General features: G+C 38.4%; 2 protein-coding genes across 6 annotated transcripts in view; both read left to right on the plus strand.

Moving 5' to 3' along the window:
- The first annotated feature begins 24,897 nt into the window (after window positions 1–24,897).
- Window positions 24,898–35,306, plus strand: LOC127105976 (uncharacterized). Of its 5 annotated transcripts, XM_051043203.1 has the most exons (12): window positions 24,898–25,181; window positions 25,394–25,526; window positions 25,879–26,022; window positions 26,383–26,485; window positions 26,732–26,835; window positions 27,381–27,449; window positions 28,186–28,301; window positions 28,890–28,944; window positions 29,091–29,211; window positions 34,237–34,287; window positions 34,412–34,506; window positions 34,608–35,306. In XM_051043203.1, exons 5-12 carry the CDS (start codon window positions 26,740–26,742, stop codon window positions 34,707–34,709), a joined length of 705 nt encoding a protein of 234 aa, XP_050899160.1. In that variant the 5' UTR covers window positions 24,898–25,181; window positions 25,394–25,526; window positions 25,879–26,022; window positions 26,383–26,485; window positions 26,732–26,739; the 3' UTR covers window positions 34,710–35,306. The 5 variants fall into 5 exon arrangements, with proteins under 5 accessions (XP_050899160.1, XP_050899158.1, XP_050899159.1 ...); XM_051043201.1 differs by lacking the exon at window positions 25,394–25,526; XM_051043202.1 differs by lacking the exons at window positions 24,898–25,181; window positions 25,394–25,526 and having other exon boundaries at window positions 25,667–26,022.
- Window positions 35,307–71,520: 36,214 nt separating this feature from the next.
- LOC127103887 (uncharacterized) overlaps window positions 71,521–72,089 on the plus strand; it is a 735-nt gene continuing 166 nt past the window's right edge. The window contains exons 1-2 of the mRNA XM_051041126.1: window positions 71,521–71,765; window positions 71,859–72,089. The exon at window positions 71,859–72,089 is cut by the window's right edge and continues 166 nt beyond it. Of these exons, the coding sequence (XP_050897083.1) occupies window positions 71,521–71,765; window positions 71,859–72,089 (476 nt within the window). The remainder of the gene's footprint in view (window positions 71,766–71,858) is intronic.

Genomic DNA, 72,089 nt, shown 5'->3' on the forward strand with positions numbered 1-72,089 from the left:
TTGTTTTAAGACAGCCTTTAACGTTTTTAAACTTTTGTTTTAATTTCTGATAAGAAGTAAGAGTTTCTGACAAACATGATTCTAAGTCAGATCTAGAAAGTTCAGAAAATACCTCTTCAGATTCTTCGTCTGAGCAGCTGGATGTGGTAGCCATAAGTGCTACGTTGGCTTGTTCATCAGAGTCAGATTCTGATGATCCAGATTCACTGTCATCCCAGGTAGCCATCAGTCCTTTCTTTGTTCTGAAGGTGTTTTTCTTGAAGCTTTCTTTCCTAGGGTTGTCCTTCTTCAACTTGGGGCATTCATTTCTGTAATGACCTGTTTCTTTACATTCATAACAGGTAATATCTTTGTTAGCTTTACCTTTTGAAGTTGACTCTGATCGATCCCCTCTGGGTCTAGGTCTTCTGAAGTTGTTGTTCCTCTTTTTCCAGAGTTGCTTGACTCTTCTGGTTAGTAGGGACAACTCTTCTTCGTCATCAGAGTCTTCTGGTTCAGAATCGTCAGTATCTTCAGCTTCTGCCTGGAGAGCTTTGGTTCTGTCAGGTTTCCGTCTTTCAGATCTGGACTTCAGCGCTACTGACTTGTTCCTTTTCTGAGGCTCATCCTCCTCTAGTTCTATCTCATGGCTTCTGAGAGAACTAACAAGTTCTTCAAGGCTGATATTGTTCAGATCCTTTGACAGCTTCAGAGCAGTAACCATAGGTCTCCATTTCTTTGGCAGACTTCTGACTATCTTCTTAACATGATCTGCAGTCGTGTATCCTTTGTCTAACACTTTAAGACCTGCAATAAGAGTTTGAAATCTAGAAAACATAGCCTCTATAGCTTCGTCGTCTTCCATTTTGAAGGCTTCATATTTCTGGATAAGTGCCAGAGCCTTCGTCTCCTTGACTTGGGAGTTTCCTTCATGGGTCATCTTCAGAGAGTCAAGTATATCTTTGGCAGTCTCTCTGTTGGTGATCTTTTCATATTCATTGTATGATATAGCATTTAGAAGTATTGTTCTGGCCTTGTGGTAATTTTTGAAAACACGTTTTTGATCTTCTGACATTTTGCTTCTGGGAACTTCAGCTCCATTTAAGACTGGAGGTTTGTATCCATCTGTGACAATGTCCCAGAGGTCAGCATCATAACCCAGAAAGAAACTTTCGATTCTGTCCTTCCAGTAATCAAATTTTTCTCCATCAAAAACAGGAGGCTTGGCATTGTAAGAATCTCTTTCATTTGAGTGGGCCATTGTTTTTCTCGTACTGGATCTCTCTACACGGTTAAGTGTTTTGATTAGAAAATCAATAACAGAGCCGGAGCTCTGATACCAATTGAAGGTGAGAAAAACAAGAAAGGGGGGGTTTGAATTGTTTTTTAAAAATAAGCGCTTTTCAAACTGAAAATCACACAAGGATTTTATACTGGTTCGCTTATAACACAAAGCTACTCCAGTCCACCCGGCCAAGGTGATTTCGCCTTCAACAAGGACTTAATCCACTAATCTTGAAAGATTACAAACAACACCTAAGAGAGAAGAAAATCTCTTAGTCTTCTCAAGTCTACAGACTACACAGAGTCACTTGAGGAAATCAAACAAATAAAAGATACAAGATATGTAATCTAGAGTGCTTCTAAGAAAGCAAGTATTACAAACTTAAGAACAGATTTTTCACTTAATAAGCAAAAGCTTAGTGAATTCTTTGAGAGCAAAGATGATTTTCTTGAGCGTGAAATAATTCAGTATAGTTTTGGCTAGTTGATTTCTTGTTACTGAATGTTGATTGCAGCTCTATTTATATATGAGTTGAAGCAGTGGTTGAATCTGGTGGATATTAAACTGAGTTTACTCCATCACTTAAATAGCTTCTGCAGTTTAACTTTTCATCTTTGAAGTGACTACTTACCACAAGTAGTATCTTCTCTCTTGGAAGTGGAGATTAACGTCTCTTTCTCTGTTTAGGAAATCTATTTGAAAATCTTTACTTGTCTTGAACGTTACTTCTTCATGATTAGCAAATCCATAATCAGAGTATTTGTGTTTCTGGAGAATCTTGGAATCTTGCTTCTGATGTTGATCTCTTGAGAGTTCAGATGGCGCTGATAACTTTCAGAATATATAGATAACGTTTCTCCAGAATCAGAGCTTCTAGACTTTACTTCATGTTCAGATGCTTCTGATACTTTGCAGTTCTGTCCAGAGTCAGAGCTTCTAGACTTTCTTGAACGTGCTTCCACTTCAGATGCTCCTAATACTCTAGAATTTGTATCTGATCTTGTTGTGCATCTGATGACATCATCAGATTCATTTCTTCTTTCTTTAGAACCCTGCACACTTAGAAACTTTTCGTTAGGGTGCCATTTTTGGTTTCATCCTTTGTTATCATCAAAATCAAGGAATCTGCTGTAGAACAATTTTGTTCTTACAATGGTTTTATTTTATCTTGAGGAGATTATTGAGAGATGATCATGGTATGGGACATGGATCATTTTATGAAATGCATGAGTATTCATTATTTTTCGCTGCGAACGCATATTCTTGAATATTCATGACAAGTGAAATGTGTTATTTTAAATTACCAGGTGTATTGTATACTGATGATGAATGATGTTGGTTTTTGAAAGCTTTTAGTTTTTGAAAACGTCGATGTGACGCCCTTTTGTTTATATGCGTGCTTATTTACTCTGATTATATGTTAAGTATTTTGGGATAGAAAAAGGGGTGTTACAACGGCGGTACATCATCGATGCATACTGAAGACTATGCCGACTTGTCTGAATACCTCAACAGACCTTCTCCTGTAGTTGGTAGTGACGCTCCTGGCCCCTCAGATGATCAAACACCGGTGCAGAATCGTCAACATGGGTTAGGGCCATGGGTTAGGGTAGCTAGAGGATGTGGGACCGGAGGTCGGTTAGATGATTCCGGTCATCACCATTAGGTTTCTTTGTGTAAACGAAAATTTTTATTAATATCAAGTGGTCCTATGTCAAATTTATCTATCACATATGAAGGAGAATGGAGATCCAAAACACAACGGAATTTAAAATTTCTCCTTTAATGATCCTTATGAATGGGCATGATCAGTGATAAAATCGTTACCTCTTGTGGCGATCACGAACGTTGAACGATGACAACGCCTCTACTCAGTCCACACGAACGGATTCCTTCAATCTCAGTGCTAGCTGCTATGAATGAAGGCTTTGAGTGAGAGAAAGAGAGAAACGAAATTGCAAGAGTGACAATGCTTCTATCTGAGGGTTCTATTTATAGAACCACTTGTGTGGGCTGCAAGCTAAAAAGCCCACTCAAGTGTATGTGGCCCATATCTTATAATATGCCAAAATCACTTGAGCTCGTGGTACCTTACCACATTTCGTATTCTACTTAAGTACACCGTACCTTACGATGTTCTATAATTCACTTAAGGGCACCGTACATTACGGTATTCCTTAATTACTCTATCTCTCATCAATCCGTCCTTTGTGTGTGACCCTATAGGTTTTCGCGGCATTGGTAATTATATTAAATCACGTATTTAACATAATAAATAGTGAGCGGTATCTGGCAACACATCACTGCTACCCGAGACACGAAAATGTCATGTGATCTGACAAATCCTTCTGTGATAATAATTATGTGTATAATTACCATTTTGCCCTTATGTCTATATTGGACACAAGGCATAGACCGTGTCATCCTTGTCCAGTTCAATATTGGGCCCATAGACATTTATCCTGTTACGCAGGATGGGAAAATTCCATCTAGGTCACTCATGTCCCTTAGCATGCGTCGTGGAGTACCCATCAATTGTCTTTATGGTCATCCAGTTACGGACAACGTTTGATCAGCAATAAAGCACTCGACTCTACATCTAGGGTCCATAGTGGTTTCAGGTCGAAGGGTGGTATACACCATTATCACCATGAGAATAACTTATGACACTTTGCATAACATTCTATATAGTATTCTCATAGCAGGTCAATCCCGTATATATATTACTCTTAATATTCATACCTACGTTTGAGACTTGATAACTCCTTATCAATGATCCATGAGATGTGATCATCAGTCTATAAACATAATAGTCTTCATGCTTTAATGTTATCCCACTTCACAATAAAGCTCGACTACGGATACTTTAAGAATAGTGCCCTTATATTTAATGTGATCTCATGATTAAGTCATACTTGATACATTATATGGACTATCTATTCCAGGGATTTTATTAAACAAACATAATAAAGAAAAATCCTTTTATTATTAATAAATAATTCGATACAAGTACCAAAAGTATTGGCCTCTAGGGCTTAGACCAACAATCTCCCACTAGCACTAGAGGCAATTAGGCATACCCCTAATGCCCATAGATCTAGTATGGCCATCATGCTTCTGCTGCGCAAGAGACTTTGTCAGTGGGTCAGCAATATTGTCAAGTGTGGGTACTCTGGATATTTTCACATCTCCTCTATCTATTATCTCTCGAATGAGGTGATAACGCCTAAGTATGTGTTTGGATCATTGGTGAGATCTATGCTCCTTAGCTTGTGCGATAGCACCATTGTTATCACAATAGAGACCAATGGGATGCACAATGCTAGGAACTATGCCAAGTTCACTAATGAACTTTTTGATCCAAACAGCTTCCTTTGCTGCACTTGAGGCAGCAATGTACTCGGCCTCGGTTGTAGAATCAGCAACTGTATCTTGCTTTGAACTTTTCCAGCTCACAGCGCCACCGTTTAAGCAAAACACATAACTAGATTGCGATCTAAAGTCATCCTTATCTGTCTGGAAGCTGGCATCGGTGTATCTAATTACAACCAGCTCTTCCTGACCTCCATATATCAAGAATGAGCCCTTAGTCCTTCTCAAATACTTAAGGATATTCTTGACAGCTACCGAATGGGCATCACCAAGATCAGATTGGTACCTACTCGTTGCACTTAAAGCATACGAGACATCTGGTCGAGTACATAACATGGCATACATGATAGATCATATTGCAGATGCATATGGAATCTTATTCATGCGATCCCTTTCTTCCTTAGTTGAAGGGGATTGTGTTTTTGATAGACACAGGCCATGTTGCATAGGTATGAATCCTTTCTTGGAATCATGCATATTAAAGCGTCTCAGCACTTTGTCAATGTACGTACTCTGACTTAGGCCAAGCAGTTTTTGTGATCTATCTCTATAGATTCTAATTCCTAATATATAGGTTGCTTCACCTAGGTCCTTCATAGAAAAGCATTTTCCCAACCAAGACTTTACTTGTTGCAGGGTAGGGATATCGTTTCCAATGAGTAATATGTCATCTACATATAATACCAGGAAAACGATCATGCTCCCACTAACCTTCTTGTAGACACAAGGCTCATCTTCATTCTTGATGAATCCATATTGTTTTTACTATTTCATCAAAACGAAGATTCCAGCTTCTGGAAGCTTGCTTCAATCCATAGATTGACCTTTGTAACTTACATATCTTTTGGGCTTCTTCTGGTATGTCAAATCCTTCAGGTTGTGTCATGTACACATCCTCAAGAAGATTCCCATTAAGGAAAGCAGTTTTGACATCCATCTGCCATATTTCATAATCATGATATGCAGCGATAGCAAGTAAAATCCGAACAGATTTAAGCATTGCAACTGGTGAAAAGGTTTCATCATAGTCAACCCCATGAATTTGTTTATATCCTTTTGCAACCAGTCTTGCCTTATAGGTATGTACCTTACCATCCATGTCAGTCTTCTTTTTGAAGACCCACTTGCATCCTATAGGGTTAACTCCTATAGGAGGCTCTACCATGGTCCAAACTTGGTTTGTGTACATGGAATCCATTTCAGATTTCATGGCTTCTAGCCACTTCTCAGACTCGGGACCAGTTATGGCCTCTTGGTAGGTCACAGGCTCATCTTGATCCATGAGTAATACATCACCTTGATCTGTTATGAGATATCCATATCTCTCAGGTAGGTGACGTATCCTGCTTGACATACGCTGGTCTTGTTCTACTTGAGTAGGTTGCTCTTCCACAACTATTTGTGTTTCCTGCTCTAATTCCTCCATAGGTGTATCGATGCTTTATGATTCTTGAATTTCTTCAAGCTCTACTTTCCTCCCACTGATTCCTTTGGAAATAAAATCCTTTTCTAGGAAAACTCCAGTTCGAGCGACAATAACTTTTCCCTCAGAAGGATTGTATATGTAATACCCTCTTGTTTCTTTAGGATACCCCACAAATAAGCATTTGTCAGATTTGGGCTCAAGCTTAGTTGAAATTTTTCGTTTCACATAAACTTCGCAACCCCAAATCTTCATGTAAGACACATGTGATTTCTTACCACTCCATATCTCATATGGTGTCTTCTCAACCTTTTTGGATGGAACACGGTTAAGTGTGTAAGCTGCTGTCAATAGTGCATGTCCCCAAAAGGAGTTTGGAAGATCGGCGTGACTCATCATGGATCGGACCATGTCTAACAGAGTTCGATTTCTTCTCTCAGATACACCATTCCATTGTGGTGTTCCAGGAGGAGTAAGTTGGGATATGATCCCACACTCTTTCAGATGGTCATCAAACTCTAGGCTTAAATATTCACCACCTCGATCTGATAGAAGAGTTTTAATATTCTTACCTAGTTGGTTTTGTACTTCATTCTTGAATTCCTTGAACTTTTCAAAGGACTCTGATTTGTGTTTCATTAAATACACATAACCATATCTACTGAAATCATCAGTAAATATGATGAAGTACTGAAAACCTCCTCTGGTTGGTATGTTCAGTGGTCCACATACATCAGTATGTATGAGGGCCAAAAGATCATTAGCTCTTTCACCTTTTCTTGTGAATGGAGATTTTGTCATCTTCCAAGTACTTTGGGTAGTTTCTCTTCCAGTGTCCGGTCTTACCGCAATGGAAGCAGGTGCCTGCCTTTGTTATGCCTCCACTAGGCTTCAAAGCAGCAACAGTGGGTCTGGGTTTGGCAACTTCCTTGCCTTTCCCTTTATCACCCTTCTTGGTGGGCCTTTTGTTCTGTCTCTTTCCATTTCCGATCATCAGAATGGACTTCCCTTTTGTCTTCAGATTCTGCTCAGCAGTTCTTAACATGGCTAGCAGTTCCGGAAGAGATTTGTCCATATCATTCATATTGAAATTTAGGAAAAATTGACTGAATCCATCTGGCAACGACTGCAAGATCACATCAGTCGCAAGTTCGTTTACGAGGGGAAAACCCAACCTTTCAAGGTTTCCCACGTATCCAATCATCTTGAGCACATGGGGACCTACAGGGGCTCCCTCGGCTAACTTGCTTTGAAAAAGGGCTTTTGAAACTTCAAACCTCTCATGCCTTGCTTGCTTTTGATAGAGCATCTTCAGGTGTTCGATCATATCGAATGCTGACATGTTTTCATGTTGCTTTTGCAATTCTGAGTTCACGGTAGCTAGTATGAGACAAGCAGTTTCATTGGCATCATCGACATACTTCTTATAAGCATCTCTTTCCGCCTTAGGTGCAGAACTAGGAGGTTCCTCTTCAGGAACAGGTTTCTCCAAGACATACAACTTTCTATTATGTTTGAGGACAATCCTCGGGTTTCGGTGCCAGTCCAGAAAATTTGTCCCAGACAATTTTTCTTTGTCAAGGATTGATCGTAAAATGTTTGTTAGAGGTGTTTGTTGAGATTAATGAAAATATAAGTATCATTGACATATTTAATTAGGCCTTTAATTAAATATGCTCCCACTATTTTACTCAAAACAAATGACCCTCATCATTTGATTCGGAAAATCCCGTTGGAAGACTTTCTAGTGGGTCGAGATCCATATTTCACTTCGTTCTAAGTCCGCGTAGGCAAATTACACAAAACTAGGTTATTTAGGTAGGAACTCCTTCCAATTGTATCTCATACAACTCTCGAAAATTTCAGTTGGGTGAATAACTCCTTATTCCAATCCATCATATGGATCATTCCCAACTCTTGCTTCTAAACATATATAATATTATTATAATTAAGTTTGACCCATTGTTTTAGCAGTTGGATATTATAATTATCCCATCGCATCTTACTAATATAAAACATGCACCTCGCGTAGGCGAAACCTACATTATCCGATACTAGTCTTGATGAGTGCTAAAACTTGGAAAGCATAAACTTAATATTTTAATTTGAGGGAATTTGCAATTATTCTGATCTCACCAGCTTATTTATCATATAAATCGTCTCTCACATGCATCAACATACATTCACATGCATCAACATACATATATGATGAAACAATTATGGCCCCTAGCGCAATTGTTCTCTCAAGCCAATGAGAGAACCTAAGCTAACCTAATAACGATCTAAGCTTCTCCAAGCAAGATCTTCAAGGTTGTCCTCCTTTGGCACTGACTTCTTTGCTTTCTTCATAACATTACATTACATAAAGAAACTCGTTTTACATACGAGGGAGTGAGATGAGAAAAGAAGTTACATTGAGAGATTAAAAGAGAGGCACGACACGCAGATCGTATTTTAAAACCCAAAACAAAATAAAGGAAAACTAAGGCCATAACCGATCACCACAAGACAATAATAATAAACACATTATTATTATTAATTTTAATTCTTTTAATTAATTAAAACCAAATTAAATTTCGACGACCGATCACACTACGCAGAGTTAGCCGAATGGGTGTATTCTGTCTTGCGTTAACCGGTTAACCAAATGCGTTAACCGGTTAATACTGTTGAAAAGTTGTTAGAAAATTGTATTCCGTCTTGCGTTAACCGGTTAACCAAATACGTTAACCGGTTAACACTGTTTGAAAATCTGTTAGAAAGCACAACTCTTGTGCAGTCACAACCCCAATCGCATAACTCTTTGACAACACAACCCTTGTGTCGTCACTAACCCTAATGCACCAATTTCAGACCGTCAAACACATCTCGATTGTTGATTCAGTATGATTGATCAACATGTCATTGCTTCACCATACTAATGTCGGATCAAGAAGCAAACGACCATTGATCGCTCAAAGGAAAACAACCATTAAGTGTTTGAATGAATGAAACAAGAACAGTATATCATATATACCGTATTTTGCATCAGGATTATTTATATCATATATATAACTTGATCGATCTCGATTTAATTACTCGTTTATTCTTTGATTCATTCTGTCTTTAATTGTATTAATACAGAAAATAAACAGTTATCAGATTCATGGTTTCGTAAGTGGCTCTGATACCACTGAAGGAGAATGGCGATCCAAAACGCAGCGGAATTTAAAATTTCTCCTTTAATGATCCTTACGAACGGGCATGATCAGTGATAGAATCGTTACCTCTTGTGGCGATCACGAACGTTGAACGATGACAACGCCTCTACTCAGTCCACACGAACGGATTCCTTCAATCTCAGTGCTAGCTGCTATGAATGAAGGCTTTGAGTGAGAGAGAGAGAAACAAAATTGCAAGAGTGGCAATGCTTCTACCCAAGGGTTCTATTTATAGAACCACTTGTGTGGGCTGCAAGCTAAAAAGCCCACTCAAGTGTATGTGACCCATATCTTATAATATGCCAAAATCACTTGAGCTCGTGGTACCTTACCACATTTCGTATTCTACTTAAGTACATCGTACCTTACGATGTTCTATAATTCACTTAAGGGCACCGTACATTACGGTATTCCTTAATTACTCTATCTCTCATCAATCCGTCCTTTGTGTGTGACCCTATAGGTTTTCGCGGCATTGGTAATTATATTAAATCACGTATTTAACATAATAAATAGTGAGCGGTATCTAGCAACACATTACTGCTACCCAAGACACGAAAATGTCATGTGATCTGACAAATCCTTTTGTGATAATAATTATGTGTATAATTACCCTTTTGCCCTTATGTCTATATTGAACACAAGGCATAAACCGTGTCATCCTTGTCCAGTTCAATATTGGGCCCATAGACATTTATCCTGTTACGCAGGATGGACAAATTCCATCTAGGTCACTCATGTCCCTTAGCATGCGTCGTGGAGTACCCATCAACTGTCTTTATGGTCATCCAGTTACGGACAACGTTTGATCAGCAATAAAGCACTCGACTCTACATCTAGGGTCCATAGTGGTTTCAGGTCGAAGGGTGGTATACACCATTATCACCATGAGAATAACTTATGACACTATGCATAACATTCTATATAGTATTCTCATAGCGGGTCAATCCCGTATAAATATTACTCTTAATATTCATACCTATGTTTGAGACTTGATGTATACGTGCGTTTTCGACGCCATGAGATTTGGTGTAAGAAGTGATGTTTTCGACAAATGATGACAGGGGTTGGAACGATTTGATTAGTATGGTTCGACACTTCGACAAGAGGGAGGTTTCGTCATTTCGACAAAGATGTTTACACCTAGGAAAAGCACTTTCGACAAGACACGAAAGGCAGTGCAGTGCGTTGGTAATTCGACAAAATCCTGAAGGAAGACGTCACTTCGACTTAAAAGTAAATTTGAATTTAAAAGGTTGTGACGATTGGCAGAAGACGCGTGGAAGCATCTGGCGAAAGGAGGAAAGCCATGTGTCGTAGTTTTAGGATTTAGTCGTTAATGACAGTTATGTTATTTGTCTATATATAGGGTAGTTATTATCTAGAAAAGGGTGTGAAGAATTACTATATACAAAATTCCTGAAAACACTCAAAGTACCCGTGTGAGAGAAAAGAGTCATATTTGGAAAATGTATGTGTAAACAAACACCAATTCTTTCAAAATTTATTTTATAAAGTTCAAAGTTCTTTACTAAATCCTTTTATGTTTTCCAGTCATTTATCTTTCTGCACTTTCTACTTTTCGACACTTTACATTTCATCAGTTAATTTCTGCCATTTACTTTATCTTGTTAAATTTACATCTACGTAGCATTGTAATCAACACATTTCGACGTAAAACGCTTAGAGAAACAGGAATGAAATATTCAAAAGCGATTTTAGACATCTTCAAGACCATCTAGATTTGCACATGTCCTAGGATTTGTGTGGTTGATCCTGCAAGTAACCCAATTCTACACGTTTTGGTAAACCAGAGGTTGTTCGCCAAATTTCACAGCGAACAAATTGGCACGCCCAGTGGGACAGTGCAGAAATCTAGAAATTTAGATAATCACTAATCAAAATTTGTTCTTCATTGTATGAGACTGAGAAGCGGTAAATTAGCCGTATCCGAAGTAGAAATACCTAAAAGAACAAGAGTAAGGAAAATGGCGAACCAGCCAAATAATCCTAACGAATCCATCCCAGTATCTAACCCTGTCCCTTCGACAGAAGGCAATATAGGATCGGTCCCTGTGTCAGAGGCAGTACCTTCGTCAGCAGGATCGATACCAGCGGTTTCGATGTCGCAAAACGCGCCTAGTTCGTCCTTCAGGGCACAACAAATGCCCATTGGGACACCCCCCCCCTGTGGGAAACACTTCTAGGCCTTTCGTAACAAATTTCACCTTGCCTCCGCCTGGTAGGGAACAGCCCTTCGGAATGCCAACTTCGGTGATGGCAAGTTTACATAATTCCCCGTTAATATATTCAGATTCGATGGCCAACGTGTCTTCACCCTTACAAGGGTCAGGATATGGTGGAAACATGGGTAGATTGAATCAACAACCACTTTACGTGCCGCCAATAACGAATAATTCGGCGCAAGTGATTAGACAGCAGATGGACGAGAGTAATCACGATATGGTCCAAATGTTGACGCAACAAATGGGAGCGGTGTTTAATCCACTAATACAGAACACCACTCAAACAAACCAAGTATTGGCAGCGCAAATGACGCGCATTGCTGATTTCTTTGGAGTCCCTCAAACTCGACACAGAGAGCAAGTGGTTCATAACCCAGCGGTAGCGGTCCAGGAAGAGCCTACGATAAACCAGATACCGTTAGACAATCCTCAAACGAACGTCAGAAACCAAGAGGATGTAGTCGAACAGCCTCGTGTCGAAATCCCCATTCCACAAGAGCCTAGAAGGATAGTAATCCAGAGAGGCCAGGACGCGGATGCTGTATTGCAACAACGGATACGGTATAATAATCCGCCTGTCGAAAACAACTTGGCAGCCATGGTCGAAACGATAATGGCACAGAACGGGATGAACATGGGTTTACAAAGGCCTAGTTACGCATCCCCACTATCAGAGAACATTCTGCAAGAAGAACTGCCACCAAGGTGGAAAGTCCCTAAGTTCACAAAGTTTTCAGGGGACACTAGTGAGTCCACTATAGAACATGTGGCACGTTATCTGATCGAGGCAGGGGAGATAGCCCGTAACGAAAATTTGAAAATAAAATATTTCCCTAGTTCTTTAACAAAGAACGCGTTTACTTGGTTTACATCTTTGCCTGCAAACTCAGTATACACGTGGACCCAATTAGAAAGGCTGTTCCATGAACAATTCTACATGGGACAAACGAAAATAAGCCTGAAAGAATTAGCCAGTGTCAAGAGAAAACACTCCGAACCAATAGATGATTACTTAAATAGGTTCAGATTGCTAAAGGCTAGATGTTTCACCCCAGTGCCAGAACATGAGTTGGTCGAAATGGCCGCAGGGGGACTAGATTATTCCATAAGGAAGAAACTAGATACCCAGTATCTGAGGGATATGGCACAATTAGCGGATAGAGTGAGACAGGTCGAAAGATTAAGGGACGAAAAATTCAGGGCAAATAAGAATAAAAAAGAGAGGGTAGCCTACGTAGGGGTTCGCCAAGATGACGAGTTCGACGAAAACGAACCAAATAATTTCGACGAACAAGAGATCGACCTAGCAGAACTAAAACAAGGCCCGCCTTATTCGTGTAAAGTACTAACGCCGTCGAACGGAAACCCAGTCGAAGCCAACGATAAGTTCCCCAAAAGGACTTATACGTTCGACATTACTAAATGTGACGAAATCTTCGATCTGTTGGTTAAAGATGGTCAATTAATAAAACCACCAGGCGCTAAAGAACCGCCTGTGGAACAACAGAAAAAGAGAGGTTTTTGTAAGTACCATAATTTTCTGGGCCATAAGACGTCTCGTTGTTTCCTTTTCAGGGATCTTGTGCAGAATGCTATCCGTGACGGAAGGCTCAAGTTCGGTGATAAACCAAAACAACAAATGAAGATCGACTCGAATCCTATGCAAGCAGTCGAAGCCCACTACGCTGAACCATCCGTCATAAATATGGTGGAGGCCAAAGTTGCTCCTGATGGCAATTCGGAAATGGTGGAAGCCCCTGGAAGCTTCGACGCAAATGTCAACATGGTCGAGATTACTGATGATCTCGCAAGCCAGAAAAGAATAGAAACTACTGAAGGTTTCGACAAGAAGGACGGTGACAATGCTGTCGAGAATGTGGAGTTTCGACAAGAGGAGAATTGGGACCGCTTGGGACAGCCAAGTGGAAAATATGATTATCTTGTGAAGTACAACGCGCCGGCAAGTTCTCAGATCGACATCAACACAATCCAACCAAGTGGTTGGGGGGAGGCTTCTTCAGAAGACAATGAGGAAATAGTCGACGCAATTGAGCATTCCCCTAATATGAAGGAAAAGGTTACTGAAGACCTTACGATCGAAAACAAGGCTGCTGAAGGCCTTGGTTCTGACGAAACGAAGGATGGTGATATCGCCAACTGTGTCAACACTATGGGGCCTTTCAGTAAAGAAGTCACAAAAATCAAAGCGGAATCCGCTGACGGTCCTTCGAAGCCCGTGATCAGTGGGATTCTGCGTAGGACAATGGAAGACCCCAGAAGGAATTGGAACAAATGCTGTTGCAAACATGGTCCCAGGACCATATCTTGGTGCTGCTGCCCAGAGAAAGAGTTCGACCAGACACCAAAAGACGTCGAAGGCGAAGAAGAGAGGCTCATCAGGAAGATGAACGAATTGAGCATCGCCGACGAACGAAACGTTGGGGTAAATATGGTAGAAATATCTCAGAAGGACCAGGTCGAAGAGGGCGAAAATCGCCGTCAGAAAGAATACCAAAGGTTGGCGTACCCTAGAGAGGAGGAAAACTTAATGGAATTCATCAAGAGATGCCAAAGGATGAAAACCGAAGTAATGTTGTGCCCACGCTGCAGCGCAGTCTTCGACAGGAAGGCAGCAACCAACCTGGAAGCGGTGGATAAGACCAAAAGGAAAGAAAGTTGGGGAACAGTGAGATACGACCCAAGGAGAAGTAATCACCACCAATGGAGGCACGGAGAGAGACGCCAGAACACCTATAAACCATCTGACAAAGCCACAGACGACAAATGGGTTCAACCCATTAGGGACGCCCAGGGGCAGAAGAAATGGGGAAAGTTCGAGGTTCAGAGAGGTGCGTCGATGGAGACCAAGAAGGAAATGGAAAAACACAAGCCACGACCATACCCATCAGAGAATTACAAAGGCAAAAATCCCATGTCCAGGTCACAATGGAGGAGGTTCCAAAGGCAAAAGAGGGCAGAAACGGAGATGGCGAAAAGGAACATGAATGGTCCAAACGAAGCAGAATCTAGCAACAATCGTCAGACAAGGAGCAGGAAAGAGACTCCCCTCCAGATCAATCCTAGCAGAGTTGTCGAATCAGTGGCGTCGAAAGAGAAGATGCAGGAAGATGATGAAGTAACCGACAGTTTTAACTCTGACTCAGAGGCATCCTTCAACGTGATTTGCAACGTTGTCTCTGTTCTCCCTAGAGACTACGATAGAGTCATGGAAATTGAGGATGAAGGAGACGAAATGGAGGAAGAAACAATGGCACACAAGCCCGTCTGCTACTATGTAATGAACAACGGATGCGTCGAAGAGCAGAACGCTTTTTTCGAAAGACCAGACGACTCCATGAAAGCGCATTTGAAACCTCTGTTTATAAAAGGAAAGGTGGAAAATGTCGGCGTGAATAAGATACTGGTGGACGGGGGAGCGGCGGTGAATTTGATGCCCCACTACATGCTGAAGAAGATTGGAAAAGACGATTCGGACGCGAAGCCCCACAACATGGTGCTGTCGAATTACGAAGGGAAGATAGGAACAACTATGGGAGTCATCCAAGTGAACTTAACTGTAGGAACCATAACAAGACCTACGATGTTCATAGTCATCGCTTCGAAAGCCAACTACAACCTGCTGCTTGGTAGGGAATGGATTCACGGCGTAGGAGCGGTACCCTCTTCAATGCACCAACGGATAGCCATATGGAGGCCAGATGGAATCGTCGAAAACATCGAGGCTGACCAAAGCTACTTCATGACCGAAGTAAACACTGTCAACAGCCAGAGCTTCGACAAAAACCTGGCTCATATACCTCCCTGCAGCCCGGCAGAATTCGACTTGAAGACGACAGACAATGCCTATTGCTCCATGTACCTGCATCCAACGCATGGATTCCAGTGGGATAAAGAAGTGATTGGCGAGACTTATATATGGGGAACCACTCATATAGCGCCGACGGGATGGGGTAGTGAATTTGACGATGACGAGTGAACAATCAGCGATCGAAAAGATTACGGCTTACATAGCCGAAAACAAACTAAAAGAGGCCCTTGAGGCAGAAGTAAAAAATATGGCTGTCGAAGCCAACCAAGAGAACTCCAACAAACAATGTCCTCAAGAAGACGTTGCGGAAGATCATATCACCAACCAAATGAGCGGATGGCAACACCAAAAGCTTGACGCCATTTACGACGACGAACCTCTGGGGTTCGAAAAAGATCCAGTGTCAACAAACGAGAAGATGGTGGCGCAGGATCCTTTAGAAGAAATAAACTTAGGAGTGGGGGCAGAACAGAGACCAACGTACATAAGTGCAAAAATGGACCCCCAGTTCAAGGTCGAAATAGTCCAGTTGCTGAAAGAATTCAAAGATTGCTTCGCATGGGATTATGACGAAATGCCCGGTCTCGACAGAAATCTGGTCGAAATGCAGCTGCCAATAATGGAAGGGAAGAAGCCAGTAAAGCAGACTCCGAGACGCTTCGCACCAGAAATCCTGTCGAAGATAAAAGAAGAGGTCGAAAGACTTCTAAGATGCAAGTTCATCCGCACAACCAGGTATGTCGAATGGATTGCAAATATTGTTCCAGTAATTAAGAAAAATGGCAAACTTAGGGTATGTATTGATTTTCGAGACTTAAACTCGGCCACCCCAAAGGATGAATATCCTATGCCAGTGGCAGAAATGCTCATAGATTCTGCAGCCGGCCATGAGTACTTAAGTATGTTAGACGGATACTCTGGCTATAACCAAATTTTTATCGCAGAAGAAGACGTTCCTAAAACGGCTTTCCGTTGTCCTGGAGCCATAGGAACGTACGAATGGGTAGTAATGCCTTTTGGGTTAAAGAACGCTGGAGCGACTTACCAACGTGCCATGAATTCCATCTTTCATGATTTCATCGAAACTTTTATGCAAGTGTATATTGATGACATTGTGATTAAGTCTGTTTCAGGAAAAAATCATATAGATCATCTTCGACAATCCTTTGAAAGGATGAGGAAGTTTGGTTTGAAAATGAACCCACTCAAATGTGCTTTTGGTGTGCAGGCGGGTGATTTCTTAGGCTTTGTGGTCCATAAGAAGGGGATCGAAATAAACGAAAATAAAGCCAAGGCCATAATGGAAGCGAAAGCACCATCAACCAAAAAGGGGTTGCAGTCTCTGCTAGGGAAAATCAACTTTCTCAGAAGATTCATCTCCAACCTCAGTGGGAAGACACAAGCTTTCTCTCCTCTACTTCGACTGAAGAAAGAAGACTTCGCATGGGGGCAAGAACAGCAAGCGGCTTTCGACAAAATCAAGGAGTACCTGGCTAATCCCCCAATCCTGATGTCTCCTTGCAGAAAAAGAAGTATGAGATTGTACATTTCGGCATCAGACAAAACATTAGGAAGTATGTTGTGTCAAGAAGATGAGAATGGCGTCGAAAGGGCCATTTATTATCTCAGTAGAGTCCTGAACGATGCCGAAACTAGATATAGCATTATAGAAAAGTTATGCCTGTGTGTATATTTCTCTTGTATTAAACTAAAGCATTATATAAAACCTGTCGATGTATATATTTCTTCCCATTTCGACGTAATAAAGTATATGTTATCTAAATCTATTTTACATAGTCGAATTGGAAAGTGGGCTTTAGCTTTGACAGAATACTCCTTGAAATATCTGCCGTTAAAAGCAGTGAAAGGACAAGTGGTCGCTGATTTCATAGCAGACCACTCTATAAACGAAGACGTAGAATACGTCGAACTGGAACCTTGGAAACTGTACTTCGACGGTTCCAGTCATAAAAACGGAACGGGCGTTGGGATGTTGATTACTTCTCCTGAAAAAATTCCAACAAAATTCAAGTACAAAGTTGAAAGTCTGTGTTCAAACAATGAAGCAGAATACGAAGCTTTGATCGCCGGACTTGAAATCTTGTTGAAATTGGGGGCAACAAGAGTCGAAATAATGGGTGACTCCGAACTGGTAATAAAACAGTTGACGAAAGAGTATAAGTGCGTGAAAGAAAATTTGATCATGTACTTCGTAATAGCCAATAGACTTCTCAAGGCGTTCGACAATGTCGTCTTCAGACACATCCCCAGGTTGGAGAATCAAGAAGCGAATGATCTTGCTCAACTAGCGTCCGGATACAAGGTGTCGAAGGAAAAGTTAGAAGAAGCCATCGAAGTCAGAAGAAGAGTCGTATCCACCAGGTTATCCCCATCGGATCTAGAGTCAATAAGATTAGGATACGGTGACGAAGAAAACTTCGAGATATTCAACATAGATGATTCAGGAATAACAGACTGGAGAAAGCCTGTCAAAGATTATCTACAAGACCCAAATCAGAAAGCAGAAAGAAAGGTAAAATACAGAGCTTTGAGTTACGTACTTTTGGGAAATGAATTGTTCAAAAAGACTGCAGAAGGAGTTTTGTTGAAATGCCTGAGTGAGGATGAAGCCTACATAGCCTTGTCAAATGTACACAGTGGAGCGTGTGGCGCGCACCAAGCAGGTCACAAAATGAAGTGGCTTTTATTTCGACAAGGGATGTATTGGCCAACAATGCTGAAAGATTGTGTCGAATTCGCAAAAGGTTGTCAGGAATGTCAAGTACATGCAGGCATACCTCATGTCCCTGCAAGTGAGTTGCACTCAATTATAAAACCTTGGCCATTCAGAGGATGGGCGTTGGACTTGATCGGGGAGATTCGACCAGCTTCCTCAAAAGGGCAAAGGTACATTTTGGTTGGGATAGATTATTTCACAAAATGGACCGAAGCCATACCATTGGTGAATGTGGATCAAGAAGCAGTCATAGACTTTATCCAAAAATACATAATTTACAGATTTGGGATACCTGAGACAATAACAACAGATCAAGGATCTGTGTTCACTGGTAAAAACATGCAGAAGTTTGCACAAGAAACAGGTTTTAAGCTCCTTACTTCGACACCTTACTACGCTCAAGCAAATGGGCAGGTTGAAGCAGCCAACAAGGTAGTGATAAACTTGATTAAGAAGCATGTGGGAAAAAAGCCTAGAAATTGGCATAAAACTTTGGATCAAGCCTTGTGGGCTTGTCGAACGTCCCCCAAAGAGGCAACGAATTCGACCCCATTCAAGTTGACTTACGGACATGATGCAGTTTTGCCAGTCGAAATATATCTGCAGTCAGTTAGAGTGCAAAGGCATCATGAAATCCCATCAGAAACATATTGGAGCATGATGATGGACGAACTAGTTGATTTAGACGAAGAAAGGCTGCGCGCGCTAGACCTAATAAGAAGACAAAAGAGGAGAGTCGAAAGATTTTACAACAAGAAAGTGAGATCCAAGACCTTCTTAATAGGTGATCTTGTGTGGAAAGTGATCCTTCCTATGGATCGAAAAGATAAATTAATGGGAAAGTGGTCTCCTAAATGGGAAGGACCTTTCCAGGTTTTGAGAACATTCTCAAACGGCGCATATGAAATAGAAGAAATAGAGAAGGATAAGAGAATCCTAAGAATAAATGGCAAGTATTTGAAAAAATATAAGCCTATATTGCAGGAAATAAAAATAATAACAGAATAAGTGCAAAACATAATTGTGATAAGATGGGCCAAATAAAAATGGCATTCAAAAGTTATTACAAAGAAAGCCTCACAGGGCTGAGAGTTGCTAAAATAAATTCGACTAAAAATTAAAATTGGCAAAAGTATCCTTCAAAGTGGCAAACTTCTGCCTCTGGAATTGGAGTCGATGATCACAAAGACTTTTGTGAGTAGAGAGAGTCTCAATCTCTTGACTAAGTTGATGGGCTTTCTCTGCATGTCGAATACCCACCCTCAATTCTTCGTCAATCTCGCTTTGTTTGGTTTGCTGAATGGATGCCTTACGTTTCTCCTCTTGAGAGATTTTTTCTTGAAGGGCTGCTATCTGTGTTTTCCATTTTTGAATATTGTCATCACAAGCAGCGACTTCTTCGACATACGTTTCAGAAAGCTTTTGCAATTTTGAAACTTTGTCAGTCGAAGTCGAAACCGCATCCCATTCAGCAGTTTGAGTTTCAGACTTGGAGGAGATTTGAGCGGTAAGATCCCTTCGACGATGGAGATCCGCAGTGGCCAAGTCAATGAGAGTCATCAACTCCATCACAAAACTTCCAATCTCAGCAGAGGTTTCCAAAACATTCACTTGCTTCAAGAGTTTCTTAAGACTAATTTGAGCAAGGGAATCCTCTTCCAAGACTTTAAACAAATCGACATCAAGGATTTTCATTTTGATCTTGGTCAGGAGGCTGCCAAGTGATGGTGCTTCAGAAGTTTCCCCAGAAGTGGTCGAACTACTCTGAGAAGAATCCTGGAAATTGAAACGGGTGCTAAGCATGGCTTTCAGATACTCCAAAGGTCTTTGCACTTTGAGATTTTCAAGCTCCTCGCGAGAGAAACTGGTCGAACCAGTCGATTTGCTACTCCCTTGGACCCGATCAGGAGCAGGTGGAGCGTTTCGCGTCGAAGTATGCTCGACCTCTGTTCGTTTCGACTGATTGTCCCCATCTCTGGCAGCTTCATCTCCAGGAGTATCTTCGACCACAACCTCCATTTCAATATCATCACCCTGAGGTGCAGCATGTAATCCTGGATGAGGAGGAGACTCGTCTTCAGAGGCTTCACCCACCGTGGTGTCGAACTCTCCTACGGTTTGCATATCATGGTCACTTGTGGAGACATCTGCCTCTGGGGCTATTTCCTCCAGAATTTTCTCAGGCGTTTTTTCGACAACCACTTGTTCCTGAAAATAAATTCTAAGATTTAGAAGGAAAGGTGTATGAAAGGTAAAACGTATGCTGTCGAAATAAAAATTACCTCAGGAATTTCAGTATTAAAACTGGATTTCCCACTCCCCATATCTTTCGACGGAGGCTTGGCAGGAGAAGCACTGGCAGGATCCTTCCTGATTGGGTTAGCAATGGACCTTTGGGAAGAGACCTTCATGAGTTTCTTTTTCTTCTGAGGGGGAGGGATTAACTCTGGAGATTCATCACCAGACTCTTCATTAGGGACTTTATCCTCTTCTTTCTCCTCTTCATTCTTTTTCTTTTGGATTGTTGGGGGTTTTCGACTTACCTAGTCATACAGGCCAAAGCCAGTTAGTTCCAAATAATGGAAGGAAAATAATAAGAAGAGAAAAAGTTTTGCACCTTTGTCGAAGGCTTTTTAGCAGTACTGGGCGATGCTTCGACAGCAGCTTTCTTAGCAGGGATCTTCACGGCTAAGGAAAGAAATAAAATTCAGAAACAAATATAAGAGATACATGATAAGACAGTTAGAATAACAGAAAGAAAAATCATATTTTTTTTTGTGAACACCTTCAAGAATGGTATCTTCCACGCGAACGTGTTCTATTCCAATATGAAGGTGTCCTGGATATTCGCCCAGATGATACTTAGTCGGAACCACACGCTCAGCAGGTTTTTGATACTTTTGACGAAGAATTTTCATAAAATCCCCACAAAGGAACCAGTCTGGAAGTGGAAAACCAAACGCCACCCCAAAGTCAGCAGTTGGCAAGGGAGGAAACTTTGGTGGATGACAATTGAAAGCAAGGTCATAGCGCGCCTCTGGTGAAAGATTGGAAGGCAATGACAGTTTTTTAAACTTCTCTGTCAATTTGCGTTTTAATTCAGCCGCTGCTTCACATATGGTTCGACTAAGATCATCAGGTCTATACGCAGTTTCAAAATACTTTTGAAATTTCTGTATTTCCTTAATATGTCGTTGAATACCTTTTTTGGTCCGATCCTGCACAAAAGCGAAAGCATTTGTCAAATGCGTGGCAAAAGCAGCTACGTCGAAAAATTTGTTGGAATAATAATCCTTCCACCATTCATCAAACTCAGGAGTGCATAAGAATGATGGTCGAAAAATAACTGGTCGAATGTCGAGAGAAGCATCAGCTAGTTTCTTCGACAGTTCTTTGCCTTCGTCTTCAGTGTGAAGGGAGTTATAAAAAATGATGGACCCCTTTTTGGGGAATATAGGTTGAGGTTTGATTTGGATTAGACCAAACTGTCTAGAAACAAGGTTGGGTTGATAAACTATCAAAGCAACCTGATTTTTTGTGGTGTTACGATAAGAAAAAAGGAGCCTAGGGGTCAAGAATGATTCCCAAACATTCAGAAATGTATTTTCATCCTTTTGCATCTCCAGAGGCAGTTGTTGGGTAAACCACTTAGGTCCAATCTTTCTATCAGCAAAAGGTGCCATGGTCGAAGTAAATTGATACCTTTTAGCAAACATCATAACATAGCTTTTAAAAGCTTGTCGAAGGCTGATTCCTTCGTCAGTTGGCGTTAGTAGCACTAATCTTGGCCATTCGACAGTCCTATCGCCTACTTCTTCTTCATCTATTTCTGGTGCTACAGGCAGATTGGCTTCAAAGGTGGCATTGAGCCATAGTTGCAAGAGCCAAAAAGGTCCTGACAAGTTGATTTTCCCTTGGGTTTTGGTATTCTTTAAGAGATGTACGCTCTCGCTCAAAGATTCATAGAGATTCGCCAGAATCATTTCGCTCAAACATAGTTTCGTGCCTGCATGAAGCTGATTGGCTATGGTGATAAATCTCTTGGCAACTTGAAGAGAGCGAGAACAGAACACATATTTGGACAGCCATAATGTCAAAAAGGCTATATGTTCGACATCTAAAACTTCAGTGGTACTCTTATCATGGTAATAGGACATGAATAAGGAGTAGGGTGCAAGGCTAGTCTCGAAGGCAATGGTATCTTCACTTAAGACAGTAGGGTCGAAATCTATACCATTGGGGTGAAGACCAACAATGGCTGCTGCGTCGAAAAGAGTAGGCGTAACCATCCCACAAGGAAGGTGGAAGGTGTTGTAAGTACTATCCCAAAAGTAGAGAGAAGCCAAAAGCATATTTGGACAGATATTGGGTCCTACTCTTGACAACTGGATAAGGTCGAAAATGCCTACTTCTTTCCAAAAAGACCCTTTAACTTTTTCGATTTTATCTAACCAAGATATGTAGTCACAAGGATCTTTCGACCATGGGCAGGTTCTAAATATCCTGGGAAAATTCAAATAGGCTAAGTCCAACTCTCCAACATCTGTCGAACTTGATGAATCTTTCTGTTCTACAACTTTCTCTTTAGGCTGAGGTTTTCTTCCAGCGCCTATGGGTTTTGTGTGAAAGTAAGATGGAAAAAACTCTCTTAAACGCTCTGGTTTAATCTCTGGGTTTGGGAGGGGACCTAACATAGCGTGATAATTTCCAGAAATAAGAACAGGGATTAGTACCTGAGATTTATAAATGCAGTTTTTTTCCTTTTCGTTTGGAGGTTCCGGAACATACTGTTGATTTCCAATGGTCATTGGCCCTTTTAAATCATGCGCAGGAGGAAAAGATGAGTCTTGTTTCTTCTTGGAGTGTTTACTGCTTGAGGGTCTTTGAGGCGCCATTGCTGAAAAAAAAAAAACTGAAGAAGATTTCTCAGGAAATGTGAAAAGCTTGAGGAATGGGTATGAAAAAAGGAAATCTGAAACGTAAAAAGGTTTAAAGAAAAGGTTTATGGGTATTTATAGGAAGAAGACGTTGAAACGTTTTAGTTGGTAATGGTGTTAGTGGGACACGTGGCCATCTCTGATGGAACTAATGAAGAGTTGGAAGTTGAAAAGAAACCATGATGTGAGGAAATGATGGAAGTAGACTGTGAACGTGGGCTAGACGTGACCTTGTGGAGAAAGTGTAATGATGAATCTGCATTGGAAATTGAGATTATCAGACTTGCATTTAATGAGGTTTAAATGACATGGCATCAAAGCACTGATTGACAACAAATGACTGTTTCTCCTAGAACAAACAGTCGAAACGTCTTTGCTGGGGGGCAATTTGTATACGTGCGTTTTCGACGCCATGAGATTTGGTGTAAGAAGTGATGTTTTCGACAAATGATGACAGGGGTTGGAACGATTTGATTAGTATGGTTCGACACTTCGACAAGAGGGAGGTTTCGTCATTTCGACAAAGATGTTTACACCTAGGAAAAGCACTTTCGACAAGACACGAAAGGCAGTGCAGTGCGTTGGTAATTCGACAAAATCCTGAAGGAAGACGTCACTTCGACTTAAAAGTAAATTTGAATTTAAAAGGTTGTGACGATTGGCAGAAGACGCGTGGAAGCATCTGGCGAAAGGAGGAAAGCCATGTGTCGTAGTTTTAGGATTTAGTCGTTAATGACAGTTATGTTATTTGTCTATATATAGGGTAGTTATTATCTAGAAAAGGGTGTGAAGAATTACTATATACAAAATTCCTGAAAACACTCAAAGTACCCGTGTGAGAGAAAAGAGTCATATTTGGAAAATGTATGTGTAAACAAACACCAATTCTTTCAAAATTTATTTTATAAAGTTCAAAGTTCTTTACTAAATCCTTTTATGTTTTCCAGTCATTTATCTTTCTGCACTTTCTACTTTTCGACACTTTACATTTCATCAGTTAATTTCTGCCATTTACTTTATCTTGTTAAATTTACATCTACGTAGCATTGTAATCAACACATTTCGACGTAAAACGCTTAGAGAAACAGGAATGAAATATTCAAAAGCGATTTTAGACATCTTCAAGACCATCTAGATTTGCACATGTCCTAGGATTTGTGTGGTTGATCCTGCAAGTAACCCAATTCTACACGTTTTGGTAAACCAGAGGTTGTTCGCCAAATTTCACAGCGAACACTTGATAACTCCTTATCCATGATCCATGAGATGTGATCATCAGTCTATAAACATAATAGTCTTCATGCTTTAATGTTATCCCACTTCACAATAAAGCTCGACTACAGATACTTTAAGAATAATGTCCTTATGTTTAATGTGATATCATGATTAAGTCATACTTGATACATTAAACGGACTATCTATTCCAGGGATTTTATTAAACAAACATAATAAAGAAAAAACCTTTTATTATTAATAAATAATTCGATAAAAGTACCAAAAGTATTGGCCTCTAGGGCTTACACCAACAACATATACCATATAACAAAAAAATATGCATTTTAGGAGGAGTCTCCAATTGAATTGGCGACTCCTTTTAAAACCTACATAGGGGCGCCAATTGGATTGACGGCTCCATTCAAGTTTTAAGAGGAGTCTCCAATTCAATTGGCGACTCCTCCTAAAAATTGGGTTCTTTGAGAATTTTTTTAAAACTGAGAGTATTTTGAGAATTTTCTTAAAAAAGTGGATTATTTTTGTAAAAAAACGACACATTTATGCATTAAAGAACTTTGTCCTCATTATGTCTTTATGTCTTTATGTCTTTATGTCTTGTCAATTCTATCCCAAACCATGTTTTTAAATAAATTGGGAAAACATGTGAATATTGATGGAATGAAATGACAATAAAATGGGGCATCAGCGAGAACTACGGTGTAGGCTAGCATTGGGGAAAATGTATGGCTTTGGAAGGCACAGAACACAGACACACAAACCACAATAATCCTCCTCCTCCCTCTCATTCTCATTGCAAAATTCAATCTTAAACAAAATGCCATTTCTTTACTTCCCACCTTCCATCTTCTTTCTGGCCCCTCCACTTCCCTCTACTGCAAGGCCAGTTCCTCCATTTCCACACTACTCACAACGTCTTCTTATATTACTAACGCATCAGGTATTGATCATTATCATATGCAAATTAATCATTCAAATTATAATACTACTTGATATTCGCCAATTAGTTAATGATATGTCGCAGTTTCAGATTTTTTATTTGAAATTAAAATCCCAAACTGCTTCATTTAGAAAAAAAAACTCAAAATACCCCTTTTCAAAAAGGGACTCATCTATTCAATGGTGTGTATGCTGCGTTTTGTAACTATGAAGGAGCTCGGCCATTAATTGATAGAGGGAAGAATACTATTTTTAATCATGCATCCGTTCATTGATTGGACTAGTTGTTCGTGACTGCAAATACGCATACATTCGCCCATTAATTGGACATCCCTTCTTAAAAAAGGTATCCTAGAATTTTTGTTTTAAATGGAACATTTTGGGATTATAATTTCAAAAATGTCGCGGTTTCAACCCGGCTTTGCACGGGTTACAACCGAATATCTCTGCACATATACCACTTGTATAACGTATAATATGCCTTATTTGTCTTGTATGTAAAGTTGGTAGACTAGAAAAAGCAGCAGAGAGGAGGAAAACCAACCCCACTTCTCACCTAACTTTTCAATTCTTCCTTTGCATCACTATAACTATTTTTACACCATAAAGTTTAACAAAAAAAAGATGCCTTTCATTCATTATTCTGTTATGTTTGTCCTTATATTTCACTATATTATATTGTCCTTGTTTAACTTCAGGTTGATCTGGCCTTCAATTATAGATTGACAGCACTTTGGTTAATCTCTCTCTAGTTATTGTTATTGACAAAATCAGCGGAAAACACAGTAGGAATGATTGGAAGGTTGAATTTGTTGGAGGGCATGAATTGAGTGCAATCATAGGTGACCGATTTCTTTCAAAAATGTTTATTTTGTAAAGTTCTTTTCTAATTTCTGTTAAATAAAAAGGTGAATTGAAAGATCCATTGTCTCTGATTGGATCCTTATGAGATTGAGGAAGCGGAAACCATGTTTTCCTTCTTGCTCATCTCATCACAAAGTAAATTCAATTTGTTTTCTCATAAACTCCATCTTGTTTTCCTTATTCCTTACTGTTTTTAGCACTTTGAGATAGCATATTATAATCTATATACTATGCAAGAATTTGAAATTTGTCTGTAGTTTCTCGGTATTGACGAGTTGTTTATATTTTATTTATGCTACTACTCTTTGATTAAGGAATCTTTCAAAAATAAAATGCAGGTTGATGAGGATGAGATTTATTGGAGACACGAAAAGGAAGATGAAGAGTTGGAATGGTCTCATCATTCCACTCACTTAATTACCCACTTGATTCAATGTTTTTGTGAGTACATTTTCTCTCTTCATCTCTCTGTCTCTTCTGCTTTTCAATGAGAATGTGAAGAGTTGCTGCATATTGTAAGAAATTGCAAGAAGTTTCAGTCAAATACTTCAGTTCTTTAATTTTAATGTGCCAAAAATCTCTTAACATTGAGTTAACCATCACTTAAGTTTGATGATTCTGTCCTATATAATCTTATTTATACTCTATGTTTTCTTCCATTTCTGATCCAATTTTTTTTGCGCGTAGCTACTGCTATGGTTGGATCACGATCATGGATAGGAGGACTCTTTCACCGCACAAATACTAAACAAAATGATAAATTTGTTGACTATCCTTTGACTCCTCTTGAGGTAAAGGGAAAATGGAACTTGCTGGTTTGTTGAATTTTCTCTCTGATTTTCTATGTGCTTTAGGAACTTGGTAGTCGATATTCTACAACACAATGTTCCCTTCAAACCACTCAGTGTCTGTTTTTCATTAAAGTAATTTTGAGTGAAATTGAATATTTAATTTTTATTTGGTTATAATGATGTTTGAATTAAAAGGATTTATGTTTAGTAATTTTTACTCTAAAAGCAAAAGTGACAGTGTTAATATTCCAAACCGATGCTAAAGCTACTTGTTATGAATTCTCTTCAAGAAGAAATTTTAGAGCTAAAACCAATTTTTTTTCTATAACCATACATTTAAACTTTTTGCTAAGTTTTTTCAAAAAAAGTTGTTGATTTAGAAGTATCAACAACTTCTTTACATTAGTATATTATAAGATATACAAATCAGTTGAGCTTGTTTTCATATTTATTGATGGGAACTCAGAACCTGGAGTTATGTGTCTTAGTAAGCTTCTTACTTCTATAGAGTTAGCGAGCGTAACTTGTTTTCCCGTTTCTATCAGGAGGAAAGACTTCAACGGCTTCAAGAACGGTTGCAAGTTTCTTACGATGAAACTTGCCCTGATCATCAAGTACTTTTCTTTTCTATGAAGCTATCTTCTATTGTTCTTTATTTATTTATTTCCAATGAAGCACGGGCATGATCCGGGTATCGGATAAGCTATGTTAGTCAATGAAAAATATAGAATACAATACTTAGAAAAACGAATAATTGGCAAAATTTGAGTTTGCAAAATTATTGTCCAACAAAAAACCAATTGAATTTGCGAAATTTTTCGTAAAGAAATTATGAAAAAGAGAAACCAATCATGAAAAATGGTAAAAGTGAGAGAATATTTAATGAGTGTGTCAAAGTTTGGTTGTTGTTACTAAAAAATGAAAAGTCACAAGGTAAGAGGAGTAACTAATGAGGGAGAAAGTTTGATTCATCTTCTAAAATAATGAACAGTCATGAGATAAATTGACGGTATCCGTGGCGTATCAGAGACGTGTCAACGATGTATAGCACCGAGTCACTGTTGTGTATCAGGACGTATCAGGATTTTCTTTTTATTTATTAAAAATATTCAGATACTCCTTCGATATGTATCGGAGCATATTGGCGTATTGGTACGTATCGGATACAATTTGGCAGAGATTTTAAAGTATCCATGCTTCATTGATTTTGTCAAAAGTGCTCTCTTATTTTGCATTCCAAAAATCCATGTTCCGGGTCATAAAAAAGAGTACTTAATTCAACATACAAATTTCATTTGAATTGTTATATTTATACAATCTGTCGATAAAAATTTCATTAACATTCAACAGGAATCACTGAGAGCTCTGTGGCAATGTGCCTTTCCTAATGTTCCTCTGAAAGGCTTGATATCTGACCAATGGAAAGATATGGGATGGCAAGGTGCTAATCCATCAACGGACTTTAGGTATACCACTCACTATGTTCATAACATATGAAAGCTCACATCAATTTTAGTCACCTGTTTCTTATTTGAATGAATCTGCAACAAAATGTCGTGAAATCACGGTTGTCAATCAAGAATTGCAGAAAATAGTAGTTTGTTCAAATTCCGCTATGTCACAGTAGCATAAAATTTCATAACTTTTTCCCTCATTTAACGTTTTTGTAACTTATGAAGGCATAATTAGACCTAACCACTTTGGTACTCATAAACTTTGATATTCATATATCAATCTTATTAGCTAATGACAAACTATTAGATTCTGGACATGGACTTTTTTCTATACTGCTCCTGATGTTAACACATAAGATCGGGACTAGAGAATGAGGGTATCAATGCGCAGATTCTGTCAATATCTTTCTCAGAAATTTCAAAATCTTTAATATTGTAGCTTGATATTTTCATATCAGTGATTATGCTTCATAAACTCATTATACGGAAGCACTTATTTATAACTCAACTTTAGGAGCAATATTATGTTTCACATCACATTTGCATTAACTCGAAAATGTCTATTCAGAGGCAGTATGTCTAATTACTTGATTTCTTCAGGGGATGTGGCATGATTTCCCTTGAAAATCTGCTGTTTTTCGCAAGGAAATATCCGGTATGCATTTGTGTTTTCAGCTATTCTGCACATCTGAAAGAACTTGACAAATCTGTCGTTATGTTTCTTCTCATTTTAGTTTATCTTGACATTTGTATTGGCAGAAAAGATGAGTTATTACTAATTTTATGGATATTCAAATGAAGGCATCTTTTCACAGGTTGTTGTCGAAGAAAGATGGAGACCGAGCTACATGGGAATACCCTTTTGCTGCTGCTGGCATCAATATATCATTTATGTTGATACAAATGTTGGATTTATACACAGGTTTGTGTACAAATACCATTATAGAATAGAACTAAAAGAACAGTATGATATCATATTCTTTCTAATAAAACATATTAATAAGAAGATTTCAGTATGGTTTTAAGTCTTTAATGAGGACGCACATTGGCCCATATTAGTTTTACATCGACACTGAACATATTCTGACATAAACCCATTTTATAAACCGCACTTTAGAAATAACAGAAAAATACTAGAATGTCATTGAACATCTATGTAAAACTAGTTTACACTGCCGGTGTATGTCTCATTCCTATAGTTTCAAATGGTTCGGTGAACACTGCTTCCTTTTTATAATGCTTTATTTATGGAACATTTGATAAAATGAAGTTTCCTGTGAAGATATTTGTTGAAATACAAGAGACTAAGAGACATTTGAATAAACCGCGTGTCTTGAAAAGCACTACGGAGACTTTATTATATATAGAGAGATTATAACTAATTACATGATATAGTCGATGTGAGACTATTCGATATACAAATATTCTTAATATTATATTTACAAATATCAACACTCCCCCTCAAGCTTGAACATATAAGTCAAATACACCAAGCTTGTTACATATATAATTAGTTCTGGGGCTTCGCAGAGATTTTGTAAACATGTCTGCCAATTAATCATTAGAGTTGACAAAGTTTGTGACGATGTCACCTGATTCGATTTTCTCTCTGACAAAGTGACAGTCTATCTCAATATGTTTGATCCTCTCATGGAAGACTGGATTTGAAGCAATGTGCAATGCGACTTGATTATCACAAATAAGTGTCATTGGTCTTACTTCTTCAATTTGAAGTTCCTTGAGCAACTGTTTTAACCAAATAAGTTCACATGTTGCCATTGCCATGGCCCTATACTCTGCCTCGGCGCTTGATCTTGCAACTACGTTTTATTTCTTACTTTTCAAGGATATAAGGTTTCCTCCAACAAGTACACAATACCCAGAGGTGGATCTCGGAGTATCCAACTATCTGAGTATGTCCTTTATTTTCATACACTAGATCTTTTCCTGGAGCACGTTTGATGTATCTCAGAATCCGGATAACAACATCCATGTGTTCCTGACAAGGGGAGTTTAAGAACTGACTTACCACACTAACTGCAAAAGAAATGTCTGGACGAGTGACTGTGAGATAATTCAACTTTCCAACCAATCTTCTATACCTTCTTGAGTCAGATAGAGGCTCCCCCTGATTGGATAGTAGTTTGACACCTGGATCCATAGGAGTATCAGCTGGTTTAGCATTCAACAAACCTGTTTCTTCCAAAATATCCATAGCATATTTCCGTTGAGAAATCACCAAATCATCTATAGATTGGGCTACCTCAATACCCAAGAAATAACGAAGTTTACCAAGATCTTTTGTCTGAAATTGATTTGAGAGATGTTGCTTTAACTAGAGTATACCCTGCTGATCACTACCAGTTATGACAATATCATCTACATACACAATAAGATAAATACAACCTTGGGTTGAGTGACGATAAAAAACAGAATGGTCAGCTTCACTACGGACCATACCAAACTGTTGTACTACAGTGCTGAATCTGCCGAACCAAACTATCGGAGATTGCTTAAGACCATAAAGAGACCTGTGTAACCTACACACCATATTCGATGACTCCTCCTGAGCAACAAATCCAGGTGGTTGCTCCATATATACTTCCTCTTCAAGATCACCATGTAAAAAAGCATTTTTGATGTCAAGTTGATGAAGAGGCCAATGTCGAATGGCTGCAATGGATAGAAGAAGTCTAACAGATGCCATTTTGGCTACAGGCGAGAAGGTATCACTATAATCCAATCCAAAAATCTGAGTGTATCCTTTGGCTACCAAGCGAGCTTTAAATCGATCAATCTTACCATTTGGACCAACCTTCATTGTATAAAGCCAACGACAACCTACTAAAGATTTCCCATGGGGTAGAGGAACCAGTTCCCAGGTACCACTGCTTTGAAGAGCACATATTTCATCAATCATTGCTTGCCTTCACTCAGGGTGAGACAATGCTTCACATGGAGTTTTAGGAATAGAAACAGAAGACAAAGAAGACAAACAAGTATACTGCAAAGGGGAAAGACGACGATAACATAAATCAATATAATGTGGAGAAGGATTTCGTGTTTGATGTATACCTTTTCGAAGGGCAATCGGAAGATCGGACTCAGGTTGCAGGATCAGATCCTGTGATGGCGGAGGCGTCGGAGGAGAGTCTGCAATGACCTCATGGACAGGTATGACCTCAGGAACAGGTATGACCTCGGGGACAGGGACGACATGCGTTGGGTGACGACGCTGATATGTTTGAAGTGGTCGAGAAGTTGGTGGGTTAGGAGCCCTAGACTGATGGGGGATAATGGTAGGCGGGACATTAATAACTGCCGGAAAAGGTGTGAGAGTACTTTCTTGAATGGGTTCTGGAGTTACGTGACTGGACTCGAAATATGGAACCGACTCGAAGAAGGTAACATCGGCCGATACTAGGTATCGTTGTAGAGTATATGAATAACAACGATAACCTTTTTGGGGTCGATGATAACCAAGAAAGACACACTTTAGTGATCGAGCTGAGAGTTTATCAAGACCAGGAGAGAGATTGTGTACAAAACATGTGGACCCGAAGACTCGGGGAGGAATTGGGTGAAGTGGGGAATTGGGAAAAAGGATTGAATGATGGATTTTATTATTAAGGACAAATGAGGGCATGCGATTTATAAGATAATATGTCGTTAGCACAACATCCCCCCAAAACCGAAGTGGAACATTACCATGGAGAAGTAGGGTCCGAGTGATTTCTACAAGATGCCGATTTTTGCGTTCGGCTACCCCGTTTTGTTGAGGTGTGTGAGGGCAAGATGTTTGATGGAGAATACCATTGCGTGACATGAAATTCTGAAATTGTTGGGATAAATATTCACGGACATTGTCACTTCTTAAGGTACGGATACACACACCGAATTGAGTTCTTATTTCTTGATAGAATTGTTCAAAAATAGAAAATAATTCAGATCTATTCTTCATTAAGAATAACCACGTGCAACGTGAAAAATCATAAAAAAAGATGACAAAATACATAGACTCAAGAGTAGAGACAGTACCCAAACATCGGTGTGAACTAAAGCAAAAGGGGACGAAGCTCGTTTATTGACTCGATTGGGAAATTGACTACGAGTGTGTTTCCCTAGCTGACACGACTCACAATGTAAATTAGATACTTTCGATAAATTTGGCACCAACTTATGTAGTTTGGAAAGATTGGGATGACCTAACTGAGCATGGATAGTGAGTGGAGAATCTTTGGCTGAGCATGTCTGAGATGACACTGAGAGGTAATAAAGGCCTTGAGACTCACATCCGACACCAATCGTCCGTCCCGAACTCCGATCCTGCAGGGTAACATTATTATTAGTGAAGGTGACACTACAATCAAGAGAACGAGTTAAACGACTGACTGAAAGTAAATTAAATGGACAATTAGGTACATAGAGGATAGAAGTAACCGAGAGAGAAGGTAGAATTCGAACAGTACCAATCCCTTCGGATCGGGTTTGAGAACCATTGACAGAAGTTATAGTAGGTAAGAAACCGAATGTAGAGAGGGAAGAGAAAAGATTTTTATTACCGGTAACATGATCAGACGCACCAGAATCAAGGACCCAAGATCCAAGAGGAGATGATTGAGAGAGACAAGCAGATGAATTACCGGTGTGTGCTACCGAAACAGTAGAATCTAAGTTTTGATAATTCTGATACCACTTGAGGAAATCATCGTAGTTTGGTGTAAAGTTATGAGGAGTAGCCATGAGTATCGGATCTGAAACAATTGGCCTATGGAGAGTGGAGCGGTGGAAAAATTGTCGGGATCGGCTGTCGGACCTGCTGTCACGTGCGGAGGTGTCTGCCGATGAAAAGTGGGGAACGACTGGATCGGAAGAGGCGCTTCTGCTGGTAGGTTAACGAAGAATTTTGAAAAGTGAGAAGCAAACCGGAGTGATGACACGGTTTGCAAAAAAAAATTCTCACCGGAAGACAGTGGGTCGATCGGGAAAAGCACAGCGAAGAAAGAATTGCCTCTTAGCAGACTCTAGATACCATGTTGAAATACAAGAGACTAAAAGACATTTGAATAAACCGTATGTCTTGAAAAGCACTACGAAGACTTTATTATATATAGAGAGATTATAACTAATTACATGATATAGTCGATGTGAGACTATTCGATATACAAATATTCTTAATATTATATTTACAAATATCAACAATATTCATAGTCATTTAATCAACATGTTTTATATATATTGATATTGTTGGAATAACCTTTTGGCAATGTGAAATTTTCTATTTATCAGAAAGTGAGAAAACCAAATTGCATATTCATAGTCATTTAATCAACATGTTTTATACAGGGCCGACCCTGTGGGTGTGCGAGGTGTGCCACCGCATAGGGCCTCAAAAATTAAGGGCCTAAATATTAAAAATATATTAAAAATTTATTATATACATAGTTTATTAAATACATGTTTGATGTTTATGTAGTGGTCTGGTGGAATTGTGTCAAATCTTTAATGGTTATGAGCTGAGTTTAATTCTACCATTCTAAAATCTTGATCTACTTTATTTTACAAAAGATCAATCATATAACTCAGTTATTATTAGATTTTTATGATGAATTTTCATACAATATTATTTATGACTCGATCTTTTTTATATAAAAAGAAATATAACTTTTCTAAAGATGTATTATTGTTGAATTTTATTTTTATAATCATTTTTTACTATATCTTTTAATATTATTTACAATTTAAATAAATAAAAAATTTCAATATTTTTTTATTAGAGTTCAACATGAAAGATTAGATCGGGGTCTCAAAATGTTTTGGGCCGACCCTGGTTTTATATATATTGATATCGTTGGAATAACCTTTTGGCAATGTGAAATTTTCTATTTATCAGAAAGTGATAAAAGCAAATTGTATTTTCTAATCATTTTTCCACTGAATGTTTTAGAAGGAAAGCCTCGGTGTCTTCCAGGCATGAATTTTGTCAAGTTATTAGGAGGTGAGCACGGTGCATCTTAATCCATCCTTATCATGGAATCACTATCATGTATTTGATCAATCCAGTTTCTTTTTGATGTTTTAGTCCTTTACATGCTTACGAATTTCATTGCATGGTATCACAGAAGATGAAGAAGCATTCGATATTCTATACTGTATAGCTTTTGAGATGATGGATGCACAATGGCTCGCTATGCATGCTTCCTACATGAACTTTAACGTATTCTTTCTTCCCTTCTTCTTCTTCTTTAAATTGTCCTCTGATTGTTTTTCGTTTAATGCCCTTCGATTTATTGACCTAAAATTATTCCATGGCTTAAGGAGGTTCTACAAACAACACGGATGCAATTGGAGAGAGAACTATCGTTAGAAGACATCAATAAAATTCAAGACTTGCCTGCTTACAATCTGTTGTACCAATAGCTTTAATCTTTCTCTTCTGTTCATATACAACAAATTCCAACCGACACAACTTTGACAATTCCGCCACAATGTCTATCGTCATTGTACTGCAGGGATTCACTCCTATTCTCAACGGGTTTGTACGAGTCGCTTCTGAAGTTGTTTATAGCTCACATTTGATGAATGAGCATTGAAAGGGATTTCAAGATACAATGGCGGTTGGAATTTTGATAATCCTAAAGAAGTGAGAACCGGTATAAGCTGAGAGTCCAAAAGAAAATTATAAACAAAATTGAAGATAAAATATTGGTGAAATTTGAAGGAGCAAATGCAGTGCAAAAGTTAAATCCACTTGTGAACCTCTATTGCTTCGCGGTGTATTTTTTAGGATATGCTAATACCAACTCTTTTTGCTGCATAATTTTGTCATATTTCTGCATTCTGTCAACAATTATGCAAGATTAGTCGATTAAGTTTGATTATAACATGTATTTAAATGTGTTATGGTATAGAATTATGTGGATTATTACTACGATGGTTTTGAATCCTTTCTTAATATTGATTTTTCTGAGGTTGTACTATGTTAGCTAAAGATTTAAAGCATAAGTTTGAGTATGAGATTAGTAGTTTTGGGATTTGAAGGAGAATTTTGCATGATGGACACGGTTTGGTGCGAGTAACGTACTTAGAATAAGGTTTGAGTTACTCATATCATGAGTTTTGTTACATAAGACAAGTGGATCTTCTGGTGAGATATGATATGATCCTATCAAAAGTTCAAAACTCAGTTGACTCATTGCAAAAGTCTTCTTGTAGAAGCTGGAGCAAATTAGGGACTCATATGTGGTCACGGACATAACTTTGTCACTAGGCTTGAAAGCCTTCTCATGTGAAAACTTTGGACCCGAGTTTAGGATTCTATCTAAGACCCAACTTTAGACTCTCGTGATTAATTCGATTAAATTAATGGTAAGTTTGTAACCAATAGGCACTCACAATGTGTGAAGTAAACAATGAAAAAGAATAAAGTTGTTGATGTTATTTTTGTTATTGAGTTTTGACAAGAGAAATTACTTCTAAAAGGCATAGCAAAGTTCTGTATAGACATGATCAAACACAAATTATTTACATCTATCAGGAATTTAAATTAAGACATTTGGAAGAGCATACTCTCAAAATCCAAGTCTTCATGTTAGAGTTTTCTCATATGGGGTTAAAAGAGTTTGTTCCTACCTCAAATCAACTCATATTTTTATTTTTTAAATTTTAATGTCATTTTTTAATTATATTAATATTCTTTTTATAATATTCTTTTTTAGATTTTATTTTATTTGATAATCTTTTTAAATTATATATTATTATCAATATGTTTTTATAAAATATTTTATAACTTTTAACAATTAAACATTTATATTTTAGTAATAATTTGTGATCAAATTATGAATAATAAATATTATGTATTTTATGATAAAATTATAAAATTATAAAATAAATTAGTTTTAAAATACCTCAATTCCCCTTCAAAACCAAACATATTTAAAATTAAAATTTGTCTTCTCCTCTCTCTATTTTTTATATTTTAAACAAAACAAATATATAATTAAAATTCCTCTTCTCCATTCCCTTAACTTTTTTTTCCTTTTAATAAAAATCTCCTCTCTCAATCTCTTCCCTTCGATTGAATCAAACATGCACTTAAGGTTACCCTAAGATCTTACATTTATGTGGACTTATAAAATGAAATGGTCGAAGACTTTTTGCTCAACATGTTAGAGATAACTAGGTTGATATGAACATCTAAGGTAACTGGCCTTCAAAAGTTTAGAATCTATGAAGTATCCCTCTTAAGGTCCTAATCTCTAGACAATATCCTCAAACCATGTTTTGACTTTTATTTTCAATGGTCAGAATGGCAACAACAAGAAGTCTTGTGTTCGTCATGCACAATATGAACCTACTGAGAGAGCAAAAGGCCATTGGTTAGCCAAAAGAAATTGTTGTTGAATAGGCATGGGTTCCTCAATCACATGTTGCATATTGCCGACAAGATGGTCAAGAGGATTAATGGTCATAAGATTAGATACTGACTCCCTTAGTTCTTTGAAGAGCTCCAGTTCACATAAATCATAAGAATCTTGTACTTTCACATTAGACCATAGTGGGTCAGACATTGGAGAAATCAAAGGACATGGTTCCATAAGTTAGTGCTGGTTTGCATCGTGCCATCAAATTCGACCAATGTTGAAGAAGAGGGAGCCTGATGTGCAACAATGGTTGGAAATTGCAAAAAAAACTTGACGAGTTTGAAGAAAGAAAACAATGGGTTGGATGCAAAAGGAATTAGAGGTGGGTAATCACTACCCTACTAAAGTGCAAATCTCAAAGGAAATGATGGTTGTTGTGAAAACGATGTCGGAATTAAAGAGTATAATTTGTTTCTTGATTGGTAAGAAATCCATAAGAATAGAAAAAAAGAAAACAATAAAAACACAATGAAATTAGTTATAAACTGTTATTCTTTATTTTCTCTTTGAAACAAGATTACAAGTGTTACAGAATAACAAATAACCTTTCTCACCCTAATTAGAATTTGCCTTCTTGCAATGATGAGAGACTAGTATGTTATTTATAAGAAAACTAACATAATAGCCTAATGAACTTTTACACACAGATCCATTACACAAGTTAACTTAGAGAACAAGCTAACTTAAATAATTGGACATAACAAACAGACCTAATTGACATGTTAACAATCCTAGCATACTTCGACTACAGCATGTGAACAGACTTCGGCGACATGCTAAGGTCTTGTCGAATTATCGAACCAAGAAGCTACCATTCGACCATACTAGAGTTCAATCCAATATCTCACAAATCTCCATCTTGGAACAAACTCTATAACATCAAGGGAACAAACTAGCTTTCTTCATGCAGCTTTATCAACTGCATACAGTGGAAAAACTTGCAACTTGGTAATGTCTTGGTGATCATATCAGCAACATTGTGATATGTCAAAACCTCCACCACTTGGATTTCTCCACGCTCGATTACCCCTTTGACGAAATGCAACCTCACATCGATGTGTTTGGTTCATTCATGATAGGTTGATTTCTTCGACAGGTGTATAGCACTTTGACTATCACACTTAACGGTGATAACTCGACCTTCAAGTTTTTGTTCCTTAGCAAAACCTTCAAGCCACAATGTTTCTTTCACAGTTTCAGTGAGGGCGATATATTCCGCTTCAGTCGTTGATAAGGCAACAACATTCTGAAGTGTTGCTTTCCAATTGATTGTTGTGCCAAACATAGTGAACACATATCCAGAAATAGATTTTCTAAAATCCATACAATCTGCATAATCAGAGTCGACATACCCTTCAGTTTTTGCTTTACTATTTTCACCACATGCTCCACTATAAATCAGGACTATATTCAGAGACCCATTTATGTATCTTAGAGTCCATTACAATCAAGTGAACCTTTCCAGGATTTTTCATGTACATGCTTACAAGACTTACTGCATATGCTATGTCGGGTCTAGTTCAGACCATATCATACATCAAAGAAGCTACTATGTTGTAGCGGTAAATTCATGACCATCAAGCTATAGATAAACTTAACGTCAATAAAATCAGAGTCGCCACCGCACTTTTATTGTTTCCAAAGGAAAAGGGAAAAGTACAAACAAAACCCAAAGATAAGAAGTTTTCAAATCAAAACTAATAAAATGTCAGAGATTACAGATAAGGGGGTTGGTTACACAGAGGGAAGGTGTTAGCACCGAAAGTGTCCTAGGTACTGATGACATTGGATTTCACCGTATTTTCGACTCCGACTTCGCATGTATTTTAATGGTTTTATTGTTATTTTGTTGTGTTATTACTATGTTTCTCTTTGTTTTCAGGTTTTTACTTTAATCGGAGCCCTGATCGAGAAAAGGAGTGAAAATGAGCTAAAAAGACTAAAATTCAGCATTTTGCACTTGTGGCTGGCACCATAGGACCAGCCATGACGTGTCATAACTCAACTTCCCTCAACTGCCACGTTCCCTACTACTTCCACTAAGGCGCCACAATTTGGCCTTATGGTGGGCGCCACAAGAGGAAAAGTTTTCCCTCCCAATTTCAAACTGAAGGGCATCCTTGTCATTTCCATTATTTTACTTGCCTATTAATACAAACTCGTTTTAATTTGTTTAAGCATCCAAACTTAGAGCAGAGGCAAACTTAGAGCAAACTTAACTTCACTTAGGCATATATTCAGTATTTTAAAGTGGTAATCGCTTCGCATTGGGGTGTTACCACAATTGTGTAATCAAGTCTGTGATCGAGTCTGTAATCGAGTTTGGAGCACTTTGGAAGGAAGTTAATCCTGCCACCATTTTCATTTCCGCTTGGCACTTTATTCAACCCTCCGATTGGAGCAAGTTTTTATTGCCTTACCTTTATCTATTTATTTCCCGCACTGTCTTTACTTTATTTATTTCTCGCACTCGCTTTACTCTATTTGTTTCTCGCACTCGCTTTACTTTATTTATTTCTCGCACTCGCTTTACTTTATTTATTTCCCGCACTCGCTTTACTTTCATTTATTTCTCGCACTCGCTTTACTTTTATTTATTTTCCGCATCCGCACTACGTTTATTTACTTTCCGCACTCGCACTACTTTTATTTAAATTTAAATGCACCTTTACTTTACCATGTCTAACTAAACCTATAAGGTTAGAATGTAAGGATCGTAATTGAACCGATAATCAGTACAATTGTTCGTAGAAACACTTAAGGGCTATTTTAACTTTCAACTTAAGTTTTCCCGCACTTAATTTTCGTTGGGTAAGATCGAAAGCCGTCTAACATCTATTTAAACTTAATTGTTTTTAACTATTTCAAATACAGCGAAAGCGCTTTGTTTAGTTCATTAGGACTTTTTAACTTAAGAAGAAAAGTGATTTTAAAACTATTTTCGGACGCATTTATAAGTTTAGAGTCTGGTTCGTGAGACCTCTTTTGGTTAAGAAATCCAGGTTAAAATACTTTTTAACTTAGTCAAGATACTATATTTCTTAAAAATAGGTTTACTACTCTAACGCAATACGCGCCTTTTTATAAGTGACAATAAGAGGGTTTGGTTAGGGAGTACAACTCGGTTCTGAATACGCGAAAGCGACAGTTCCTGTTAAATTGGTTCTTTTCAAAGTAGGAAATGCTGCCCATAAGTAGTTCTATTAGCAAGTACTTGGATTATTAATTGATTATGTGAATTACGTTCGAGCCTGTCTTTATTAATTGAACTTTATTCAACACTTTACTTTTCACTGCACACTCTAAAAACCCCTATTTTGATTGCCTTAGATAAACACCATAACAATAGATAACGATAGATTGACACTTGGTCTCTGTGGATTCGACAATCTTTTATATTACTCTGACGCGTTCGTATACTTGCGAAAAACACACATCAGGTACTCCTAGGGAGCCCTTTTTTATGTGTGTATGTGTTTTTGGTATAAAAGATGTTTGAAACAAATAGAGTGTGTGGATGAGAAAAGAATTCATTAATGGTATTTTTGTGTTTGACAAGACCTTCGGACTTGCGCCTACGTACCAACATAAAAATGAGGGATCAAAACCTCGTAGTTTATGGTATCAATTTCAAAATGGGTGGATTGCTTTTAACAAAAGTTTAAGTTTAAAGAGGCACAAAGGGCCCAAGATTTTGAACGAATGTTAGTTTTTTTTTGTCTTTTGAAATTTTAAGTCAAATATGGTTAGATTTATTTACAAGTTTGATTAAGAAAAGAGTTTAAAAATGCAATGACATAAAGCCGAAGTTTCTATTTTGCAATAACGTCTAAGTTTTGAAATCACAAGCAAAGAAAGTTTTTGAAAAAGGGGGAGAGATTTTGAAATTTAAGAAGTGGGAGAAGATGGAGAGGCTATCCTAAGCATAAAAATTAAAAGTTAAGAGTTGAATGATCTGACCAATGGGATGCAACCCAAAAGACGAAGAATGTCATATAGAAAACCCATTTTTCCTTTGGACTTTTGAATCAACCAATAATCAGCAAGCAATTATCAATATGAAGAGCAAGGCATCAAATAAAGATGGCCACATCCAAGCAAGCAAGTTCATATCTAACAATCTTCTTTGTCTTCTTATGTATCAGATGAAATACTTCTTGGTTTTTGCTCAGAATAAGGTATTAGGCATGAGATCAAAATAACAGTTGCATCAAGACCATGAAGCTGATGAGCTCAAGTGGATCCAAATACTTGCATCAGATGAAAACCCAAATCACAATAACTTGGTCTCATAAATGTTGGCATTGGCCAAGTCCTTTTGCATATGGAATGTTGCCTAATTCTAAGTCCAGAAATTCATATCAAACCCAACAGTCCACACAAACATTTTTTAGGGTTTTTGTTGTTTATTAAGTATTTTAAGGTCCTAAGACCACAAACACAAATAAAATACACAAACAAATATATACAATCACAATATATGGCTCAAATGAGCAAAGTGAAAATGACATAAACATAAACAAGTTAAATGATATGAAAATGGCAATGAATGGTAAATGACTTAAAATTAAATTACATAAAGTAAATGACTTGAAAGTAAAGCAAAGTGAATAATAGTTAGTGTTAGTCAAAGTTAATCAGATGTTAATGGAGTTTTACTTTTCAATTGATTAAGTCATTCTTTGGAGAACACTCAACCATCTATTCACAATCATGGATCCTTGAACCAAGACATCTTCCAAAGGAAGGAAAAAAGGCCAAGTTTCCACACAATACCATGAAAGATGGGAGACTTACAATCTCACTTAATATAATGATATGCCTTTAGGGTCAAATTTAGCTCTATGTTAAGCAATCGTAATTGGACTTACGTAGAAGTCACAACTATCTGAGGCCGCACAATAAAAATGTAGGTGCTAATGCATGTTAGAGATTTGGTTTAATGAACCAAACTCCTAAAACATATCACACGCTAAAAGAAAAAGATCAAAAGGTGGACCTATCTCAACCATACTTGTATTGGTTCATCTAACACAAGGTTATTGATGAACCAATTAGCCTTAGGATTTAGAGGTTTCATTGGTCAATAGAAGGGATGAGAAATAATGGGATTGAAGATGAAGAGGAAGGGGAGATGAGAGAAACACAAATTGGTGATGGGAGGAATTTTATCAAATTAAAATCATTCATTCATTTTGGGAGATGAAATGTACATTTTACCAAGCCCCTAAATCCAATGATTTTAACTCAACAAAAGTCAAATCAACCTTGACCAAGGCCTAAACACATAGTCAAACATCACAAGTCAATAAAAATGGCTCAACATAATTTTTACACAATTAATCAATTAAAAATCAAAATAAAAATGCATTTTAATTCAATTTAATTTGGTCAAAACCTAAAATCTTTTTAAAACACCAAATAAATGGCCAAGAGATTTATCCTAGGTCAAACGAGATCAAAGGACCTTAGACAAAAAATTTCATGATTTTTGAAAAGTCAGAAGTATTTTTAAACAATTAAAAATATGCACAAAACAATTAATTCATAAAAAATATCAAATTTAATCCAAAAATAATTTTAATTCGGAAAATGAAAGAGGAAAATATTTAAATATTTTTGGTGAAAGTCCCATATTTTTTGGATTAGAAATGAAATTAATATGAATTAAACAAAATAAAGGGATTAAATAAAAAATCAGAAAATAAAATAGAATTCAAAAAAGCAAGGGCCATCAGATCTCCCTCATTAGTTGAAGTGGCAGATCTGATGGCCACGTGCGTGCTATCTACGATAGACCAAGTCAAATGCGATGCAACAATGGTAATCAGAACCAAGGGCTAAGATTAAAACAATTTGAATGGATCTGATGGTTGAAAGGCGTGACAACACACCAACGGAGCTAGGGCTCCAGTCTTCTTCTCCGGTGAGGGTTTGGATTGCAGGTTCAAAGCTTGGGCATGAGGTCCTTAATTCTGAGCACGAGGGGTTGTATTTATAGGCCATGAGATTCATTTCCACACACTTCCAAAAATTGTCAACTTTAGCAATTCACCTTGCATGCTTGCATGGGCGTGTGATAGGCCTATCAAGTGATGTATTCAGGTCCAAAAATGATTGATAATCATGCCTAAATCATGTCATGTGGCCATGCACTTGTGTTTGAAATGTGGAAGTGAAAATCATCCAAATGGTACCTCACATTTCACCCATGTGCAAGTCCTTCATCTTTGATCCAAATGGAATGATCTTGGACTTTTTGGAAAGGTGAGATCAAGGGTAACAACTTTCATATTGAACACTTTTTCATTTGAAGCTTGGATCATGATGAATCTTGAGGTGAAAGTTTGGAAAACCAAACATGTTTGAAAATTTTCTAAGTACCAAGTCAAATGTTTACTTCTTCCACCTTGAATAACTTTTTCTATGGGCTTCAAATGGACAACGTTCCTTCATAAAAGTTGTATATATTTCAAACCTCTTAAATTTGGTCACAAATGTGACCTCATTTGGATTTAGAATGAAGGAGTTATGCATTTTAGGAGTTGAGGAAAATCACTTGTTCAATGGTATTGGCCCAAAATGACCTATAATGTTTCCTCTTGGCACATGAATTTTCAAGTTGAATTTGAACTTCCTCCAAACATCAAAGTTGAATTATATATCTTGAATTTGATCATGGAATTTTAATGGCCTTCATCTTATAAGAATTGAGCAAGTTATGGTCTTAGGAAGTTGATCTCCAAACTAGGGTTCAGACAAAATGACTTATAATCTTTCACCATAAAAGATGACTTTCCAAGAAAAAATAGCTCTTTACTTAAACATTAAAGTTGTTTGAAATGTCATTTTAAGTAACTTTACTCTTGGAATAATTTTCATATGACAAAAATTGTAGGAGATAAGGTCTAGGGAACCCCAGTTTTGACCAGTTGACTTTCTCTGGTCAACCATCATGAACCATCTTGCTAGCTTGATATTATCTTGACTTTTGGGACTCATGGAGGATCATATATGTGTAAGATGATTTAATAAGAAGTATACCTTGAAATTTCTGATCAAATGTTGAAGAAACTTGTTGAGGAAGTCACACAAGATACCTAGATGGATTAGGGTTTCCAAGGCAACCAATCTTCAAACTCTTGATGAATTCTTGATCAAAATGACATGTGAAGACCATAGGGACCCATATATGATGTCTAGAGTCAATGTGAACCATTTATTGATTGAGCTCCTTTGCATTGAGGGTCTCATACCCTAGATATGAGCTTGATATATCATGAGTGAACACACACACACTACCTAATAAAGTAACAAACTATACGTTGACATATTTTTGGTATTTTGGTTAGTAAATGATGAAAAAAAAAGTATGATACAATCAAAAGTATGCTTGGTGATCTCTCCCAATGCAACCCCAACGAATGAGGGGTAAGGAGGATGCCAAGGTGTGATCCCAAAGCCAATGCATATGATGAGATAGCATGAGGGATCTTAGGGTCAAAATTGGGGTCTTACATATGTTAGCATATGAGATTCTATTCATATATTCTCTTTCGACCTCAGTACTGGGACATATCAACAACATTCTTGAGTGTTGCTTTCCAACTGATTGTTGTGCCAAACATAGTGAACACATATCCAGAAATAGATTTTTTGGAATCCATACAACCTAATCAGAGTCGACATACCCTCCGATTTTTGCTTTACTATTTTCACCACATGCTCCACTATAAACCAGGACTCTATTCAGAGACCCATTTATATACCTTAAAATCCACTACAATCTAGTGAACCTTTCTAGGATTTTCCATGTACCTGCTTACAAGATTTACTGCATATGATATGTCGGGTCTAGTACAAACCATAACATACATCAAAGAACCTACTATATTAGTATATGATATGCTATTCATGTGAGCTCTTTCGACCCCAGTACTGGGACATTGATCTGTACTCAACTTGAATTGGGGGTTTGTCGGAGTCACAACAGACTTTGAATTCGACATACCAAACTTATCGAGAATCTTCCATAAGTATGTCTTTTGAGATAAGCATGACTTCGACTGCTTTATGTCTCTTCGGATGTCAATCCCAAGAATCATGGATGCTGCTCCCATATCCTTCATATGGAACTCCTTATTGTGTTTAGTCTTCACCTTCATTACATCCTCGACATTGTTGCTTACTATGAGAATAATATCCACATAAAGCAACAAAATAAAAAATGAACCTCCAGGTCAAATCTGAAGTAAACACAATGGTCGAACTGACTTTTAATGAAACTTATGTGTGCCATGAACTTGTCGAATCTTCTATTCTATTATCGAGGAGGTTGTTTCAGTCCATATAAAGATCTATTCAGCTTGCATAAATCTGCCTTACCCTTTTCAGCATACCCATTAGGTTGCCTCATCAGAATTGTTTCATCTAGATCTTCATACAAGAAAGCAATATTCACATCTATTTGTTCCAGTTATAGATTGAACTATGCCACTAGGGAAAGTAACATTCAAATGGACATGTGCTTCCCAACAGGAGAGAAAACATCATTGAAGTCGACACCTTCTTTCTGAATGAAACCCCTTGCGACAAATCTTACCTTGTATCTCATTGACGTCACTTCTTTGAATCCTTCGTTAACTTTGAAAATTCACTTACATCTGAATAACCTGGCTTAAGCAGGTTTCTTGATCAGTTTCCAAGTGTGGTTATCATGAAAAGACTTCATCTCATCATCCATGGCCTTCATCCAATTAGTCTTATTTCGACTCCTCATAACTTCCTTATAGTCTATAGGTTCTTCATCTAGAACCTAACTTGCAGAGATTAATGCATAAGCTATGAGATATCCATACCGAAGTCTTTGAGGTGGCTTGATGACTCTTCTCGACCTATCTTTTTCCAATAGGTAGTCATCGACAGTTTCCTCAACTTCCTTCTTATCTTCAGCATCTTGTGCTTCTTCTTTGACTTGATCTGGGATATGCAATTCATCATCAACATGCTTCCCTCAATAGGAATCTCTTCATGTTCCAACTCTTCTTCAGATATTTGCACACTTCGACTAACGTCATCAGTTTTCTTGAAATCCATCTCAACTTCATTAAAAACTACATCTTGACTGGTGATGCACCTCTTGTGACCTGGCTCTAGGCACCATAGCCTATAAACTTTAACTCCTTCAGGGTATCCTATGAACACGCATCTTAGAGCTCTAGGTTCGACCTTGTCTTGCCTAATGTGAGCATAAGCTAAGTAGCCAAATACTCTAAGTTTGTCGAGATCTGGTGGATGTCACCACCAAACTTCTTCAGGTGTTTTAATATCTAACACAGTCGAAGGACATCTATTTATCAGATATGTTATTGTCGAAACAATCTTTTCCCAAAACACCTTCTTTAACCCATCACTAGTCAACATGCATCTAACTCTTTCTAAAATGGTTCGATTAAACCTTTCAGCCAAACCATTTTGTTGGAGAGTACCTACAGTATTTATGTGCATTGCAATACTAGACGCTGCATAAAAATTGTCGAATGCCTCATTGCAAAATTCAAGGCCATTGTCGACTCTCAACCCTTGACCTTTCTGCCAGTCTGATTTTCGACCAGAGTCTTCCAACTTTTGAAGTTCTTAAAAGTTTCATCCTTAGTTTTCTGGATGAATACCCATAACATTCTAGAATAATCATCAACTATGGATAGAAAATACCTTGCTCCTGAATGTGATTGACACCTCGCAGGTCCCCAAAGACCAACATGGATGTAATCAAAGGATCCACGTGTTCTTTGTTTTCCTTTATTGTACTTCACTGTGCAAGATTTTCCAAGTACACAGGGCTCACAAAACTTCAGCTTTTCGAGTTTGTCTCCACCAAGTAGATTTTGTTTCCTCAATTCGACCAGACCCCTTTCACTGCATGGCCCAATCTAATGTGCCAAATTTCTGTCTTCGACAAAGGTTTTGTGGATGCAACATCTGCATAACCACTGAAAACTTCAGCCTCGAGGTTATACAAGCCTTGTTTCTTCACACCTCTTAAGAATTCCTTCGACCCCTTCATGACTTTTAGAATACTTTTGTCTCCTTGGAAAACATATCCTTTCTTATCGAATTCACCAAGAGAAATCAAATTTCTCTTCAAATCAGGTACATACTGACTTCAGTCAACAACCTTATTGACTCATCATGGAGCTTAAATCTCACAAATCAAACACCTGCAATCTTGCAATCTTTATTGTTTCCAAGCAATACAAATCCACCATCTTGATTATATAGTTCCTCGAACAAGTCTTTGTTTGGAGTCATGTGCCAAGTGCAACCGGAATCCATAATCCACTATTTACTTAAGTCTCTACTTTAAACAATAAGAACATCAAATGAGTTGAAATCATCTTGAACAATATCTGGGTTGCCATTAGCCTTACCTCCATGATCTTTCAGGAATTCATGACACACTTGTCTTGTATGGCCCTCCTTCTTACAATGATAACATCAAATACCAGATGTATCACCACTATAAGACTTCTACTGACTTTTACCTTTCTTCTTGTCAAACTTGCCATCTCTCTTTATGAATTTCACCTTAACCAACAAACCTTCACCAGTGAAAGATGGCTTGTGCTCCTTTCGTTTGTTCAAATCCTTAGAGTACAAAGTTGATTGAACTTCTTCAAAGGTCATAGAATTTCTTCCATACAAGAGAGTTTCTTTGAAGTGAGCATGCGTTCTAGGAATAGCACACAATAATAACATCACTTGATCTTCATTCTCGATTTTTACATCGATATTTTTAAGATCAAGAATCCACTTGTTGAACATATCCAACTACTCGTCCAGAACTTTGTCTTCACTCATCTTGAATGAATACAAAGCTTACTTCAGGTAGAGGCGATTGACCAATGATTTGTTCATATACAAACTTTTGAGTTTCTCCCAAAGAACCGACGTCGTTGTCTCCTTCGACACTTGTTGAAGTGAAGGTATGAAAAACACAAGAAAGGGGGGGGGGGTGAATTGGGTTTTTTAAGTAAAAGTTTTTTCCAAAATAAAAACTCTACTAACAAGTTGAATAATGAAGAGATAAAAACACAATGATTTTTATCCTGATTCGCTTGAACCTCAAAGCTAATCCAGTCCACCCGCCATGATAATTTGGCTTATACACGAGGACTTAATCCACTATAATCAACGGTTTATAATAAACACAAAGAATACCCTTCTTTGTCTTCTCAAGGATCCAACTAAACCTTAGTCTCCTGAAGGATTAACAAAGAAAAACTTTCTTTGTCTTCTCAAGGATAACCTCCTTAAGGAATCAAACAAATAGTTTGAATACAAGTTTATGTGTTTCAAGATGCTTCTTCAAAAGCAGGTTTTACACAAATGAATAGTAAATACTTAAAGAACACTAAATACAAAAGATGAGGTTTTCACAAAGAAAAATAGCTTGCGTAGTTCAGCAGCAAGAGAGCAAGCGAGAGTTCTTCATGTCTCAAATGCATGCTTATATAGTGTAAGCATGTGACCATTAGAGGGAAAAATGGGAAAAGATCCTTGAGCGACTGTCCACTATTGGATGAGAAAGGAATGATACCACATACGTCCTTTCACGCACAAATTCAATGAGAGGTGTGATGAATAGTACAATCCTTGCCCATAAAATCAGGTAGTGGAAAGGTTTGTTCAATTTGTACTATCTACTATTTGATCATGTTCCCATTTGATCTTATCTTCAGATTCATTGGCTTCTGATAAAAGATGATTGAGCATGAAGTGAAGAAATAGAGAGTTGGATTCAGAAACTTCAGAATATTGACAACGTCAGTAGTCTGGCTTGAGTTCTTCAGAATCTTCAGAAAACTCATCCAGAACCTTGATAACTTCCATTGTCTGTTTTGAGATCTTCAGAATCTTCAGCTACATAACACAACTTCAGAAGATTGCCATTCTTCAGAAGTTGTTGATCAGAGTCACGTCCAAAAGCAAAACAACTGAGAGAATATTGCAACAACACATATTATCTCCTCAAAAGCTTCTAATGGGTGAGATAACGCAGATGCAGAAAAAACATTGCAGCAACAATATTGACGTCTTTCAGAACATCTAATTACAATGCAGAAGCGAATTTGGAACAAAAAGTCCAGAAACTGATGATGTTACACATCATATGATCAGAATCAAAATTGTTTGTTAAAGCTACATAATAACAAACCATTAGGGTGCCAAAATTGTTCTCACACAAATACACGTTGTTATCATCAATACTCAAGGTATAGATGCAGAACCAAATTTTGTTCTAGAAATCCCCCCCTTTTTGATGATGACAAAACATGTATTTTGATGAACAGTTTTGTACAGGGTAATCACATAAGAATACATCTTATAGAAGCAGAAAGCTCCCTCTGATATGTATAGTCCTATAAACATAAACTCAAAATGAAAGAACACTTTCCTGATTTACCTATTGAAGTACCATAAGGAATAATTAGTCAGAATCTGGTTTAACTTCAGAAGTTGATTGATGTTATCCAGAACACTGGTTGATAACATCATTCTTTTGATAGACCTCCAAAAGGGATTTCTTCATAAACTTCTTTGAAGAATCTTTCTTCAGAAACTTATTTGAAGACCTTTCTTCAAAATTTTTTTTGAAGACCTTTCTTAAGAAAGTTCTTTGAAGAATCATTTTGATTCTTGAAAAAGAAGCTTTAACAAATCATTCCGAATCTTGAGAGTTAGCCCTGCAAAAACACTTAACAAACTTTTCTCGAAGTATTTGTTAATAGAAACATTAAAACAATGTTTGGTTTTTTTACTTAGGAATTTAGATATGAAAATAAACTCTTAATTCTTCCCCTTTAGAAGGTTATGTTTACTCCCCCTTTGTCATCAATCAAAAAGGAATAAAAAGACAAAGTAAATAAAGAGAAACCAACAAAAATTCATTAAAACATGCCATACTGGAAGTGCAGAGTACAAAATAAAGGAAAAGAAATGAAAAAATAGTTAACAAGAACTACAAATAAAATACAACAAGGAAAACATAAAAGACATACAAACATACTTAGATAAACAAACATACGTGCTCATGCATTTTTTAAAAACCAAGGGTTTTAGGGGGAAGGAGTAGGCGGAGAGTCAACTGGGTATTTGTCCGGGAGATTTAGGGGATCTACCAAAGGATCAACACCATCTTCATGAAAAATCTGCATGTAGAGCACCAAGACTTCAGGAGGGTCAACCTTTGTGAAGATAAGATAGTTCTCCACCTGAGTAGTACTGCCATTTATTTCTTCCTTGACTGAAGAAGATCCCTCAACAGATATAGATCTTGGGTGAGATCTAGTCTGATCTAATTACAGTTGTTGAAAATGTTGTTGAACCCTTTGTTGTTGAGCATCCTTAGATATACTTAGAGAGAGTTGTTATTCAGCAGACTTTGCAGATTGTTGAGCCCTCCAAGATTGTTGTTCAGCCATTTGAGTGATGAAGATGAAGAACAGTTGAGAGAGAGAGAGTTTTGAGGTTGCAAGACTTGAAAGTGTAGGATAAATATGCGCGTAGTGTGAAAATGTGAGTGATGTGAGTTTAAATAGACAATTTTAGCAATGATGGCAAAAGGTATGCACAAACATGGGGGGAGGTGTAAAGGTTTAGACGTAATTCCAAGAATTGTCAAACCCAATGTGTCACGCTTTAATCACACATGCTCAGAAAGTGGGACAACTGTCTCCACTAAGAATCACACGAAATAAAACGAAAAGACAACCATTAAATTCTTTAACTATTCGGAATCAGAAGGACAAATCGATAAGATTGCTTCTGATCAGAACCTTTCTGATTCTTGAAAACTTCCTTACTTCAGAAAGCTTCAAGTTTCAGAGACAGAAAGAAAACAATCTCAGAGTTTAAGCTAGAGTTATGGAGACTCTTCATTCTGAATAAAATCTTTTCATTCTAGGCAAGGTTTCATAAATATATTTTCCATAATGAATGTGAATCTATCTTCAGCAAGGGGTTTTGTAAAGATATCAACGCATTGATGGTCTGTATCAACAAATTTTAAGTGAAAAATTACCTTCTGAACATAGTCACGTAAAAAATGATGTTTTATTTCAATATGCTTAGCCCTAGAATGCAAGATAGGATTCTTAGATAAACATATAACATAAGTATAATCACAGAGAATAAGAATGTTACTCTCAAATATCTGATAATCTTCCAGATGACTCTTCATCAAGAGTATCTAAGTGTTGCATCCAGAAGCTGCAATATATTCAACTTCAGCTGTTGAAAGCGCAGTTTTATGATCCTTTGTACCATTGCTTCACTTTTCCAGATTTCCAGCCTTTACCTACGCTTGAGGAGTATGCCTACCTCGTGGGTAAACCTATTCTAGACCAGTTGCCGTTCAGTGGCTTAGAGAGTATTCCTACTTCTCGAGAGATAGCTGACATGTTGCATATAGATGAATCTCTGGTTGGTGCTCATATGACTACCAAAGGTGGAATTCAAGGTCTCCCTTCTGAGTTCCTCATTGCTCAAGCTACTATGTATGGGAAAGCCATGAGTGAGGATGCCTTTGAGGCCATATTTGTACTTCTCATCTATGGGCTAGTGTTGTTCCCCAACATCGACAAGTTTGTGGATGTGAACGCTATTAGGATTTTCTCTACCCTTAATCCCGTTCCGACTCTGTTGGGTGACACCTATTTTTCTTTGCATATGAGGAATGCAAAGGGTGGTGGTGCCATTGTGTGCTGTTTGCGTCTGTTGTGTAAGTGGTTTATTTCTCACTTACCGCAGACGATCGCCTTCAAGGAGAACAAGGGATGTCTACAGTGGTCCACGAGACTTATGTCTCTCACTAATGATGATATCTCTTGGTACAACCATGTGTATGATGGTGTGTAGATTATCGACTCTTGTGGTGAACTCCCCAATGTACCTCTTCTTAGTACATGTGGTGGGATTAACTACAACCCTGTTTTGGCACGTCGTCAGTCTGGGTTCCCCATAAAGGATAAACCCAATAACATTCTGTTAGAGGGTGTGTTCTTTCAGGAGGGTAAAGATCCCCAAGGCTTAAAGGGCAGGATAGTCCACGCTTGGCGCAAGATTCATAGGAAGGAAGGAGCTAGGTCCGAAGAACTGTATCGCTTTGGAGCCTTATACTTCTTGGGTTAGAAGGAGAGCTTCCGAGTACCTCATGCCATATGAATATCCGAGACCTACACCTTTGGTTATGGCTGGGCCTTCAACCCTTCCTGACCAAGGAGTAGAGGAGTTGAGAGACGAAGACCGTTCGCGTGCTTGGATCCGTGAACGAGAAGAGTTGCTTTAGAAGATTAAGGAGAAGGATGCTTTGATTGAGTTTCTCGAGCATCAAGTCATTGACGATCCTAATGATGCATGGAATTCTCTACTTCCTCAGTCTTCCAAGTTTTGGAAGAGGAAGTACGATCGACTCGCCAAGGAGAAGGCAGATATGGAGGCAGCCTATGAGGAGGAGGTGAAGAGGTTTTGTGCATCTTATCTTCCTGTATCCCGAGCTTTAGATAATTGTTTTTAGGGATCCATAGGATGATCGTTTTCCTTTTCCCTTGTATTTGGTTACCAATGCTGTACTTCTTTGGTGTAAAAATATTACCCAGATATTATTGATGAGATGTTTCCACAAAAGAATGTAATATTTCCCAAAATTTGCAAATATAACTCTAAAGTTCCTCTGATATAAAAAAAAAATCATATGCACAAGCATTGCATGCATCATGTGCATAAGTAGGTTTTGCTCCAGGCTTCTTGTCCTATGGTCTAACTCTGTGTTCTTCATTTATTTTGAAGACAAGCTGACTCACCGGTACTACAGCAGAGCCAATTCTTCGGGACTGATGGATCATTTGGAACAAGAGAACCGCGAGCTGAAAGAGGAGGTAGCCAAATTGACTGCCTTGATGGAGTCATTCATGGCTGCCTAGAGCCAGTCTTCTCCAACACCCTCAACTCCTCCCCAAAGGACGGTCTTTTCGGAGGTTGTAACCTCTACTGTGCCTGCTGCAACAACTCATTTTGCGCCATCTATGCCGTCCGGGTTCCCTTGGGGAATGCCCGCCAACTTCATGCCAGAGGGTTTTGCTCGAACTCTTACTTCTTTGCCAGCATCTAGCCCGGTCATGTCCGTGCCACCTTCTGTCGTGCACACTTTACCAAGGGTTGAAGATACCATCTATCATTCTGAACCATCTGAGGGCCCAGACGTTTATGAGAAGATGGATGACATGAAAGACCAATTCCTTGAGCTTCGCAAGGAACTGAAGAATTTGAGGGGGAAAGACCTCTTTGGTAAGAGTGCTACTGAGTTGTGCCTTGTGCCCAACGTGAAGATCCCTATTAAATTCAAAGTTCCTGACTTTGAGAAGTATAAGGGAAACACATGCCCTCTCAGCCATCTTGTGATGTATGCTCGCAAGATGTCGACACAAACTGATAATGATCAACTGCTCATCCATTATTTCCAGGACAGTTTGTTCGGTGCCGCCCTCCGGTGGTACATGGGTCTGGAAAGTTCGAACATCCGCTCTTTCAATGATCTTGGAGAGGCCTTTGTCAAGCAATATAAATATAATGTGGATATGGCTCCTGATAGGGACCAGTTGAGGGCGATGTCCCATAAAGATAAAGAGACCTTCAAATAATACGCCCAGAGGTGGCGCGAATTGGCAGCTCAGATAGTGCCACCCCTTGAGGAGAAAGAGATGACCAAGATCTTCTTAAAGACCTTGAGCCCGTTCTATTATGAGAGGATGATAGCCAGTGCTCCCTCAGACTTCACCGAGATGGTGAATATGGGGATGAGATTGGAAGAAGGGGTCCGTGAAGGACGCTTAACTCGAGATGAATGCTCTTCAGCAAAGAGATATGGAAGTTTTGCAAAGAAGAAGGAGGGAGAGGCACATGCTGTGTCTTCCCATGTCAAGATAAGACCCTATGTGAAGAGGAAGATTGCTCGCCCAGTCAATAATCAACATCAGGTGGCTCATATAGCACCTTCTTTCAGGGAAGCTCAACATTATCAGCAACCGCAAACTCAGCAATATCAGCAACAACAACAGGGTCCACAATAGCAGGCCTACCAACCTCGAAATAACAACAACAATGCCAGCACCAGCTATGAGAGGAAGAGGGTCACCTTTGATCCAATTCCGATGACTTATGCTGAACTCTATCCATCTCTGATCGATAGAAAGTTAATCACTCCGTGAGACCCTCCCGCTGTACCTGCTAACCCCCAGTGGTGGTACAAGCCTGAGCTTCATTGTGTTTATCATTCTGGTGCTCCCGGACACGATGTGGAGAACTGTTATCCCTTGAAGACCAAGGTGCAAGACCTTGTGAGAAGCGGGATTTTTTTTTCGAGGACGTAGGTCCGAATGTGAAGAAGAACCCATTGCCCGAGCATGAGAGGTCTGTTAATATGGTCCAGGGCTGTCCTGGCAAGTACAAAGTTAAATACGTCAGCCATATCCGACAATCGCTGGTTGAGTTGCATCGCTTGCTGTGTGACTATAGTCATTATGAGCATGACCATGATAGATGCAGAGTCTGTTCTGTCAATTAGAGAGGATGTCACCAGGTGCGCAGAGATGTTCAAGAGATGTTGGACGAGGGAGTCATCGAGATCCTTCAAAATAGAAATGTTGACGAAGATGAGCTCGAAGTCAACGTAATTTCTCCGGTATTCCGGATACATGAGCCTATTGTCATCAAGTATGATGGTAGCAAGCAGAAGGTTTCTCCAGCTCTGACTATCAAGCCAGCCGGACCTGTACCGTATTCCTCCGAAAAGGCGGTTCCTTACCGCTACAATGCTGTAGCAGTGGAAAGTGGGAAATAGGTGCCCTTTCCCTCTTTGTCTGTTGTAAACATTGCTGAGGTCAGTGGTTTGACCCGCAGCGGTCGTGTGTTTTCAGCTCCGGTGAAACCTCAAGGTGATGCTCGAGGAAGTGTTGACGCTGATTTTGTTGAACGCCCGATTGGGAATGCTGTGAGCACTCCGAATTCGGCACTTGTTGCTAAGCCCGCCTCCATGTTGAAAACTCCTGTTTCTGTTGGCCCGAGTGGAAATACGAAAGAAGATTGTGATGAGATGCTGAGGCTCATCAAAAGGAGCGAGTATAATGTTGTAGACCAGCTTCTACAAACGCGATCCAAAGTATCTGTGTTATCACTACTATTGAATTTAGAACCACACCGGGAGGCTCTGCAGAAGGTGTTGGATGTGGCGTATGTAGATCACGATGTCACGCTAGAACAGTTTGATAGCATTGTTGCAAACATCACCACTTGTAACAATTTGAGCTTTTGTGACGCTGATCTCCCCGATGAGGGAAGAGACCACAACTTGGCATTACATATATCTATGAGCTACAAAGACGACGCCATGTCCAATGTGTTGGTGGACACTGGGTCATCATTGAATGTGTTGCCAAAGACCACTCTCGTGAAATTTTCATATCCAGGGCCTCCCATGAGGCAGAGTGGGGTAGTTGTGAAGGCTTTCGATGGGTCTCGCAAAACTGTGATTGGTGAGGTTGATCTCCCAGTCAAAATCGGACCAAGTGATTTTCAGATTACCTTCCAGGTTATGGACATTCACCCATCGTATAGCTGTCTTTTAGGCAGACCATGGATTCACGAGGCAGGCGCCGTGACATCCACCCTACACCAGAAATTAAAGTTTCTAAAGAACAAGAAGCTGGTAGTGGTAGGGGGAGAAAAGGCTCTCCTTGTTAGCCATTTGTCTTCTTTCTCATACATAGATGTTGAGGATGAAGTTGGAACTTCGTTTCAAGCTTTATCTATTGCTGAACATATTGAAAAGAGAACTCCTTCATTTGCTTCCTACAAAGATGCAAAGTTGGCCATTGAGCATGGTGCAACTGCTGGATTGGGGAAAATAATTGAGTTAGAAGACAACAAGTCCCGGGCTGGCATAGGCTATTCTTCTGGGGTCTTCAACAAGCAAGGTTTGTTCAAGAGTGGAGGTTTCATCCACACTGGTCAGAACGAAGAGGCTGCTGCCATTTTGGAAGAGGACGAAGAGGATTCTGGCAACTTCATCATCGCTGGAGGGGTCTGCAATAATTGGGTCGCTGTGGATATTCCTACAGTTATCCATAAGTCAAAGTAATGTTCATTATGTTTGAAAACCCTTCTCCCATGCCAAAAGGAGAAGTGATGACATTGCCGGCGCATAAATGCAATGATACTTTCATTCAATAAATTCATGTTAAATGTTTGTTTTTCCAATTATTTTCCCTTTTTGCTTTTTGCACGAAATTGGTGATCACATAAAACCCTAAAAATAAGAATAAAATCAATCTTTTCATCTGCATAATGATTTGCTTTGTTTTAATTCTAAAATTTCTTTTATATCCAAAATCATTATGCAGGTTGATCAAACCCATTGAACATAATGATCCAACACCATCTCCCAATTTTGAATTCCCTGTATTCGAAGCGGAAGAAGATGATGTTGAAGAGATTCCTGACGAGATTACCCGTCTACTTGAGCATGAAGAGAAGATCATTCAGCCGCATCTTGAGAATCTGGAAACAGTCAATTTAGGGTCTGAAGATTGTGTGCGAGAAGTAAAGATTGGGGCACTCCTGGAAGAGTCTGTTAAGAAGGGGTTGATTGAATTGCTACGAGAATATGTTGACGTCTTCGCTTGGTCATATGAAGACATGTCTGGTCTAGATACTGATATTGTACAACATTTCCTACCTTTGAAACCTGAGTGTGTGCCTGTGAAGTAGAAGCTCAGAAGAACTCATCCCGATATGGAAGTAAAGATCAAGGAGGAAGTTCAGAAGCAAATTGATGCAGGGTTTCTGATGACTTCTATATATCCTCAATGGGTGGCCAATATTGTGCCCGTGCCTAAGAAAGATGGAAAAGTCCGGATGTGTGTGGACTATAGAGACTTGAATAAAGCTAGTCCGAAAGATGATTTCCCTCTACCACATATTGATATGTTGGTAGATAATACAACTAAATTCAAAGTCTTCTCATTTATGGATGGTTTTTCCGGATATAATCAGATCAAAATGGCACCCGAGGGTATGGAGAAGACAACATTCATCACACCTTGGGGAACATTCTGTTATCGAGTGATGCCCTTCGGTTTGAAGAACGCCGGAGCCACGTATCAACGAGCTATGACTACCTTGTTTCATGATATGATGCATAAGGAGATCGAGGTATATGTTGATGATATGATTGCTAAGTCGAGAACGGAAGTTGAACATGTAGAACACCTGTTGAAACTTTTTCAGCGTTTGAGGAAGTACAAGCTTCGTCTGAATCCCAACAAGTGTACATTTGGAGTTCGTTCCGGAAAGCTATTGGGCTTTATTGTTAGTGAAAGAGGTATTGAGGTTGATCCTGCAAAGGTCAAAGAAATACAAGAGATGCCTGTGCCCAAAACTGAGAAGTAAGTCCGAGGTTTTCTTGGCCGCTTGAATTACATTTCCAGATTCATATCCCACATGACTGCCACATGTGCGCCTATATTCAAGCTCCTCCGGAAAGATCAATCCCATGATTGGACCGAGGATTGCTAGAAAGCTTTTGACAGTATTAAAGAGTATTTGTCTGAACCTCCGATTCTGTCTCCGCTGGTGGAAGGGAGACCGTTGATTATGTATCTGACAGTTCTTGAAGACTGGATGGGTTGTGTCCTTGGTCAGCAGGACAAATCAGGAAAGAAAGAGCATGCCATCTATTATTTGAGTAAGAAGTTTACTGATTGTGAGTCCCGATACTCAATGCTTGAGAAAACATGTTCTGCTTTGGCTTGGGATGCTAAGCGCTTACGTTAGTATATGTTAAATCATACGACTTAGTTGATATCCAGAATGGATTCAATCAAGTATATCTTCGAGAAGCCTACTTTAACTGGGAGGATTGCCCGTTGGCAGATGTTGTTATCCGAGTATGATATTGAGTATAGAGCTCAGAAGGCTATTAAGGGTAGTATCTTGGCTGACCATTTGGCACATCAACCGATTGAGGATTATCAGTCAGTTCAGTATGACTTCCCAGATGAGGAGATTCTGTATTTGAAAATGAAAGATCGTGATGAGCCTACGCTCGATGAAGAGCCAGAGCCTGGTTCCAAATGGAGTATGGTATTTGATGGCGCTGTAAATCAATATGGAAATGGTATTGGGGTAGTGATTATTACTCCTCAGGGCACACATTTTCCTTTTACAGCAAGGCTAACTTTCAAATGCACGAATAATATGGCTGAGTATGAAGCTTGTATTATGGGATTGGAGGAGTGCGTTGATCTTAGGATCAAACACCTCGATGTTTATGGTGATTCGACCCTCGTTGTTAATCAGATTAAGGGTGAATGGGAAACGAATCAGCCTGGCCTCATTCCATATAGGGATTATGCGAGGAGGATTTCAACATTCTTTACTGAGGTTGACTTCCATCATATTCCTTGAGATGAGAATCGGATGGCAGATGCTCTTGCTACACTTGCTTCAATGATTGTGGTAAGACTTTGGAATGAAGTTCCCAATATCACTGTGATGCGCTTGGACAGACCAGCTCATGTATTGGCACTAGAAGAAGTAAAAGATGATAAGCCATGGTACTATGACATCAAGTGTTTCCTTCAGAGCCAGATTTACCCGCCTGGGGCATCTGTGAAAGATAAGAAGACTCTGAGGAGATTATCAGGAAGTTTCCACCTCAATGGCGATGTGCTTTATAAGAGAAATTTTGACATGGTGCTGCTTAGATGCGTGGATAGACACGAAGCAGACCTGTTGATGACTGAGGTTCATGAGGGTTCATTTGGTACTCATTCCAATGGACATGCCATGGCTAGAAAGATGTTGAGAGCAGCCTACTATTGGCTGACAATGGAGTCTGACTGCTACAAATACGTGAAGAAATGCCATAAGTGTCAGATTTATGCGGATAAGATTCATATTCCTCCGACACTTTTGAATGTGATTTCATCACCATGGCCTTTCTCTATGTGGGGAATCGACATGATTGGCATGATAGAGCCGAAAGCGTCCAATAGACACAGATTTATTCTCGTAGCAATTGACTACTTCACTAAGTGGGTTGAAGCAGCATCGTACGCAAATGTGACCAGACAGGTGGTTGTGAAGTTTATCAAGAATCAACTCATATGCCGATATGGTGTGCCAGATAAGATCATTACTGATAATGGATCTAACTTGAACAACAAAATGATGAAAGAGCTGTGTAGTGAGTTCAAGATTGCACATCATAATTCCTCTCCTTACAGACCCAAGATGAATGGGGCTGTTGAAGCTGCTAATAAGAATATCAAGAAAATTATCCAGAAGATGGTTGTCACGTATAAAGATTGGCATGAGATGTTGTCATTTGCTTTACATGGATATCGTACATCTATCCGCACTTCAACAGGGGCAACCCCTTTCTCTCTCGTTTATGGCATGGAGGTTGTGCTCCCAGTAGAGGTGGAGATCCCATCAATGAGAGTCTTGATGGAAGCCAAGTTGACTGATGCTGAATGGGTTTAGAGTCGTTATGACCAGTTGAATTTGATTGAAGAAAAGAGATTGACTGCCATGTGCCACGGATAGTTATATCAGCAACGAATGAAGAAAGCCTTTGATAAGAAGGTCAAGCCTCGTGTGTTCCGAGAAGGCGACCTTGTGCTCAAGAAAGTCTTGTCTTTCGCGCCCGATTCCAGGGGCAAGTGGACTCCAAACTATGAAGGTCCATATGTTGTTAAGAGAGCCTTTTCAGGCGGTGCATTGATACTCACAACTATGGATGGGGAGGATTTCACTCGTCCTGTGAATTCAGATGCAGTCAAGAAATACTTCGCCTAAAAATAAAAACAAGAATAGCTCGCTAAGTTGAAAACCCGAAAGGCGCGACTTAGGCAAAAATGAGCGTCTCGGTGGATTGAAAACCTGAAAGGGCGATCCAGGAAAAAGTTAGAGACATAAAAAATGAATGTATATATCCCGCTAGATTGAGTACCTCACCCTGGGGCAATTTAGGCAAAAATAATAGGGATTTGGCAAGTAACTGCATCCTGACAAGAATTGTTCTACAACTGCCATCCGTCAAAGATTCTTGCTCATTCATCATCAACCAAAGCTTCAAATACATCGGGTCCAAAATTGGTGGAGAAATGGTCATTATGTTCAATGTAGCCCTTTTCCAATATATATCACCAATCTCAAATTTGTAAAGATCTATGGAGTCTTTCCATCTGCAGACTACCATTCCATCAAATAAATTTGAGCCTTTATCCGATTATTTGCATTCTTATTTGTTTCTATTTCAACAAATGTTTTTCATGTTTTAATTGAAAAAAAATATATCATTGTTTTAATCAAATCGTTCATAATTTGTTTTTTTAACAAGGTGAATATTTACAATGACATAGGGATACTGGAAATGCCTGCAGTGCTCTCCCAAGGATGGTAAGATTCTCGACAGGGTAGGGCGTTTGTTCATATTCCTGGCATGCTCATGTCCTCTTCCTCCATAAGCCTTTTGTGGTTTTTCTCCCAAGCAGAGTGTTGGATAAGATTATTCATCTCTCCTTCCTCAGCAGATGTGATCTCATTATTTGGGACAGTATTTGATGACCCTTGAAAACTTTTGATTTTGGCGGTTGTTCCCCATAGAGTTCCATCCTCCTCTTGGATAACATCCCCAGTAGAGCTGCTTCTATATCAGACCTCATCTGTGTAACGACTTTGCCCCAGTTGGAATGATGGATGCTCATTCCCCTGCAAAGATCTCTGTGGTCCTGGCTTTCTCTCTCGAGATGTAGTACCGGACGTTTGTGTACTTATTCCTTGGACCTGTTTGTGTTAGAAATGTCTGTTTGTCAGCATTCATCATACATAAACCATGCATATATGCATAATGATAATATTCAGATATTCATGATTGCATTCTTTGCCATATATCTTTGTTTGTTATCCCCTGCTAGTTGGTAATACATTTCCCTAAGCAGATGTCGGTGCCTGATCTCCCCATATATAGTCAACCCCTTAAGCAGAAAGTGTTTATCCTTCCTTCCGTATTCCCCACTGAGTTATATCCTCGTGGATAATGGTTGTTTCTGTTGCCTCCCAACACATATATTGGGATGTACTTCCCCATTGAGTTATACCCTCATAGGGACAAGCTTTGTTTCATCGTGCCTATCTAGTTTGATCCTGGACTGGCCTCTTATGACTGTTCCCTGCACTCCCCTGTGGTATAGATGAATAGCTGCTCAGTAACCAGTAATTATCCATCTTCGCCCCGGCGGAATATGTGGTTTTCTACCTTTATACCGGTAGTTGTAAACCCTATTTCATCCCCTTGCAGAGTTAACCTTTCGTTCATCCTAATCGATGACGGTTACTTGTCCGTGGTTTTCTACCCAATATCCGGTAGATGTAATCCCCTCCTTGACGGTTATCATTATCCAATTTTCGGTATTGATAAGTCCTTCACACCCGGTGATATATCTCTTGGATAATTGCTCTGATAAAGCAATTTATCCCCAACAAGTCATCTTTCATTTACCCTTTTGTTGGTAACAATTGTGTCTTCCCCCTGGATTGGTCATCACTGTATACCTAGTATTCGGTATCTCGGTGTCCTCTCCCTTCGGTCGATTTATCCTTTATTAACCCAGTAACAGGTTGCGGATAATCTTCCATGCGAGTATGCTATTTACATTCTGACAGTAATAGATAATATATCTCATGCACTCGTTGGACGAAGCCTTTTGTTCTTCCCCAGCCGAGTAAGATTCGTATCCCTTTTTATTGGAATCGAATGTCCATCCTATAATCGAGTTTTTCTTTTAGCCCTCTTTTGGATGATGAGTGTCTTGGGAATATTCCCCAATTCACGCTTTGGTGGGTTACCTATATATGCCCAGTAACCCGTATCCCTGGTGTTCCTTCCTCCCTGCTCCCTATTATGACTTTTGTCCCCCGCGGAGTCAGATTTTCCTGAGCTGAAGTATACCTTTTTAGGTCTTCCTCAGATGATTTCGGATGTTTGATATCTCTCACCCTTATACCGGTCTTAGATATTCATTCTTCCCGAGCATGTTGTCCTCTCACCCTTATACCGGTGTTTAGATCATATGTCTCTTTGAGCTTATTACCCAGTAACCGGTAATACCTCATCCCGTTGCTTCCTCAGAGGAGTTTTTGTTTGGGTTTTCCCCAGCGAGGTCCCTTAATGGATTTTCCCAGCCTGAGTCTGGATTTTCATCCGAGATATCCGAAGTGGATAATTTTTGCTGTATTGGCATATTCCCCAATACATGCATCTTCGAGTCAGCTCGAGTCTTTCCATGGATTTACTCCTTTTGGAATTCTGCTCCCCAAGCTTTGAGTCGTTCCCTGATCACGCAATGTATCCCCTTTTCTTATCCCCATGAGAGTCCCAGAGTCTCTGTCCCATGGAGTAAATTACTCATATGGATTATCAGCTTCTCCTGATTTCTTTTCTTTCTTTGTGGACACATATCTCCACAAAGTATTACCTTTTGCATACATACATTTTCATCATGAGGTCTCTTAGGGACCAAAATTCGTCTCTCTGTTATTATTTAAGCCCATTCTACCCCGTCGAGACGAAGATTTTAACCTTCACTTCTCCGGCTAGAATGACCTTAAATAGGGGTATCTGTAAGACCCCGATTTTGTCCCTAAGGTCCTTCATGGTCTCATAACATTGCATTTGCAAAGCCTCAAGGATCATAGGCATCTTGGTTCCCTTTGCCTTTGGGTGGGACCTCTTGTGAGTGGTTTGAGATCACCAAGTATGCTTGAATTTTATATTATTGCTCTTCTCATCTTTATTCACTAACTAAAAGCACAAAAATATATCACTAACATCTTTTGTTTGTAGCTTGAGCAATCACAAGGTCAAGAGCTTCAAGGAGGTCCTTTGTGCAAAGATATGGTCAAGAGAAGATGAAAGCAAGCATGGAAATGGTTCCCAAAGCTCTCATCCATCAAGTATGCCTCCCTAGTATCTCAATTCATCATTTTGATTAAAGCAAGTCAAAGGGTTGAGGTTTGTTCCTTAAGGAAACCCTAATTTATCTGATCACCCACAATGCCTTGCTAATGAAGCAACCTCAGCCCATGGTCAAATACAATCAAGGGAAGTTATTAAACCCATAATTTCATGCAAATTTGAACTTATTTGAGTGTCCTCAATCATCAATTCATCAAGATATGAGTTGTGGGCTTGAGAAGTTGATCAGTCAATTCATCTGACTATTTTGAAATGCACTGAGATCTAACTTTTTATGGGTTGGTCAAATGGAGATGATCCCGAAAGCAAAAATGTTCTTAAGGACAATATGAACAAATTTCATGTTCTTCAAAATGGAATTGAAGCTTGGAAGGTCATCTCCATTCCAAGACATTATAGGTCATTTTGACTGAAACCCTAATTTTGGGTCATATTCCCAAGAACATAACTCATTCATTTTTTATGATTTTGAGGTGGGATCAAATGCATTGGAAATATTAATATGTCTACTTCAAATGTTATGTTGAACAAAATTTCAAAATCTCAAACGAAATACATGTGATAATGCAAAACATTATAGGTCACTTTGGATCAAATGCATTGAAAGGCAAAAAAGTCCAACTTCAAGTGCCCATAACTCCTTCATCAAAAATCCAATTGATGCAAAATATAAGTCCATTTTGATTGTCTTGAAAATGCCTACAACTTTGATGTTGGAAGTGTTTCCATTTGATGCTTGCATCATCAAAACAGAAGGGCTTGAAGTTGGACCGATTTGGCAAAATTCTCAAAGGCATGTTTTGCACTATGAACTTCATGACCTGTTTTCACAAATTTCCACACTCCAAATGAGTTTTGGTCCAACATAACATTTGTTCCTTATGTAAAGACCTTTCCAACCATTACCCACATGCCTATGTCTCAATTTTTCAAGTGGCATTTTCGAAAAGGTGAAGTTTTAAGCTCAATTGTGCATAACATGTTAGAATTCCATGCACAAGCTTATGCATTGCCAACTACACGCCCATTTCAAGTTGTTTGGTCATCAGCATGCAAATGCAATTGAGTTTGGGCCTTCTACATGATCATGCAAGCCCATGCAAGGAAAATCCACTTGCCATGCACACGAGGAAACTCACTTGCTCAGCCAATTCTAGCTATAAATAGAGGTGCATACCTCCATCAAATCTCAACCTGAAGGCGCCTGATATGCTGCACAATTGAATCCCCAGCCATACCCAAAGGAACAAGTTCATATTTCTTCAAATTTTCAGATCTGAAATTCAACTGAATTTGGTTGAATCTTTAGATCTAAAGTTCCTAGACCTTCCTCACATGATCCATTGAACTTCTGTTGTGCAAAAGGAAGCAAGGAAAAGAGGTCAAATCTTCACAATCCAAAGGAATGGTTCAACTGGTTTTTGCTTTGAATCTCTTTGTTCCTTGATCTATTTGCCTGGCCTATGTGTTTTTTGAAGTCCTCACTTGAGAGGCAAGTCAGTGGTGGCTTTGATTTTGTGTTTTGATGAACTGCAATTTATGTACCTGAATCTTCCAGCTCAGATTTCTTATTCTATAGAAAGATTGAGTACAATTCAAGGTTACAGGGGTGATGTACATCACCCCAGCTTTCCAATGATATGAGGATCGCTTCATTTGGTTAAGCTTTTATTGTCTGCAACTTTGGCCGGAAAATACAAGCTCACCGGAGAAGACGGTGGCGCTGGCCACCGTCTCCTTGCCAGATCAAATCTGGACCATTGAATTGAGTTCCCCAGATCTAATCATGGCCTTTCATTTTTATGACTTTCAATAATGCTAGATGCTTCTCATTGACTTGGACTCACCATGAGCTCGCGCCTGAGGACCTTAGGATTGACCACGTCAATTAATGAGATTCAATCCAACGTTCCTTGATTTTTGCTATTTTCTAATTTCTGATTTTATTTCTTTTATTCCATTTATTTTCAAAAATTCATAACTTCTTCATTTTAATTCCAAAAAATATGGGACCAATTGCATTCTTCCCCATTTAAATTCTAGTTTCTAAAAATGATTTTTAATATTTTTTATTTTGTCATTTGATATTTTTTGTGATTTTTCTCTTTTCTGGTTATTTTTAATTCATTTTAAATAGTTTTTAATATTCAAAAAATACAAAAATATTTTCTCAACCTATTTGAATGATGATGGATCTATGAAAAATATTCTCATCAATTTATTAATTAATTTGAGATTTATTTGAGATTTTAGTTCAATTAGGTTATTTTTATTCATTTTTAATTGATTAAAAATAGTTTCTGACCTTTAAAAATGCTGAATTTTTTTGTCAAACCTTGTTTGACCTTGTTGAACTTGGGATAAATCACTTGGACTTGTCAAAGTTGATTTGAAGTGATTTTGAAGTTTGACCTTTCTTTAATATTTTAATTCAAGTTTATTTTAAATATTAAAAATGCCAAAAATATTTTGTTCATTTCTTGACCTCCAATCTTCATCTCACTTCTATTTTTGATTGTTTGACCATGATCCTCAATGTCATTGGTCAACACTTGTTGATTGGTACATTCTTTTTCATTTAATGCACTTTATTCTTTCCACTTCCTTTTCCATTGTTCATCTCCTTCTTCTTCTTCTTTTTTTCTTTTTGATCAATGAGTTGAAGGTTGATAAGTTAGCAATGATTAGGGAGACTTAATCTTCCTTGATTCAAATCTAATTCATCTTGATCAATTAATCAAGTGAATGACTTTGCATTAAGGATAGGTTGTTTCCTAAACCATGCAAAGGACTTAAACCAATACAAGATCAATTCTCTTTTTTCTTTTGGCATGGAAAGTTGTTGGAACTTGGTTCACTAATCAAGACTTCTAACTTGTGTTGTTGCCTACATTATTATTGACCGGCCTCAGATAGTTGTGACTTCTACATAAGTCCAATTACGATTGCTTAACATAGCGCTAAATTTGCCTTATGGCACACTAACTACTAACACTAATCATTAACCACTAACATTTACTTTTTGCACTTTACATTTATGCAATTTACTATTCTTGTACATATTATTCATTTTCTTTTTGCTTTTCTCACTTGGGCACATGTTTATGTTAATGCAATTTTCCTTTTGCTCACTTGAGCACATAATTGTGTATATACTATTGTGCTTGTGTTTTGTTTTGATTGTTGTGGACCAAATGCAAAGAAATGGACAAATGGACTTAGACTTTAGGACTTTCCCTATGCAAATTTGGAGTCAAAGAGCAACTAGGCATTGGGCCTTTAGAGTGCTATAAAAAGTCAAAGAGCAACTAGGCATTGGGCCTTTAGAATGCTTAATGTTGAAAGATGACCTTGAAAGGACCAACTTCTAAACTCTTCTTGTCCATTCCTTGTTTGTTTTTGCTAGAATCTTTTTGATGTGTGTGTTCTTGTGCTAGGGATTCCAACTTGATCCAAATTGAGAAACCATTACCATGAGCTTCCAAAAGAGAGACAAATCCAAAATGCATTGAGGAGCTTTTCAAGGGTTCACTTGATTGTTGATTGCTTGAGTTTATGCTTATGTGATTGCTTATTCCAAAGGATGGGATCTGCTTGGATCATCAATATGATCTCACGAGAGAACTCCATTTGTGGTTTTGCTTCTTATCCCTCACCTCTTGTATGCTTAGGACTTTAGCCTTTCTTCTTCTTCTCTCCACTCTAACCCTAGCCAAAACTTTTGTGCAAACATTTAACACTTGTTTCCAACATTAGAAACCTAAGCCTTATGCTTTTGATTTTGAAACTTTCTTTTCATAACACTTATTTTGAATTGAACTTCTAAGCCAACTTTGACTATTTTGGTAAATACTTTTCATTGGTAAATATAACCCATTCAAATGCCTTTTTGTGGTTTCAATGGCCACTTTCTTAATCAAACTTTTCATAACCTTAGCTATTAGGTTTGAGTTATCCTTGAGATAGATGTAATGCTCACATATATCCTTAGTGATGGACAATGAGTCTTCCATGCTTATTATAGGGTTAACCCCTCACTAGCATGTTGAAGCTATCCTCACATGGTGGATTTGTGGTTTTAGGTTGAGTTTTCTCCCTTGGATAACAAAAGACCTTAAGGCTTTTGGATCAATCAATCCACTCACCCATTTTGAGATTTTTACCCCGAATTACGAGGTTTTGATCCTAATCATTTTTTTAAGATGGTACGTAGCCAATGGGTTTATCCATCCAAACACAAAATGTAAATAACTTGTACATTCTCTTCTCATCTCTTCAATCATGTTTGCACAAACAAATTTTCACAAAATAACCAACCTTACAACCAATGTGAAAAGGGCTCCCTAGGAGTACCTAGGATGTTTTGGGTGCCTAAAACCTTCCCATTGCATAACCAACCCCCTTACTCAGATCTCTGACATTTTTACTAGTTTTTCATTCGATAAAACTTTTAGGTTTTTGTTCGCTTTCTAACCATTCCTTTGGATAAATAGAAGTGCGGTGGCGACTCGACTTGTATGATTTACCTTAGATTTAGTCAATATCTCTAATGGTAACGAATACCCCGCTACAAAAATGCATGAATTTTATTGGCTATTAGTCTAGTGTATGTTTTATAAAACCTGCATTAGTCAGTTGCATTTATATTCTCCCAGGATCTTTGGGATATCACATCAAAGGAAGGGGGTTACTTGACAATCAATTCGTTGGGAAACCATGTTTTGTAAAATAGTCTTCTTGTTTATGCACTATAAGTCCATCATATATGATGATTATATTCTCAATCATCTTAGGGGGGTCACTTTAGACAAAGCAAGTTACTTGAGGACAATTCATTGGGTACCCATATTTTATAAATGTCATAGTTAAAACAAACTCATTATATGTTTAGTCATGGGGTTTCCCAAATAAGGGTACATGATTCAAAGAGGGGCTTAATCTCTTTTATTATTATATTCGTTAGTTGTAATCTAGATCATTACTTTTATAATTAGTCATAATTCAATCAATTGTGCTCTGTGCATCCCATGTTACGATTCAAACTCCCATATTACAATCACAACTACAATCACCTTTACCCTTGTACAAAGTTAACACAACATTCGGGGATACAATAATTTACTCAATACATTATGGTTTTTACTAACATGACTATTGCAACATGTTTTTAAAACCAACAAAATGTCGGTTTTGTCGGGGATTGTTGATAACTTCAACAAGGCATCTAAAGGCAAATGTATTTGATATTTAACATATTTTAATTTTGTTTTTATTTTTCTCTATATTTTTTTTCCAGTTTTAACTTTATTCTCCTTGGTACTAATGTGGGTATTTATCTGTTTAGATTATACAAAGTGCATGATCAGAAAATATCTAGTTTGATTTAAAAATACTAATAACCATGGTGGCAATTCGACAAGCTACTAGTGTAACCAAGCAACGAGAGGAGAAGATGGTTGGTTGAACTAACCATCCTTACTTTAGGAGATTTTGAGAGACTGGAAATTGAACAAGAAGTGGCTTGTGGATTCCTGTCGGCTAATCTATGCTATTTTGATATGGATTTTTTATTCTTTCAAGATTCAGAGACATCTCATTTGTTGGAAGTGCTTGGATAGATCCTTATGACCTCCTAGCAATATTTAAAGAAACATCTTCATTTTTTAATCCAACAAGAGTAAGTGAAATCCAAAAGAGACTTCATTTGTTTTCCTTATTGCTTACAAGATGATCTAAGACTGAATAAAAACACTTATGAGTGGGTCGACAACTGCCAGTGGCTTGCGGATTTCTGTCGGCTAATCTATGCTATTTTGATATGAATTTTTTATTCTTTCAAGATTCAGAGACATCTCATTTGCTGGAAGTGCTTGGATAGATCCTTATGACCTCCTAGCAATATTTAAAGAAACATCTTGTTTTCTAATCCAACCGGAGTAAGTGAAATCCAAAAGAGACTTCATTTATTTTCCTTATTGCTTACAAGACGATCTAAGACTGAATAAAAGCACTTCTGAGTGGGTCGACAACTGCCAGGGGGATTAAAAAATCATTTCTCGTGAGGTTCTACTCGATCAATAATTTTTTGGATAAGTTGGCTAACATTACAAGATTTGAGCAAGGAGAAACTGAATCTATGTAGAACGTGTGAGAAAGGTATAAATTAATGGCTAAACATCGCTCTTCCCATAACCTTGATTATTTAGATAATGTAAAATATTTTCCAAAAGTGCTTCGTGAGGGCAGAAAGTTACTATTGGACACTTAAGCAGGAGGCACCATCTTAACCATCTCTTCCATAGACGTTAAAACATTGATCAAGGATATGTCCTAAAAGGAATATTGTTTATTATCTGATAAGAGCATTAGTTGAAAATGAAGCAGATAAGTGAAAACTCATAATGCCATATTGGCTAGTCACAAATAGATGCAGGCACATTTGGATGCTTTAAATAAACAAATGGTGTACTCGTCAAAAGGGCATCATCAAGTGAAACAGGTGCAACAAGTTCCCGTATGTGATTATTATGGTGAAGATCCTGAAAGTGGTCAATGTAATTTAAATGGGTACATAGAAGTAGAATCTAGTTTCATGGGAAATTTTCAAAGAAATAACCCATTCTCAAACACTTGCTGACATAAAGAAACCATTTGAATTTTAGATGAGTGACATTGTTATTCAAGGATCCAATCAAGGGCAACAATATCAAAACAAATTTCAAAATTGGAATTTGAGAACAAAATGCAACAATATTCAAATCAATAACAATAATACTTAAATCATAAATAACCTTCACAATAATGCTATAAACTACCTTATCAAAGACAACAACAAAGTTATTATAATGACAACCAACAACAACATTTTTAAGATTACAATCAACAATTTCACCAAGCGACAAAATCTTCTCAAATGAAGGATACCTTTATGAAGGGAAATCGTGATACAATACTGTTAGCCAGCAAATTTTGACTATGCCGAAGAAGAAAAATTGAAGCAGGAGGAATGTAGTTGAAGCGGTTCGACAATCAGGAATGACCTAAGCCAGGTCGAAAGAAGGTCGGTGGGGGTGATCTTGTCGAGTTTGAAGAGAAACATGTAAGGATTGGTACAATCGATTAAGCATAACATGGGGGAAGTTACAAAGGACGTGGATTTACAGGCTCAGACGCGTGGCGCATTGTGAATGGATAACAACCATATATCAATTATTTTTTATTACTATTTAAGTAGATTTGATTTCCAGTTTTAGGGGTGACATTTGTAACATTGCAAAAGGAACACACTCAGAGTATCAAGCGTCTAAGATAAAAGAGTCCATTCCTGCAAAAATGTATACTTGCTTCCACATTTATCTTCTAGGAATTTAACTTATCAAGTCATTTTATTTGCTTTGTTATTTACATTTTTATCTTGCTTTTGTCCGTGTATTTCTTAACACCTGTTTACAAGCATTTTTATCTTTCCAAACATTTCACAAAAACACACCATATACTCAACAAATTTTTGTCTAGGACTTTGTAGTCGGTCCTGCAAGTAAACCTCAATAGGAAGGCTAGAGATTGTTCGCGTGAAAACCATGTGCAAACAAATTGGCACACCTGTTGGGATAGATTTTGTTCAGTATATGCAACTACGTAGTGATAAAATTGAATCACCACGTCCAAATCCAAACGAAGAACCATCTTTGTGAGGATACACAGTTGCGTCGTAAGCAACTGATGTTGGTTCTGGCACTATCTCTGCAGTTTCGACTGCATATAGTGGACCAATATTAACACTGCAGCAGCCTGAGACTCCAAGGCCAACGATGATGGGGACTTCAGGGTAATATATGCCCAGTTTCACAGTGCCCATGTATCGAACTTTAGGAATGCTAACTGAATTTTTGGCAAGTATACATAATAGCAGTTCAAGATTTGGAGAAAATCCTCTTCACCATTCCCACCTTACCAGGGGTTAGGACCTTTGGTAAACCAATTCGGTCGACCCTCAGGTTTAGGTTATTCATCTCAGTCGATCCCAACTTTCACATCAAGTTCTGTCACAGTCACGAGACAACAGATGGATGAATGCAATCACGAAATGGTCCATATGATGACTCAACAAATGGGTACCATACTAAGACCATTAATTTAAGATTCGACTCAGAGTTACCAACAACTGGTAACTCAAATGACCCGAATAGAGGATTTCCTAGGGGCTCCCAGAGTGCAAGTTCGATAGACTCCCTCACCTCCACCTCGACCGGAAACCCTAGTCCGACATGAGGATATGGTCGATGAAACGATTGATCAAGAACACCAGATGGTTGAACCAATACCCAGGGTGGCCGAAAGGCCTCCCATTGTGTTAATCAATAGAAATAAAGATCCTGACCATGTGGTCAGGCAGGTTCGACAAGAGGCAATGCCTGGGGAGAAAAATTTAGAGGCTATTGTCGAACGAATCATAGTTCGAAATGGGATAAACCCAGGCCTTCAAAGGACAACGGATTAGTCTCCCATACCAGATTTTGTTTTACAAACAGAATTACCTAGGGGATGGAAGGTTCCAAAATTCACCAAGTTCGCCGTAGACCTTGAAGTGTCCACTGTCGAACATGTTTCCTGATATCAAACTGAAGCTGGTGACATAGCATATAAGGAGGATTTGAAGTTGAAATATTTCCCAAGTTCTCTCATAAAGAATGCTTTCACTTGGTTTACAATGCTACCTCCAAAATCCGTCCATACGTGGACGCAATTAGAGAGGTTGTTCCATGAACAGTTCTACATGGGACAATCAAAAATAAGTTTCAAAAAACTTTCCAGTGTCAAACGAAAGGCTGCTGAGTCAGTCGATCAATATCTCAACAGGTTTAGACTTTTAAAAGCTAGATGCTTTACTCAAGTCCCCGAGCACGAAATAGTCGAAATAGCCACAAGTGGTCTAGACTATTCTATCAGAAAGAAGTTAGGCACATAATATCATAGAGATATGGAATAATTAGCTTATAGGGTTCGACAGATCAAACGTTTGAAAGCCAAAAAAACTAAAACTGGTAGATACCATAAGAAAGATAAAGTGTCTTATATATCAGTTGATGAATACTCTTCTTATGATGAAGATCTTGTCGACGAAAGCAAGGTCAACGTGGCTGAGCTCAAGCCAGGACCTCCTTACACGTGTAAATTGTTGAAACCATCAAACAGGAAAAGTCTCATTGAAACAGAGAAAGCAGATAAATATGTTTCTAAAACTTACACCTTCGATGTGTCTAAATGTGACGAGATATT

This window comes from Lathyrus oleraceus, chromosome 7 (genome assembly GCF_024323335.1).
Source record: "Lathyrus oleraceus cultivar Zhongwan6 chromosome 7, CAAS_Psat_ZW6_1.0, whole genome shotgun sequence".
NCBI lineage: Eukaryota > Viridiplantae > Streptophyta > Magnoliopsida > Fabales > Fabaceae > Lathyrus > Lathyrus oleraceus.

Bases quoted from the DNA above. Each gene is read 5' to 3' on its own strand.
- LOC127105976 (XM_051043199.1), top strand. From the start codon at position 26,126: ATGAGATTGAGGAAGCGGAAACCATGTTTTCCTTCTTGCTCATCTCAT. The intron at 27,450-28,185 runs GTACTTTTCTTT...AACATTCAACAG, and splicing joins AAACTTGCCCTGATCATCAA to GAATCACTGAGAGCTCTGTG. The intron at 29,212-34,236 runs GTTTGTGTACAA...TGAATGTTTTAG, and splicing joins AATGTTGGATTTATACACAG to AAGGAAAGCCTCGGTGTCTT.